The sequence below is a fragment of the Amyelois transitella genome, chromosome 7 (assembly GCF_032362555.1).
Source record: "Amyelois transitella isolate CPQ chromosome 7, ilAmyTran1.1, whole genome shotgun sequence".
NCBI lineage: Eukaryota > Metazoa > Arthropoda > Insecta > Lepidoptera > Pyralidae > Amyelois > Amyelois transitella.
In genome coordinates this window covers 10,319,704-10,391,792 of record NC_083510.1, presented here as the reverse complement: position 1 = coordinate 10,391,792, position 72,089 = coordinate 10,319,704, and the positions used below count along the sequence as shown (strand labels likewise).

Below are 72,089 nucleotides of genomic sequence, written 5' to 3'. Positions count from 1 at the left end.
TTCCCATCGTATTTTTAATGAATGTTAAACATTTATAGCTTCTAAATAAAAAAAATCACCTAACATATTTCATGTTTTACTTGTATTTTATCATGTTATAAACTAATTTATATTGCTTCAAGATCTAGTCATCATCCCTATTATACTAAGTTAAATACCAATATTAGCTGTATGATTTGTTTGTCGAATTAGACTAAAAATCTGTCCAGTTATATTGAATGTGCGTTTATAGATAATACTAGTGTACACACGCGACTCCGCCCGCATATATCGTAAGATCTTCTGATGAAATTCTTTTATTCACATAAAACTTTCAAGACGCAGCGATTTCGGCTATTGGATGCTACGTGAATCAATTAGTAAGTCATTGTCCTCTTTTATACATTCATATGTCGAACACATTTCCCTTTTTTATGAAGTTAAAAGGCAAAATCAAAAGCTATGTTCTAAAACCAGGTTTACGTCGCACTTACGACCTCAACTGGTCATAAAACAGTTGACAGAGGCCATAAATTATACCGAAATCACACAATATCGCGTAAACCTCTCGTCGCTAAGCTTGACATTTTCATAACGAGGAAAACCGAAATAGGTTTCTCCTACAAACGCCAAATAACAGGTTGGGAACAATCCAAATGTCATAATAATGCAAGCCCTAACTGCCAACAAAATTGAAATAACTACCAACTCATACTCTAAATGCGGAATCACAGAATTACCCTTGATGCGAACGGAAGTGAGAATTAACTTCAAGGGAAAACAAATACCACTGGAATATTCAAATTACATGTTTCTAAATCAAAATAAATTAAAACAGCAAACATAATAGTACACACACATTTAAGGAACAGCGTGATAAGGAAATGTTGTGATGTGAAAGAAGATGTAGTTACAGGAATAGAAAAGGGTATGTTAAGATTGTTCGGTCATGTGGAGAGGATGAATGAAAGTAGGTTGACTAAGCAGGTATACAAGGAGAGTGTGAAGGGGAAGGTCGGAGTGGGAAGACCTAGACCAGAGAGTCCCAAACTTATTTTGTCTTAGCGCCCCCATTTTTTCACCTATTTAAAAACCACTATAACTTCAAATTAGTTTAATTAATTATTATTAATTATTCTGGGTCTCTTACCGCCCCCCTTGAGACCTGCAGCGCCCACTTTGGGAAAGACTGACTGACGAACGTATCTTGATCATATTAAGGATGTCCTGGTAAAAGATCAGGTCAAGAGTACCCGAAACCGAAGAAGATGAAGCGAAGGAAGTATGCAGAGTCCGTAGCACGTGGAAAGAGGTAGTCTCTGCCTACCCCTCCGGGAAAGAAGCGTGATTTTATGTATGTATGTATAAATTAAAACTAAATACAATAATTTAAGATAATCTAAAAAGAAATAAATAATAATTAATACTTATTCTGAAAAAATGTGAATAATACCAATTTCAGTGATTAGAATATAAATAACTTTAATATTGATAGTTTATTGCAATATTCGCTATAATGCTGTTAAAAATATTTAATTTTTACTGAGATTAATTTTGCCGGGAACCACACGGCAGGAGAGACATGGCTAATTAAAAATGACTGTTCAGACATACATCCTCTGATGAGTTGTCAACTTAAAATAACATGTTATTTTGGAGATTTGCGCACAAAAAGTGCGTAATGAGACACGCGTGGGCGTAGTAATTAACAAAGACATTGAACTTGAATGGTGAAACTTTGCCAAAATACAAAACGAAGATCAGGTGTTCCTCATCAGACACACAAAGTTTCGCACTAATAAAGACCTTATGATTAGAATAGAATAGATTTATTTTCAAAATTGGATACAATGTATCACTTATTGACGTCACATCACTTAAATCTAATTATACAGGGTGACTTTTAATTCAACTGCATAAATTTAACTGATAAGTGTACTCATCTAAAGGATATTTAAAAACGTTAAAAGAAAAATATCGGTTCATATTTCAGAAAGTACGCAAAAAAATTAAAGTATCAAAATTCACGATCCTAAATACGTTATATCACCCCGGCCGGCGGAAAAGCGACGCGTAAGATTCAGAGGTCAACGACAAAATTTATTCAGCTGAGCGATCTCGACAACTCTGTACTTTACTTGATCTTGATACTAGAAAAATAATTTATTTTTCAGACATTTATTTACAAGTTTAGTTTTAATTTCTTTTTGTAGTATTGGTCTTTAATAAAGCGCGTGACGTAGTTTTTGAGGGTTTTTTAAATTTGAAAATGATGACATTAAATTTAAATAAAAATAGGCTCAAACGGCTCAGAAGCATTGGTATAGTCTATGTTTGTTTGTGTATTGTAGCTGTTATTGAAAGGGATAAGTTTACAAACTTGGGATTTTTCTTTAGGCGATGGGTTAGCAACCTGTCACTGTTTGAATATAGGTATCTATTAATTCTATCATTAAGCCATAAATCTGAACGTGGCCATTCAGTCTTTTCATATTATTATTATATATATGTATGTATGTTATGGAAATTACATTTAGAGGTGAAATATTTATTTCTGCAGACGGGCTGTCTAAAGGTTGATGTTGTTATGGCGCACTGTATTTTGGCAACAAACCAAAGGTCACAAACATTTCACTTATTATTTAGAAGAATAAAGCTATAAACGGCCTCTGTGGCGCAGCGGTAATACGCTTGTCTGTGACACCGGAGGTCCCGGGTTTGAATCCCGGCCAGCATGATGAGGAACGAACTTTCTCTGATTGGTCTGGGTCTTGGATGTTTATATTTATAAGTATTTATTATAAACTGTAGTATCGTTGAGTTAGTATCTCGTAACACACGTTTCGAACTTACTTCGAGGCTAACTCAATGTAATTTGTCCCGTATATATTTATTTATTTATATTTATTATTATATAGGCGTATTCATTAAGGTAATATATGTGGTTCCCAGCACGCTAGAAGTTTTCTGAACCTCCGTAATAACGCCGTAGCTTGAACGGGTTAGTATCGATACAACATTAAAAAATATTGATAGAAATATTATGAAAAAATAGAAACATAAGCCAAACAGCCAAACATGGTCTATCAGTCTTTTCGAGAATGCTGGGCCTATCTACCCAGCAGTGCAGGGCATATAGACGTAATTATATGTATGTATGTATAGAAACATTGAACGAAGGAATATTTGTCTATTTACTTTCAAGTTTTTTTAACTATGCACCCAGTCCGTCCATATAGCCGAAACATCAGTTCACATACATACATACCTGTAATCAAATCTAATATCTAGAGCCAACAGTCTTGAAAAGACTGGTAGACCAAGTTCAACTGTTTGGTTTGATAATAGAATTGAGGTATAATAGTGACAGGTTGCTAGCCCATCGCCTAAAAGAAGAATCCCTAGTTCATGAACCTATCCTAACCTAACCTATGTGCCGTGTGGTTCCCGGCACTATTACAAAAAAGAATAGGACCACTCTCATCTCTTTCCCATGGATGTCGTAAAAGGCGACTAAGGGATAGGCTTATAAACTTAGGATTCCTCTTTTAGGCGATGGGCTAGCAACCTGTCACTATTTGAATCTTGGTTCTATCATTAAGCCAAATAGCTGAACGTGGCCATTCAGTCTTTTCAAGACTGTTGGCTCTGTCTACCCCGCAAGGGATATAGACGAGATCATATGTATGTATGTATGTATGAACCTATCCCTTAGTCGCCTTTTACGACATCTATGGGTAAGAGACGGAATGGTCCTATTCTTTTTTTCCATTGGTATCGGGAACCACAGGGCGTCCGTCTTATAGCCGAAACATCAGTAATCTTTAAACGTTAAATCTTCGTTCGATACTTACTCTTAAAAACTAGCCGAACAAGTGACTGAAACATTGTTGTTACACGTGTGATGTAACACACGGAAGCCATACCTCGGATTGTGATCCCCCCCCCCTTTCCCCCCTCCGCTTGTCCGGTGTACGAGTGTATTTCGGTGCTCGCTCGCTCAATGCCATCAACTTCAGCTCAATGGGTTTAGTCATCACGACGTTGTTGTAATTGGGTATGTCGATATTTTCAACTGTTTCGATTGATTTTTCAATAATCATCTGTAGCTAAGTCAATGGCTGTTTTCTTGGAATGAGATCCTATCATAGAAATCTGATTTAGTTTTTTATTGGGTCAGTGCATCTTTACAATTCGAAATGATAGACATGACGTATGTTATATTATCTTGGAAGGATTATAGAGGATCTTCATTAAGCAAATTGTATTCTTTTAGGAGTCATTTCTTACAGTACCAACGTAATTTTTGATTAACAATTTTCTCCATTACAAGACTAGAATAGAATATGTCAAGAACAAACAGACATTTTAAGTATATGCTTTTGGACTTTGTTATTAGCAGGGTTGTTGAAAAGAAAACGCCTTGTAAAGTACACTTTTATATTTATTTTGGTCCCTTATACTTAAAATATATTTTTTAATACAATAAATTATCACATTTTCTTAAACATATTATGCTGACATGCAAATTTCTACTCTACCAGATTTTTACAAATTCTACTCTTACAATGATTTTTTTTAATAAATTTGATTGCATTATTATATTGTCAGTAAATTAACAAATAACGCATTATCAACAAACACAATAAATACTGTTTTACACATTATTTTTTTCACATTAATAACCCTTTTTTTATGTCGTAAACGATATTTTCTCTTCTTACTGAATAAAGCAAGTTCAACTTTACCAAAGCATTCATCAACAGTTCATCAAATCATAGTTGAATCATCATTTCACCATTCATAGTCATTCATCCACTCAGTCTTATTATTTACAGTCGTCTTTTATTCATTTCACATTCACACATGCACTATAGCCCATTCTTCAGCACTTCTCAATCGGACCATACCTCTGCCTGAACCAAGTCATGCCTCTATAGTCGGGTTCGTAAACATCAGGAATCTCTTTGTCGATAGCTTCGCAGTAAATCATCTTGACCGACGCTTCCCCGAAGAGCCTGTCCTCGTATTTAATGAGCTGCTTCCAAAATCCAGTGTTCGGTCGGATTTGTGGCCTGGTAATAAGAAAAGTGTACATTAATTTATGTTGCTCTCAAAACCGACAGACATCAGATAAAGCTGTATCATTTGAAAAAATTACATAGTTTTTATTAACATTCTCTGTGAAATTAATGTCTGAAATATATTTTTCGATCTAGAGTGGGTTGACATAACATATTCAAACAACTGCTGTAAGATTATACAAATTAGTATACAATATAGTTTGTCATATTTCAAACTTATAAACTTGGGATTATTCTTTTAGTGCTAGCAACCTATCACTATTTGAATCTGAACAGCTGAACGTGGTCTCTCAGTCATTTCAAGATTGTTTACTCTGCTACCTCATTTGGTTTAATGACGTTATTATATGTATGTATTTCAAGCTTACCTTCTTTGCTTCATGTGATGGTAAGCGTCCTGCAATGACATCTTCTGCCATTTGACGAGGTAGGCGAGGCACAGCGTCACCGACCTGGACACTCCGGCCACGCAGTGAACTAGCACTACTTCACCGTTCTCCACAACCTGTAATCAAATAAAATATATGAAAAGTCATAAACGAGAAACATATATTGTATGATACAAAGAATGATGATTGACTTTATCACTATATCCAGTTTGATCCAGGCTTTGCTATTAAAAAAATAGGTAAGTATCTTAAATGCTTTAACCTGCTACATTCATTGACTTGGGTTATTTGTTGATACATCTTCTTTGTATTTTCAGTTAAGATTAAATTTATTTAAAAAAACACTAAAAATATTTACACGCTCTACCCAAACCCACCTCATTGATCAAGTTGGCGACTCTGTCCATAAAAGGGTGCATATCAGAGCTGGGGGTATCCAGTAACGGTACGAAGTGCCTCGGGACGAAGTCTTCAGGTGGAGGTGGAAGTTCGGGAGCCGCGCTGACGATGAGCCCGGGCCGGAGGGCCTTGACTGCCCCAGGGAGGGCGTGCGCCCCGCAGACGTACAGTGAGTCTGTGACGCGGGACACTCCAAGAGGACATCCTCTGTAACAATAGGAAAAATTATTATCTTCATCAGCTGCAGGAAATTACTGGTAGTTTTATAGTCAATAATAGAATTAAGAAATTTTAATTGAACTCTTTTTGAATTTGACAATCCGAAATTTTATACTACATACTTAGAACCCATTACTTAGAACATTTCGATACCAATTTTTTATTTATTAAATACTAGAAATCAATTTTCAATACAGAAAAAAATCTTCTCTATCTCAAAATCTACAAATTCACCTAGTTTAAAAACTAAAGAATCAAATAAAATTAACACAATTTTTAATTCGTCTGCATCATGTTGCTCTCCAACGTTCAGTTTTAACGAGCCATAAAAATTTGCTGACCGCAAAACCCTTGGAGATGAAGAAAACAAGATCGCATTCCTGAGAGGAGACGCGCCACGCGGGCCGCGCGTAAACACCGCATACCACGCGGCTGCGTCACCTGGCGCCGCGCCAGGCGGCTGACCCGGCGAACTTGCTGCAACTACATCTACTGCATCTAATGATTCTACTTGAACTTTGTTGTTGTCAACATCGAGGTCAATTATTTCATTAATGTTGTGTAAAAAGTTTTGTTGACTTCAATTGTTATTTATTTTGACTTGGTTTGTTTCAGTTTCAGTTAGTTTGTCTGAATTAAATGTTAACGTATTGACAATAAACCAAAAGCATATAATAAATGATAGTATAAGTCGTATTCATAGAAATTTAAATAATTTAGATTTTTATCTGTGAATATTAAACTTCATTTATAATTAATAAATTAAATAAAAAATATTTAAAACTTTGACAGAAATGCAATGTATGTGTAAAAAAATAATTATTTAATATTATAATAGTTCCTCTTTCAATAATAATAAAAAAACAAATTTAGATTTTGTTAATTTTGGCAAAAGTAAATTACAATTTGAAGTAATTATTGAGATTAACCAAATAACTATGTACCTGTTCAATTCCTCTTTCGTAGGTTTCGGTACTTCCACTTCAACAGTGGGCTCGTTCTCATTCCCAACACATGTCACTTTGTCTTCAGCAGTCAAAACCTTCATCGCTACTGTCACTCTTTCAATTACTTCAAAAAATTTAAATCAACGTCTTCACTTCACACTGGCCACAAAGAATCCACTTTCAAAAATCGAAGAATTATTTCGATGTCAATATTTAAACAGTTTGTCGTGTATAATATCGATGCGAGGTGTTCTCGCAGCAGCTTCCGAGTCGTGCGTGTGCGCAGGTCGGCTTGCTACCGCGTACTGAAAATTTTCACCACCTGCGTGAGAGACTGGGATTGCAATATCCGGCATTCCACAGCTATTTTTGTCAAAGTGTGACGATTACTTTGTTTACAATTCAGGCGCTACTGTTTTCGGTTAGTATACCATGTTTTCGTGTTTTCACGAAAATTTTATAAACAAAGTAATTTTCAGATTGTTATTCACAGAAAATGGACTACAATTCAATAAATTTTATTAAATTATTTTGTACAATTCGTATTTAACCCTTAAATTGGCAGTGTATGTACTGGCATACATTAACTTTGTAAAAATATTTGACATAGTATAATAAAAATGTCTGTGTCACAAATCATTTTAATTCATTGCAATACTAATTATTTTTATAAGGAAAAATAAAACACGTCTCTAACAACACTTATTTTGACATTCGGTCTCGAAAATGGCGGCCCGGCGTAGCTCATCTGTGTTGACTAAGGTATTTATATTATTTTAACTTGGTTTGACATGGTTTGTGGTGTTTTTATGAACTATATTTTATGCATAACAGTATAATCGAATGGATTTGATATGTTTTTGTGTATGGTGACTTTGTGTTTTGAGTTTATTTTGGTCGGTAAACTGATGTATGCTGTGGCATACATTGCCAAATTCGTAATGAAAGACCCTTCGTTTTGTCTGTATGACACAGCATACATTGCCAAGTTTGTAATGAAATGCTTTATTTGTAATTTGCAAGATACCGCATGTATTTGTGATTTGGGATTGCTTTTTATTTTTGGTTGAAGCATGTTTTTTTGTTTCTTTGTTGCCAGCAAACGCTACTAACTCGAGGTGGTAGAATATTAGCTCTTGTGCCTGCTGAAAATGCACCATCTGACGATAGCGAGCGCTCAGATGTCGAAGAGGAATTTCGTGTACGCACCCCGCTTTCTTCATTTTCTTCTCCAGCACCTTCTATTCATTCTTCCTTAGAAAGACTAAACATTCTAGATGATGACGAACATTACAACAGCGACAATGTTCCACTTACGCCCATTTTTCAAACAGTATATTCAAGTCCGTCTTTAGAACCAAATTGCAATAAAGTACCGGTGCTGAGTGATATTCCGTCACTCCCAACAACTCCTCTTACTCCAGTAAATCCACCAAATCCAAAAACCAGATCCCGACGTCGTCAGCCCACCGTTCCTGTCCGGAAAAGACCGAGACTAATGAAAAAATTTACTTTGAACTATCAGTGGAAAGAAGCCGTTTTTCGACACAGAGCTATTATAGAAGAAGACTCCAATTATACAGATGTTCCGGATATATCAGCGTTGGATTATTTTTATAAATTTTTTTCGCCAGACATTCTAACAGATATCGTAGAGCAAACAAATTCTTACTCGAAGAATCCCAGAAACTGTCAATTAGATTACCATGTAAAGGCGTAATTTAGTCATTTCAGTTCAATAAACGTTTATACTATTATTATCTTTTGTATTTTTTTTGCTATTCCTGCTCCTGGATAAACTCCCGTCGAAATTTCATAAGTTTTAGGACTCACTTCCGTCGGTATTTCATTAGTCACTGCACTTGGCAATGTATATCCCAGCATACACGACTTTGATCCCTTGGTTTTCTATTCACTTGGCAATGTATGCTGTGTCATACATGAGTTTTCAGGAAAACTGAAACGTAAAGATATTTTTTCGTATTTTTTTGTAATGCCTTAAAACGTCTTAAACCCGATTTCAATAAAAAAAATCGGTTTATGTAAAAAAAAAAATTCTGCCAAATTAAGGGTTATTGTACAATAGAGGTAAAACTCTGGTTTTCTACTTACACAGAGAAAATTAAAAAAATATCAAATTCGGTATTTGTATGTTAATATTCGGGACTCTCGACAGTTTGTGTCATAATTTTTTTAAAATAATATACCTTGTTATTAACTGATTGCAAAAACACATTAATTAAATTTAAATGAACAACAACAAGTAATTATGTAAAATAAGATATGATTTCCCTTGAAATTCCAAGAGAAATTATTATCTCAAGGAGACATAGCGGAAGTCTTGACAACAGACATGTGAGTGATTTTATTATAGAACTTCTTTGAACTCAACAAGAAATTCAGTTGTTACATGAGACTTAATATTATAAATAGATAATTAACCGGACTTTTAAAAATACCTCTTTAAAGAAATTACAGAAAAAACAAAAACTAAAAAACAAATTGCAATCCTCTACAAATTGCGCGATCAGCTGAAGCCACTTTGTAAATTAAGTTTACAGGATTAAAAATATAAGCGATACAAGGCAAGATAAAATAAGGTGTTTCCGAAAAAGGTCTCAATGCTAACTTATAATAGACCCCAGCTAGTCCTAGGCTTTTTTCCCAGGAAACACTTTATTAAAACAATGTCAGTGCGTAAGATTTAATTCCGAATGACATTGCGTATATTTATATGACATGAGAAATAAAATTGCAAACTTGCAGAAATAAGTCGCTGCTATTTTTCTTGATCAGGAGTAATATTTTGTTACCATTTCATCCTCTTTGCGTAAGTCCTGGTTGCGTCCTTATTTCTTTAGAGAATAATACTGGATCCGCCTTGTCATATCCAGAATTAGGTAAGTCAGGCTTTTACACGAAACTCAAGGTTGAACTTCGCAACTAAACCTAATCAATCATAGTTACATTACACGTCTAGGTAGCCTCAATGAAGTACGTAATCTGTACAAAATACGGTTAATAGTGGGCACACTATTAACCGTTAACCGTTTGACCATCAATGTTCTTATTAATTACAAGTTAGCCTTCCATACCACATATAAGGCTTTATATTAGTACATTACTGCAGTAAAACCTGTAGTTAAGATATACTGTAGTTAAACAAGTACCTACTTAACAACCCAGTTTCTCGTCTCAGTACAAAGTCAACATTTCGTTCAAAGTCCATTTTAGCGGCCGATAAGCAATTTGTGTCAACTGGTTACGTTGTTTCGTAGATCTTGCCCATATAAACACACATACATATAATCATGTCTGCATCCCTTACGGGGTAGACAGAGCCAACAGTTTTTAAAAGACCAAAGGCCACGTTCACCTGTAGGTATGTCTAAATGATGGAATTCAAATTCAAATAGTGAGAGGTTGCTAGCCAATCGCCTACAAGTTTATTAGCCCCTCCCTCACTCGCATTTTACAACATCCATAAGAAAGATATGGAGTGGTCCCGGGAACCACCCGTCACCCATGCAAACGGGTTTTTACTCCGATTTCTTTAAAGCTCTAATGATGGGAATGTGGAAAACCGAGAAAGCTCTTATTATTGTGCAGAGTAGACAGGGCCAACAGTCTTGAAACTGAAAAGCCACGTTCAGCGGTGTTGATTTGCGGTTGATAGGCCATCGCATTCAAGAAGAAACCCAAATTTTACTTCTCTATCTATCGTCTTACTTTTAAATGTTATTAAATTAATCTTGTGTACGCAAGTGTTTTGCAAGACCATTTCTTTAGGTACGGAAATAAATTTAACAATAGTGTTACGTCTATTTGAATGACGTCTATATCCCTTGCGAGGTAGACAGAGCAGTCTTGAAAGACTGACAGGTTACGTTCAGCTGTAAGGCTTAATGATAGAATTGTTATTCAAATTGTGACACTAAGTAGTTACCACCGCGGAAAATTTTAACGGCAATGGACGTGTTAAAATTCGTAGTTGTAATTTTATTGGTATCTGTCAGTTTTAATTATAATACCCACATCAAACATTTATCAATATCCATAACAAAAGAAATTGACAACAAATCGGTATGGTGGAGGATGTTATGGAAGCAAAATTCTATCTGCGCAGATAAAATTAGGTATTAGGCTTATATTAAGTGTCATAGATTACTATACTAGTACTTATCCTGTGTTTTATTTTCAAGTTATTAATGGCCTGACGCTTCAGATAACCAATGATAAAACAAGTTTACTGATCAAACAAATTATTTACGTACCGCATAAACGAGAAATCATTTAGTATACGGCGGACGGCCGCTAACCAAACGCGCGTCTCACACTATCGCTTAATAATGTCACACATCTGAATATAAAAAAGAAGTATTTCAATAGCAAAATGATCGTGATTTTACTTGTGTTTGCTGTTGTTGCATTTTATTTGTATGCGACCCGCAACTACGATTATTGGAACAAGAGGAACGTTAAACATGACCCACCAGTACCACCGTTCGGAACCCATTTTCGAAATGCATTCGCTTTTAAGAGCATCACTGATATATCGCAAGAATTGTACAATAAGTATCCAAATGAAAAGGTCGTCGGCTACTATAGATGGAGTACGCCAGAACTCATCATTAAGGATCCTGATGTTGTAAGAAGGATCATGAGTACTGACTTTAATCATTTTTACTTCCGAGGTATGGCTAGGAATCCCAAGGTTGACAGAGTACTTTTAAACCCATTCCACGCAGATGGAGACAACTGGAGGCTGCTACGGCAACGACTGACGCCGGCGTTCACGACTGCCAAGCTGAAGAATATGTTCCCGCTGATTGTCAAGTGTGCAGAAAAACTACACTCTTTAGGTGATGATATTGTCTCCCGTGGCGGCGACTGCGACATCCGCGAGATGATGGCCAGGTTCACCACAGAATTCATCGGGGCATGCGGTTTTGGTGTAGAGATGGACACCATTAACAACGAAAAATCCCTCTTCAGAGAGTTTGGGAAATTAATTTTCAGCAGAACCGCATTCGATATTACGAGATTCGCTGTTTGGGAAGCTGTACCGCTGGTAAGAGGGTTCTTACCTGTTATAAATCCCAAAATCGAAGAGATAGCTACAGAAATCGTCAAAAACGTACGGGAACAAAGGAATGGGAAACCATCTGGTAGAAATGATTTCATTGATCTTCTTTTAGAGTTGGAGTCTAAAGGAAAGTTTACAGCAGAGTCTATTGAAAAGACAAATCCTGACGGATCTCCGGTCATAGTCGACATGGAGATGACCATGGCTTGCATGGCGGCTCAAGTATTCATATTTTTCGCAGCCGGATTCGAGACGTCGTCATCAGCCACTAGTTTCACTTTACACGAACTAGCTTTCAATCCTGAAATACAAGAAAGAATCCAAGAAGAAATAGATGAAGTCTTATCCGAATACAATAATAAATTATGTTACGAGGCTGTAGCGAAATTGTCTTTGTTAGATATGGCTTTCAAAGAGGCAATGAGGATGTTCCCTTCTCTTGGTATTGTAACAAGGGAATGCACTAGACCTTGTACTATACCTGAACTGGGTATTTCCATCGATCCTGGTGTTAAAATTGTAATTCCAATCCAAGCCATTCAAAACGATGAGAAGTACTTTGATAACCCAACTGAGTTCAGACCAGAAAGGTTTACACCTGAAGAAGTGAAAAACCGGCAGCCTTTTACGTACATGCCTTTCGGGGATGGACCTAGGATGTGCATTGGTAAGCAATAAAATATATATCAAAATCTAATTATTTTTATCTGAAAGAAAATAATTGTATTTTATTATTTTTAGTATTCGAAAATTCATATTAAATACAATATCAATACCATTACCTAATCCTTAGCATAGCAATAAGCGTGATATGAACAAATTACTAATGTCATGACACCTAGATAATGATAAGAATTGTAACACCTTTACCATTTTGCTGTTTTTCTATTGTAAATTTCTTCCTAGAGACTCAATATGTGCGACAGAAAATGTAATACGATAAAATAGCAATTTTATTAACACTGACAAATTTTATCAATGAATAATTAACTCTGTAAAGTAAAAGTTTTGCATCTAAATCAATAAAACTATTCTTATACAGAGTTAAGGGTAAAACGATTCCCACTGTTGATGGGAATCGAAATTAAACCCATTCATCTTTGTACGTAAGTATAATTAAATAACATTTCTATTGTCTATATTTTGTTCACCAGGAGCCAGGCTGGGTCAAATGCAGTCTTTGGCGGGATTAGCAGCGGTTCTGCAGCGGTTCACAGTGGAACCAAACAAGGACACCAGGAGGAAACCACAGGTCAACCCCCGGTCGAATGTAGTGCAAGGATTAGTTGGAGGATTGCCGCTCAAACTCACGCTGAGAAAGAACAAGACCGCTTCGAAATGATGACTAGGCAGACATTCGTTTTCACACTATATGTCTAACATACTCATAACCATAACCAAATTTTCTTTCTTTTTTTCATAAATCTGTTGACAAAGACGTTTAAAGCGAAAATTAAATTGTATACGTACTAATTGACCGATCAAATAGCACTTTTACCTGATGACAATTTTATATAAGGCTTTTTTTATTCTATGATATATTAATATATATTATTATACATATTACATATTATTTATATTTATAATACGAGTATCTATTACAAATATTACATAGGATAAAAAACAAATTAAAGTTTTGAAAATTAGCTGATAAGGTTGCATACACATACATAAAATGTGTATATTCCGCGGAGGGGAAACAAATAGGTACTTATATGGAAAAAAGTAGTAATTATTTACGTTTCTGATAAATTTTAGCTTATTCATCCTTCAGGTGGACAGATATTATTTAAAACAATAGAATGATAATGATTCATATCACTATCATGATTTTTGAAAATGAAGAAAAAACTGTATGAGCATGTATATATATACATATATATGATATCTACGAGTATTGAGTCATGAAAATATTTACATTATTGAGTATATTATATAGATAAAGAAAAGGGTATATCTATATTAACAACAAGGTCTTCAATTAAATATTTAAACCATCCATCCTTATAGTCATGCATATATACGTTGCGGGGTAAACAGAGTCAGCAGTCTTGAAAAGACTGAAAGGCCACGTTCAGCTGTGTACCATGATGATGGAATTAAGTTTCAAACAGTGACAGGTTGCTAGCCAATCACCTATAAGAAGAATCCAAAGTTTGTGACCTTTTACCTTAGTCGCCTTTTACGACATCCATGGAAAGGTACGGAGTGATCCTATTCTTAAGTGCCGGAAACCACAAGGCATGAAATATTTAAAAAAGCGGCAATTAACTGCACTGCAGCATTTTCTTTAATAACGACAACTTCACAATTATTCAAACTTAGAATAGAAATGTGAACGATAGAACATATTGTTATGATAAATTGATATTTAAATAATAAGTAATTTTATTTTAAATGGAATGTCAAATTTAAATAAATTTGTGTACAGAGTATACCTACTAAATTATGATTTGAACCTACTACAAATCTTTACGAGGTTCCTGCGCCAGGCTCAAGCAAGATTTTTTTTATCATTCAGTTAGTCGGTGCTATAATAAGCCTTCTCACAAAGTACTTTCTTTACATACTCTTTGAATTCAAAGAGAAGTCAGGCATATCAAGAAACGACTCCGACAACCTATTATAAAATCGTATACCATGAATTATTTACTGACTCTACTATGCGTATCATAATACGGCATGACTAATTTATAGGCGCAGGTTTAAATCCCACTTCGGTCATGTACCAATGACTATTACATACATACATACATAAAATCACGCCTCTTTCCCGGAGGGGTAGGCAGAGACTACCTCTTTCCACTTGCCACGATCTCTGCATACTTCCTTCGCTTCATCCACATTCATCTCTCTTCATGCAAGCTCGGCGGTTTCGGGTACTTTTGACCACTGACTATTTTTCGAAGTAATGTACATTAAATACTGTTCAATGCTCTTACGGTGAGGGAAAACATCGCGGACCACATTCAGGCAACTGGATGTAAACCATTATCGATCCAATACGAGTCAGATACCCCTGCAAAGGTTGCGGAGGTCACATGGAAGACGCTTCGTGTAAAAACTTGACTCACTCAATTCAGGATCCATGGTCAAAGGCATACCTTGAGCTAATCTCTAGGTTGATGAGGATGCTACCGGGACTAAAGCTAGGAGAAAGAAAGAGGGCCTACCTACCTACAGCTAGGAAAAATTCAAAACTACGATTCACTCAAAGTAAAATCTCATTTTTCCCATTCTATTTATTCTTCTTCTTTTTATTTTTGACGGCCTCTGTGGCTCAGCGGTAGTACGCTTGTCTGTGACACCGGAGGTCCTGGGTTCGAATCCCGGTCAAGGCATGATGAGAAAAGAACTTTTTCTGATTGTCCTGGGTCTTGGATGTTTATTTATATAAGTATTTATTATAAAATATAGTATCGTTGAGTTAGTATCTCGTAACACAAGTTTCGAACTTACTTCGAGACTAACTCAATCAGTGTAATTTGTCCCGTATATATTTATTTATTTATTTATTCTTCGTGGAACAAATATCACAACAATCGATACACGTGCTGATCGGGGCGCACGATTCGAGTTCATATTTCTGGGGCCAATGATCTTTCAGCTGGTATTCACTGAGGCCGAAGAACCTGTTCTGGAGTAGCGTTAGGAACCACAGATGGGTGCGGGCCCTGAGTAACTTGGTGGTGGCTTCCACCACGGCTTGGACTGCCCGCTGGCAGACGGGGTCCTGGTAGTAAGGAGTGTTGAACTTCAGATTCTTGATGTTGCAACGGAAAACCTGATGAGGCATGGGATCAGTGAAAAGAAATAACGCTTGATCGGTATACGAATTAATTTGTGACAAAAAATATTATTTTTTATGTTGGTATGTGTTTGTTTGTTATGTATCTGCTAATATAATTTTTAAGTAAGTGGGGCAACAAAATCAGTTCAGTCGTTTTTGAGATATTCACAATTTTGTAAAAATTTTAAAAAAGAAAAAGATTCGTTTAGGCTATGGGTTAGCAACCTGTCACTATTTGAATCTTAATTCTATCAATAAGCCAAACAACTGAATGTAGACTAACAGTATTTATAGGAATGTTGGCTCTCACTGTTGACTGTATGTACAACTTTGTAAAAAATAAAAGTGTTCACAAGGTTCGCGGGGAGCAACTAGTTAGTTAGCTAAGAAAATCTAAAATAATATAAAGTTATATGTGCCTCATGCCCCGCCATCTCAAGCATACAGTAATTTTCAAACTTCACAGGAATGAGATGAACTCGGAATCCGATCGTCTGCAGCCGATCTGAAATTAAATATTATTTATTTATTTACACAAATATAGCTTAAATTTGAACTCAGGTCGTAAACTTCCATTCAAAGTTTCATACAAATCGGCTCATAGGTTACTATTGTAAGTAGACGTAGAAATACAGCCATACAAATGACCACGAGGAATAGGTATAGTTGAAATATTGTACGAACATACCTATAATCACGTCTTTATCACTAAAAGGACAGACAGGGCCATAGTCTAAAAACAACTCAAAGGCTGCGTTCAGCTGTATCGCTTCAGGATGAAATTGAGATTCAAATAGTTACAAGTTGCTAGCCATTCGCCTACAAGTGGAATCCCAAGTTACTCCGCAAGGGATACAAAGGTGACTATATGCACATGATATTCAATCTTACCTCCAATACATATTGAAGTGAAATAATACTTATTGGTAATTACCTCTCAAACCGATTAACTTCTCTGGTTTATGGGATACAGTAAAGAAGGAATTGCAAGGCCCGTAATGGATCCCGACGCAGAATATTGTAGCCATTTGTAGTTAGCGTTCTCGGCCTAATTATAAAAAAAAATATTTATTTTCACTATTTACATAGATAGACATACTTATACAAACAGGTATAATCGTATACAAATTAACTTGGTTGGTTTTTTATAAAGATTAGTCTTGTTTATCTGCTGGCAACTGTACACACTATTAAAAGTATTAATTTACCTAAGGAAATCTTTAAATTCAGATACTTAAACACATGGACAAAAATAAATATTAATAAATGTAAACTTTAGTATGTTTGGTTTTAAATGCAATAAATAGCTTTACTGTAAGCAGTCCTTTAGATATATATTTATTGATACCTGGGTAAGAAATAATGTATAGTAACTATTTGTAAAAATAGTATGGCGTATCAATGAATTTGTAAAATAGATTTTTAAAAATGTACCTTTACTTGACTATGAGGACTAATAATAAAATTAATTAGAACAAAAAATCTCTTCCCATCCCTCACATACTTTGCTCACAAATGAATTTACTGTGCTGTCACATTTTTTAAATATTTTTTTATAAAATGTCAAAAAATACCATAGTTACAGAAATCGCATTTATTTTTAATTTTCCCCCATGGAAAAGAAATCGAAATGATCCCAAAATATTGACTAAACCGAACTCAATTAAAGAATAAAGGACCTGTAGCTACAAAGAGTTAAAAAAAATAACTGTACCAAAAGTTTAAACACTTTAATAATAATTCTTAAATTAAAAATACATACCTAATGAAAAAATTTAACAAATTAATTTATTAAGCATAAAGATCTACATGTTTTGCGGAAACAAGGATTGTTCACAAAAAAGTTTATAATTTTTTTCCTGTTTAATGAAATCAGGCTAAATGATTTTTACAAACATTGAAAAGGTTCCAAAACTGTGAAAATAAATAATAAGAAGAATAAAGTGTGGTTCCCGGCACCAATACAAAAAAGAATAAGACCACTCCATCTCGTTCCCATGGATGTCGTAAAAGGCGACTAAGGGATAGGCTTATAAACTTGGGATTCTTCTTTTAGGCGATGGGCTAGCAACCCGTCACTATTTGAATCTCAATTCTATCATTAAGCCAAACAGCTGAACGTGGCCTATCAGTCTTTTCAAGACTGTTGGCTCTGTCTACCCCGTAAGGGATAAAGACGTGATCATATGTATGTATGTAGAAGAATAAAGAGGTCCTATCCCAATTTCCAATTGTCACTAATCTTACAAAAACCCAAGATCGTTATACCAGGAGCCACTACACCAAGGCGGGTAAAATAAAACAAGTATGATTTTAGATTCGTTATATTGAAACAAGTTACAAGGCTTTCAGTTCAGTCCGCTAACAGTGCAGTTAAAACAATATCCAGTTTTATACAACAAGTAACACAGGCCTCCCTCCGCACGGAGATCATGCTTAAGTTTTTTCATAATAAAAATGTTATTAATACTTTTTTACTACTTCTGAACGAAATAGTGATTATAATTTGTGTGCGCAAGCATGATGTCCAACGCAGTTTTTGTATTTTCAACATTAGTAATACAGCATGCTAAATACGCAATGAACGTAAAATTACAATGAATTGCAGATTGCACTCGGCATAGTTCAAATGGTGGTGAAATTATAAATTATGGTACAATATTACATCATATATTTTCTAAATCGCTTTCGAAAGCTAAGAGACGCATCCAGGGGATATATTCACGTAGAGAACATGTCTCATCTTCTATCTCTTTTAATTTTTTTTTCAACTTCAGAATTAGACAGAGAGGGAAGATTAGACATATTACTTGACAACGTTTACGAATTAAGGGGCAGGACCAGGTAAAGTTGAAAATAAAAGTTTAGGATACAAAGTTGAACTTGGGCGGATCTTAATGCATGGTTAATTTCCAAAGGATTACCAGTGCTTTACAAATGTTGTCATTTCTAACAGCACAATTAGTTTCATATCCGGCATAACCGGACCAAATAGAGTAGGTAGTCTGAATGTATATAAATTCAAAGTATTATTATACTTCTTCAATCTTCATATCTAAATTGCCGTCCATAGCAATCTTTACGATAAATGACACCTTATCTACTTCATTTGGCGACAATAAAAAAAATCTCAAAATGTTGATCTACATATATCTACATATTTTCATGTCCATAATTTACACGCCTATTCGGTAAAACTAATTTTAGCCTTATATTTTTCTTACAATTTCCTAAAAACAATCCATAGTTTATAACTGGAAACATATTTGCACATTAAAAAGCTAGAGAAATAATGGCATTTCTTGAAGATACATACCATGAAACCTATTAGCAAAAAAAAACAGAATTCCGAAATTATTTAAAGTGGTCAGAAAAGCAAAACAATAAATATATAGCTTTTCTTCAGTATAATTTCATTTTGGTCCGTAAAATGTGGATAAAACACAAAAATTATGTATAGCTTTTTAAACATGTACCACTTCCTTTTACAATAAACGTGCGTGCTGCGTTTCTCTTAATTTCTTAACTGAATTACGACACGACGCGACACAAAATCAACTTTATATGAAAAAGACTGCGAACTTTCCGACATAGTTTCTCACTCTAACTACCTACTTAGTCGCATTCTGTCGCGTCGCATCGTGTCGCAAGTGTGTTCAAGTTTTACTTTAACAATTACATCTAGAACCGGGATATCGTGTGTAATAATCCTTAAAACAACCCGACAAGACCCGAGCTCGTTCCAGTATAAAACATTTCTAACTATAAATTTCATAAATAAACCTACCAATTTACACAATTAATATCAAGTAATGATAAATACATGAATTTTTCGAACATATAGTACACCTAATACCGAATTACAATAAAAATATAATCTTTATTGCGTCGCTTGGAATTGATCGATATACATTCGTAGCGACATGCCCTAGACATTGTTTAATGACATTTAATACAAATAAAGATAAGAAAATGACAAATACTGTGAGTAGGTACAGACGAGATATCACGTCATATCAACTGCTTTTTATGTTTAACATGCTTATAAGGCTTATAATCTTAATAGAGAATGCATTTATCTATTATTATCTTTACAATACATATTCCATGTCTCGGGCTCAGAACAACAAACTGTAACTAGATAATTAGGACTATTTGTTACCTTATTCAAAGAAAAAACAATTGTAATTACCAAAAGAGAGGGTCCATTTCCCCGCGCGGGGAAGAGGGCGAAGGGGCGAACACAACGATACGACGTCACAATTGTTTATCTTACAGATAACATTTTTAAATTGTATCTTATGGTTTGAGTTTTAAATCATACATATATTGAAAATATTAGTGGTAGCAGTTACAGTATAAAATAATTGTCAGGTTGTTGTTTTGTACGTTTTTTACGTGACATGTAAAATGTGCACGGGCCCATTGGAACCCGGTCATTTGGGAGGCGTTCATGGGGCTGAAGACAACATGAAGAGGCCCTTTGGTACCTTTTGTTCTAGAGTGAGATGGCTGCAGCTGTGGAGATCTGTGCCTTAATTACCATTGGGATACATCAACGGACAGCCCTCCACAGCTGCCAAACTATTGCCAAGGAGGGATTTACATGGTATGGGTCATGCGGATGGGATGCTAGTGGACCGGATTGCTGAGCTATAGAGTGAGATACGGACATCTGCCTCGAAAATCTCTCATTGCGTGACATGTTATTAATATCTTTTTTTTTTTGACTGTACTTAAAATGGTAATTTAGACAATAACATAGTTTCAAAACTTTTTACATCGCTTCTAAAATAATAAGAGATAACTTTTATAACAGCCCCATTCCCTAAAAAATTATTATTCTACAATTTTTCGTTATTGGGTTCAAATTTCACAATCCTTATGGGGTTCTTGTATGAAATCGGGAAATGATGGATAAGCACAATTAATTCTGTATAGTAAGGTAGAATTAGTCTTCATGCTAGTGTGGAAGCGAAACAAAACCAAAGACTGTGCCTGCTTTTCTTCCCGTGCAGATCGTAAAAGTCCATTACGGGATAAGGCATTGTATAACCAATGCACATTTACTCATTCTAGGGTTGGTTATTGTTTTCTTTTAAGTTACGGAGGTCAGACAGAGTCGCTCTGTGTATAAACAATTTCATACATACTTATAATCACGTCTATATCCCTTGCAAGGTAGACAGAGCCAACAGTCTCGAAAAAACCAATAGGCCACGTTCAGCTATTTGGTTTAATGATAGAATTCAGATTCAAATAGTGACAGGTTGCTAACCCATCGCCTAAAAGGAGAATCCCAAGTTTATAAGCCTATCCCTTTAAAACAAGTAAAACAAATAACCTCGTCAAATCGCTTTGGACAGGATAGAAATAGCGGACTCCGGCCTTTGGATGTGAACGGAAATACGCTTAGACGAAAAAGTAAGTTATCAATTTGACTCATAGAATTTGGAATAATGTAAGACTATAGTCGCTGTAAGTAAGCGGAATGTTCTCATGAATGTGTCGTTTCAACCTTAAGATTTTCATATCGCCTCTCATTCCTTAGACTTAATTGAGAACTGCGCAGATAACTGCGTTTTATAGAAGAGAACAATACATCATTCTTATCGTTTCAAGTAAAATATAACAGCATTTCTATTGTCTTCTGATGTCTATGTTGTGGTCGCAATGTAGCCTAAACCATGATTTAAGGCATGCAATCAAGACACGAAATACCTTGAGCTTTTACCTTGCTTGCCTAAAAAATTAAAGTAATACCAATTCGACCAACTTTGGAATTATTAAAAAAGTAAGCCTCATTCAACTATCATTTATTTTTAAAAGGACACATGTCGTCATGGTGAAACAATAATTATGTCATTTTTAATTCAGGCAAAATTACTTCTTTTACAAAATTTTATCATTAGCCAATAATAATATAAGGTCAGATCATCCTGTTTTAGCGTTGCCAAACTATCGATAGTTTTATCATCGATAGTTGTACTATCTATAGTTGACGTCGAAATTAATCTACTGCTCAGTTTGTTACAATGGTATCGTAGACTACAATACTTTCGATAGTATCGCCACTATCGGATACTATCGATAATCCTACCAATACTATTGCTTTTACCCAACTATCGATAGCCTATCGATAGGCTTAATATAAATAAGAGAATAAATCATTATGCAAAAGGAATATTTTCTTATTGAACTCGGATATTCAGTGGTCAGTTTTAATTACAAAATTCATATAGTATTGAGTAAATATCCTATAACACCTCCTCTTTCAAATCTATGTGATTCTTTCCGTATACATAATTAACACTATTGCTTTATCAACATCACATATCAATGCTAGGGCAGTGTCGAACGTATCAAAGTCGGCGACAACGCCATTATTACCTAAAGATCACTGAGGGCTGGCCTCTAGTCAGTTTGTAAGTCACTCGAATCTCACCCAACACTCATTTCACTTGCGATTTCACGTGCTGCAAGAACTCGTAGTAGGAGAAGGCGGATTCCACGCGGTCTTCGACGAGACGCTCAGTAAATACTTGTCGGGATGGCGAGTTGTCTCTGTAATGCAAAATAAACGATTATTTTAGTTCGATGAATGAAGCCGTACAGCTGAATGCGGCCTATCGGTCTTTTCGAAACTGTTGGCTCTGTCTATCCCGCGATGGATCAAGACGTGACTATATATGTATGTATTTTAAAAGGTGTACGTGATGCGGTATTTGATACAAAACTTAGAGCATAGAAGCAGGAAGTACCTATATACCAAAATTAGATCGTCGTTCAGCTCGTCTATAAAGGCTTATAACAAGGCATTTCCTTCTCCTATCTTGAACATGACAACACTAGTTTTATACAACAATGGCAATTTTTATAAAATAGATAATACTCACTTCAATATTAGTATATTCGAGGCGTACGGCCGATCGTCGTTCAGCTTGTCTATAAAGGCGTGCAACAAGGCGTTTCCTTCCGACTCTATCTTCGGCAATGTTCGGCTTTCGTCGTGCAACTGACTGAAAGCGGCGACGCCGAACGTGTCCGACAAGAAGGCGGGGCTGACGGCGTGACAGACGTAAATAATCATGGTCTCCCCGTCGTCGAGCAGGTAGGCGCCGTTCGAGTTTATTCTGGAATAAATAATTTAAATTGAAATGTTGGCTGCTTCGGAATAAATTGCGATTGTGTGTGTGTGTGTGTGTGTGTGAGAAACGGCACAAGCACTGCAATGCACTACTATGGCATCCAGGGCAACAAATTGTGATTTGCGTCTTGAAATATCCATTATCGTTTAGAGCGTAAACATTAATGGGTATTTTTAGATGAGATCTTGACATTTTCAACTGTACTGTACTAGACACTCTTTCGGGATAATATTTTAGTGCAACCTGATAATTTACGGCACATTTTCTTATCTAGTATACGGACGTTTCTCGACACGACATTTGCATTAAACTCTTCCTGTATACTTTTTACCAATTTACGGATATTTTAAAACCGGTTTTTTTTGTGTTAATTTTCTTAACCGTTTGTAAACATTTTTGATACTACCTGTATATTTTTATACAATTATGGTAATTTCACGTCGCGACCTTTTCACTTTCAACTTTTCCTTTACACTTTTTACGCAATTCATAAACATTTCAAGACGCGACCAGGAGATTTTCGATACGATTTTTTTAATCTGCTTTACACAATTTCTGCACATTTTCTTACCTTGTTCATGGAAAGTTCTCGACGCGTCCTCGATATTTAACTCTTCCCAGCCATTTTTAAACCAATTCGTAAACATTTCAACTTCATTTGTTTGTAATATCTTTATTGCATAGAAATTTACACGGTAACAAGAAAATAGTACATAGGTATAATAAATTTGCCGTGTGGTTCCCGGCACCAATACAAAAAGGAATAGGACCACTCCATCTCTTTCCCATAGATGTCGTAAAAGGCGACTAAGGGATGGGCTTGCAAACTTGAGATAATTTTTTTAGGCGATGGGCTAGCAACCTGTCGTCACTATTTAAATCTCAATTCTATCATTTAGCCAAATAGCTGAATGTGGCCCATCAGTCTTTTTAAGACTATTGGCTCTGTCCAACCCGCAAGGGATATAGACGTGATTATATGTATGGATGTATGTATAAAAAAAAAACAAATCACTCGCAATGGCGGACATTACATCAACATGTGTATTTACCTCTCAGCCGAGAGCTGCATCCGCGGCGGATCAGGCGCCGTGTCATCGTCGTCGCGGGCGCCGTGGTCGCCGAGCGCGTGCACGGGGTACAGGTCGGGGTACACGGCGCGCAGGAGCATGTATAGTGGCAGAGTTTTCATGTCGCACATGTCGGCCACTCGGTCGTCGAGACGCGTTGAAGTGCCGGTTCGGAAGGCTTTCTGGTGGTGTTGGAAAGAAAATGTTAAACGACTAATTTAAGCATCATGCAGTCGGCAGTGTGGAATTGAAACATGGAGAGAGTGGATAAAAAATTGTTGCATTATTTTTGGTCTAGGTCTACTTGCGACGGATAGCACGAATTAAATCTATTGTAATTTTAACAAAAAATAGCTACGTCCGCGAATTTAGCGCCACCTAAAAATAGCGTTAAATTTAGCACTGTCTATTAAAAGCAACAAATTTAGCGCTACCAAAAAATTAGACAAATTTTACGCTACTTAAATGTGCGACAAATCTAGCGCTACCTACAAAAGGCGCCTTATTAAGCGCTACCTACAATACAACAGAAAATAGATTTTCGCAAATACCACGATCACTATAGTTTTCACCATAAGTGAAAAGTACCCTATACTTACCCAGCTTTAAGTTTTGTCAGATTCTGAAGATTATTATGAATTTTTCAATTGAATTTGAAACACGCTTACCCTCTTCAACAGCGCCAACAGGTACAACGGCAACAGCGCCAGCGACGCAGGCGCATGTAGGGCTGCGGAGGCGGCGCCGGCGGGCAGGTTCTGCGCCAGGCGGTGCGCAGACAGCGCGTCCACCGCCACCGTGGTGAGCGCCTCGCGCGCCTCCGACATCGACGCCGACGCGCAGCGGTCCACGGCTGGAACAATTTATATTTCATACTAGCTGTGGCTAGGTTGTGTGTGTGGAAAGGTCGGGGTGGGAAGACCTAGACGAACATATCTTGATCAAATTAAGGACGTCCTGGTAAAGGGTCAGGTCAAAAGTGCCCGAAACCGCCGAGCTTGCATGAAGAGAGTTATGAATGTGGATGAAGCAAAGGAAGTATGCAGGGATCGTGGCAAGTGGAAAGAGGTAGTCTCTGCCTACCCCTCCGGGCAAGAGGCGTGATTTTATGTATGTAGCTGTGGCTTGCGACTTCTCCACGGCTGGGGGGGCAACCATTTGTGTTTCATACTAGCTGTGGCTTACGATTTCGTGCGCCGTTTAAGCGGGAATGAGAAAATCTTTTCATACTAGCTGTGGCTTGTGCGCCGTGTGAGCGAGGAAGGGAAATCTTTCATCGCCAGTCAAGTCAACTTTAACTTTAATAACACCTTTTACTATTCGGGCTGTGAAGAGGCGCACCGCGGAGACCGTAGCGGAATGACGTCACCCTTAGACTTATCTCCTTTAGCCTATTTTCTACATCAGATTTTTCTATGTCTGTACAAATTTCATCAAAATCGGTTCAGTGGTTTAAGTGTGAAATCGTTACAGACAGATATATGTATTTATGGTATTAGTAAAGATGTCAAAGAAAAAATAAGGCGTATGTACACCCGGCATTCAGAGAACACATGACTCCCTATTCATACTGGTACAAACCAAAATTAAAATTATAAATGGGTCATGTTTCTCTGCAGCCAACTGTACTTACAAGAAGATGATTTGATTTCTAAACTTGGCTTTTTTTTCAGATTCTTTAGTGATAAGCTTACAACTTGTCACTATGACAGGCAGAAATCTGAAGATGAATCTGAAAATCAATTTCGTCAAAAAACCCCTCAGTTTAATAAAAACATTTAAGCAACTATTAGAGATTAAGTACTCGTATACACTCACCCATTTTGCTTAGTAGCCCGATGATACACTGTTGGTCGGCCGCGTGCAGAACGTCCGTGAGGTTACTAGCGATAGGTAGCGCTAACGTGTGTACTCGTATCCTACGCTCGCCTGGAACAACATAATTCAGGTACATACATACATATGGTCACGTCTATATCCCTTGCGGGGTAGACAGAGTCAACAGTCTTGAAAAGACTGAATGGCCACGTTCAGCTATTTGGCTTAACGATAGAATTGAGATTCAACTAGTGACAGGTTGTGCTAGCCCATCGCCTGAAAAAGAATCCCAAGTTTTAAGCGTATCCCTTACTCGCCTTTTACGACATCCATGGGAAAGAGCTGGAGTGGTCCTATTCTTTTTTGTAATGGTGCCGGGAACCGCACGGCACACGGCACGGCACACATAATTACCTCACCTATGCAACTAATAGCAAAGCGTCCTAAATCTAACTTAATGGGTCTTGAAGTTCTTCTCGAGCGGAGATTATTGATTCAAGGTCGTCGTAAACCCACCTACCCAGTACCCGAAACCGCCGAGCTTGCATGAAGAGAGTTATGAATGTTAATGAAGCAAAGGAAGTGTGCAGGGATCGTGGCAATTGGAAATAGGTAGTCTCTGCGTACCCCTCCGGGAAAGAGGCGTGATTTTATGTATGTATGTAAACCCACCTTTACTGCTGGTATACAGCAGCGCCGCCTGGAAGCAGACCTGCTGCAGGTCCGACAGCGCCTCGTCGATGCTGAGCTGCATGCCGAATCCCGCGTCCGGAGACACGTTGGGCAGCGACAGCAGGTCCGTGGAGCGGACGAAGAAGTTGCCATGGAACGTGTGGATCGATATGCCTCTGAAAGTTAACATTCTAATGAGAGAAGAGATTCTGTAAGAAATCAAGAAATTGATCAGTATGCCTATGGAATTAAACATACTAATATTATACATGGATTAAGAAAAAAACATAGTGTGTGCTAGCTGCTTCTCTTCCGTAAAGCATATAATAAGTCAAGGGAAAGCCTATCCCTTCGTCGCCTTTTACGACATCCATAGGGGGATATAGAGTGGTCCTATACCACACGGAACGGTTTAAGTCAAACGCATGTATTATTAAGGGGCAAAGCGATTAGCTTAAGATGACAATACCTAATACAGTGCAGCAGATACTTCTGTTGACATTATAGAATTATGTTATTTACAGAGCGATAATCTTCGTTAATTCAGTCAAAAACACAGGCGGAACAGCAGGCAGGAAGCTAGTTATAAATAAATATAATAAATATATACGGGACAAATTACACAGATTGAGTTAGTCTCGAAGTGAGTTCAAGACTTGTGTTACGAGATAACTCAACGATACTATATTTTATAATAAATACTTATATAGATAAACATCCAAGACCCAGGCCAATCAGAAAAAGTTCTTTTCTCATCATGCCCTTACCGGGATTCGAACCCGGGACCTCCGGTGTCACAGACAAGCGTACTACCGCTGCGCCACAGAGGCCGTCAAAGTCAAGTTAAAGACACAATAACAACATTACCTGGTACACCGCACCCTCATGACCGCCTCGAAGCCGATCTTCCTGGTGAGGTAGCGGGTCAGCGAGCGGCGCAGCTTCTCCGCCTGCCACGGCCGCGACGCGAGGAACAGCGGTATGTGGTACACTGTTCCCGCGCTGAATTTACTCATGCCACCTGGGGTAAGCCAAAAAAATAATAAGTGACACGTGACGTGAGAGATTATCGAGGGGATAGTCAGCCTAAAAATAATAATAGTGAGAGATTATCAAGGGGATAGTCAGCCTAAAAATAATAATAGTGAGAGATTATCGAGGGGATAGTCAGCCTTAAAATAATAATAGTGAGAGATTATCGAGGGGATAGTCAGCCGTAAAATAATAATGGTGAGAGATTATCGAGGGGATAGTCAGCCAAAAAATAATAATAGTGAGAGATTATCGAGGGGATAGTCAGCCAAAAAAAATAATAATAGTGAGAGATTATCGAGGGGATAGTCAGCCTTAAAATAATAATAGTGAGAGATTATCGAGGGGATAGTCAGCCTTAAAATAATAATAGTGAGAGATTATCGAGGGGATAGTCAGCCTAAAAATAATAATAGTGAGAGATTATCGAGGGGATAGTCAGCCTAAAAATAATAATAGTGAGCGATTATCGAGGGGATAGTCAGCCTAAAAATAATAATAGTGAGAGATTATCGAGGGGATAGTCAGCCAAAAAATAATAATAGTGAGAGATTATCGAGGGGATAGTGAGCCTAAAAATAATAATAGTTAGAGATTATCGAGGGGATAGTCAGCCAAAAAATAATAATAGTGAGAGATTATCGAGGGGATAGTCAGCCAAAATAAAATAATAGTGAGAGATTATCGAGGAGATAGTCAGCCTAAAAATTAAAATTGAGATTTTCGAGGCAGATGTCCGTACCTCACTCCGTAGCCCAGTTATCCAGCCATTAGCGTCCCATCCGCATGACCCAGACTAAGTGAATTTCCCCCTGGCAATAGTTTGGCGGATGTGGAGGACTGTGCGTTGGTGTATTATATAGCATATTTATAGACACAGCTGAACATATCCATTCAGACTGATAGCTGTGTCTACCCCGTAAGGGATAAAATTGAATGTCTGGCCTATTTGCTCTTTCTAAGTAAGGGATAAAACACGTGATTATATGTATGTTTGTATGTATTTTTTAATAACTTACTGAGAGTGGCCAAGTCAGAGTACTGCGAGTTGAGCAGGAACAAGTCCACGGCGACCTGCGCGCCGCTGCAGTCCAGCGCTAGCCGCTTGTAGAAGTCCGTGGCCGGGTTCAGGTGAGCTACTTCTTTGGACGATCGGGCGTTGGGATCCTCTCTGGGAATAATACATGATTTTAATAATATCCAAATACAATGTATTGAACTGTTTATATACTGTGTAAAGTCTCATAATTCAGGACCTAATCAATACATACACGTAAATCACGTTACGTGACTTTCTGACAAGTGATACTCCTTATTTATTAGTTATTTAATTATCTCTTTCATCATTCAAATTGTAAAGTTTTATTCATTATTATTGTCATATCTTTTGGTTTCACAACATTGGTTGACGTAAAATAAATAACTTAAAACCATGTTTACTGCCGCTTCCAAAGCGTCAGTGCAGAAGAAGCGGTAACAAACTGCACTGCATTTTCTTCTTTTCATTATCTCTTTGCACATTCCCAGTTGCACGTTCCACCATATTGCTTCAGGTCCTGGGGTCCTCCTTCCTACATTTTACTTTCCACTTTATCCTGTCTACGGCGTCTTCAGTTTTCAGACTAACCATATAAAACATTATGAAATACAAACTTACCTAGGCTGTAACGCTCCAGGCCCGACGTTTGGCAAACATGTTTGGAAGACAGTGATCCTGCCTCCGGTGGGAGCCTGAGAATCATTCAAACTATTAGTTATAATTTACGAAAGAAAACGAAAACTCCGTTGCTTCGACATTGTTAGATGTTAGTTTCAAACTTTGGTTAAACTTTTTTTAAATTAAACCAATTAGAAAGACATATTTTGCGATCCATTCCAATTCTTTCTATACTCATTTAGAGCAATGAAAGAATGTCGAGGTCATTTTTCCCATTTGAAGCGTAATTTAGTGTTTTTTTGTATATATTTGTATTTCTATATACCTTACTTATATTGTAAATGCGAAAGCCTGTCAGTCTGTTTGACTATTCCGCTTTCAAAATTCCAATGAAATTTGGTATGCATACTATAGTTAAAATCCGCGTTCTAGCATAGTATATATTTTTTCAACAATTTCCTTTAATACTAAAATGGGGGATGCAAGTTTGTATACAATGCAATAATGCAACCGTGCGAAGCCCAGGAATCGCTAGTTGTAGCAGGAGCGTATGTTTCGGCTCGACCGCCACCAAAGGGAAGATCTTTCGCCAGGCTAGGTGTTATGCCTGGGGAACCGCGCGACAGACGATCTTGTGTCGGAGGTTGTACACATATATAGCTCCAATCCGTGAAATCTGCGCGATTTAGGTTTTGACTGATAGCGTCGCGCGATGTTATTTTTTATTGTTGTGACGTGTAGCGTATAGATATCGCCACACTATGATATATGGGTATCCCTATATATGTGTCTGTGCGTGTTCATACCATCAGCTTGTAAGCAGCTTGCAGCGCGGCGCCCAGCGCACACGCAGAACTAGCGGCCGCCGCGTGGGGGGCGCCGGGCGCGGCGTGGCGCTGCGGCAGCACGGCCAGCAGCTCGCGGACCAGCTCGCGGCGCTCGTCCCGGTTCACCACCAGCGACTCCGGGGACGGGAGGAATACGTCTGTTCATAGAAACGGGGTGTTACACTACGATGGGTGATAAATAAGGAATCTTACACTTAACGTCGACTACTGTACTTACTAACGGACAGGTGCGCCTGCGCGGATTTAGCGCCACCTACGTAACAATACAGGTTTTCTCGCAAATACCACGACAACTTTTTTTACCGAGATGAAAAGAAAATATTTTATTTGATAGATATCGTTTTACCCTATAGATAGACTCTTATTATATATACGTAAAATTTCTTGAAGATTGGTACAGTAGATGAGCGTGAAGAAGAAACGAAACTTATTTTCGCATTTATCATATTATTTGGGACTAAATATTTAAGTCCCTATACATTGTATAAAACAAAGTATAAGCTTATTAAATTGCTATGTGAACAATTAAGGAGGTGTTTTAATAATTATATTTCGTTGAATTTTACAATGTAAGTACGTACCTATATATTTTAAATTTTAAAACTACAATATTTTGAAACAATTTATTCACGATAAACGCAAATTTCGTGACTCCTATCTTCGTGTCCTCATCATAAAACAAATACCAATAAGTACTTTAAAAAATATTGAAATTAAAAACGTTAAAACTTATAGTATGAATGGAAAAAAATGTTAAGAATAATACAAGCATTGTTACTATTACCTTTATCCGCAGCTTTTTTACGTTTTTTACTTTAAAAATAAGTGTAAATGTCTTCACATTATTATCATCCTTGGATTTATCTCGTTAACGTCACTTAGGTCCTCTTACGACCACGACCCGGAAGTGGGCAGTATGTGTATGTGTATGTTTAATAAACAAAAAATATATCACCTTGAGGCTTCTTCGCCTCCTCAAATTAGAAATTAAAAGACAGTAACCAATCAAAATATAATAGAGGGGTACAAAAAACTTTGTACGTAATTAATCCCGCCTTTAAGCACGTGTTTCTTCGACTTTAATAATGTGTTTCTTGGTCTATCTTCATAGAAGTCTTACCATCAATATCAAGCACAGTCATCTCTTTTGGTCTAGTGAGGCCCTCGCCCATCAGGTAGTAGTGTATGTGCGCGTCGAAACATATGAAGCCGACCTGCGTACGCGCATCGCCGGGCAACTCGTCCAAGTATGACTTTAAGGTGTCACATACCACCTGGAAAAACAGATATTAAACTGTATTAGTAGCACATAGTAACATAATCCTTCTCCAAAGGTATCGGTGGTCAAAAGGTTACGAGACTAGACAAATAAAAAACAGGTTCAAATCCCACCGCGCCTATCTCTCTTCAGAGTTAAGTACATTAGTTTCATTTCTTGACGATGTTCATACGGCGTGTTAAAACATTTATTATCATCATTAAGGGCCAAGAAAAATATTTTTTAGGGAGTCAAGGGTGCGCTGTCAAAGATAGTAAACGCGAGAGCAGCTTACTCATCCCATGATTCAGCTCGTATAAATAACATAACCCTATGATGTCACCAAGCTTTCTGCCTGCTGTACCGCCTGTGTTTCTTCCGTTTTTGACTGGATTTACAAAGATTCTCGCTCTAACAAGTGTATCACGTCGCTCTTTAAAGAACATAACCCTTGCGGGGTAGATAGAGCTAACAGTCTTGAAAAGACTGTCAGGCCACGTTCAGCTTTTTGACTTAATGATAGAATTGAGATTCTAATAGTGACAGGTTACTGGCCCATCGCCTAAAAGAGAATCCCAAGATTATAAGTCGCCTTTTACGACATCCATTGGAAAGAGGATTAGTCCTATACTTTTTTTATTGCCGGGAACCACACGGCACTTCTAATTTCTCACCTGTAAATACCCGGATTCCCTCGCGATCTGCGACACATCGAACAGGAACAGATACACAGCTGGTTGGGGCGGCCTCAACATGTACTCTCCGGGCGCTATGAACTCTATGGTCGCGGATTTGATCTCCGGCCTGCGAGATGGGTCGCCGTACGATTTGCTCACCGGGTCGTATTGGAACTCCTCTGGCACTGTGGAGATTTTTTTTCAGATTTAGCATGTATTGAAATAATTTAAGATTACATACATTTTTATATTAACATAAAGTACATATACATCTTCAAAGTTGTATGTATTCGCCTTATTCTCAAAGAAAACAAACAGAAGTGCATTTTGGTGTTTTATGAATTTATTCAAACTTAATTGTTCAAATAATGTTGATTCAATAGGCAAACTTAATGGATTATCTAACAGTCATCTTTTCAACTAATTAAAATAAAGAGAACTTCCTCAGTACCAGCTCGGTAAAATTCAATTAATAATAACTTTAAATGTAAATTCACCTTGGTGCTACAATATGAGATTTGAATGATAATTTGATATGAGTATTTAAAAAGTTAGAACATGCGATGTTTAGATACAGCTTTATGAAAGGGATACCTTTGCCGCGCAGTGGTACCTACACAAATAAAGAAAAAAAAAACTCACGGTCATTGACCCTATAGCATAGGTTGCACTTCCACCGCTTAGAGTCGACGAAGTAAACGAACGGGTTGATGTATGTGCGGCACGCGCGGCAACGCACGATCGTCGAGCATTGAATCACAGGGAGGTGCTGCAACAAAATGTAAAAAAAAAATTAAAGAATAGGGATGATGACAAGGTCTTAAAAAATATAAATAAGTTAATGACATGATAGAATACACGTAATTAAATACGTTTCGTGAATTTATAGTTTTAATTTTGACGCCCTATATGTTTTATATTCATTGAAAGTCGATGGGAAAGTCCATTAAAATTTTTTTTTTTTTTAAATAACTATGACAGGAATGAATAAACAAAGATATGGAATAACTTTTGTTAAGACATCATATCCATGAACGCAATAATTAAAGTAGCTGCCATACAAATAAAATTCATAACGCGGCCGAGAAACTCAGTTGTGACGTCACACTTGAGTGGCGTTTTGTAAGGGGCGTTTTGGACTCGTCCAAATAATGTGTTATGTTACTTCGTATATTTCAGATAGATTATTGTTTATTGATGCCATTATTTGACCAATGTTATAGTTGTTGTGAAGCTAAATTAACACCAAAACAAAAAAAAAACATCATGCCTATTGTAAAAATGAGCGAGTTAACGTGCACATAATGCGAATTATGGTCTTGTTTCTTACATGATTGTATGTACATATATTTAGGCATGTAAGACTGTTTGTATATCGAAATAAAAAGAAATTTTATATGGTGTAGGTTGTCCTGTATATATTTATTTAATTGTGTTAATACTTTCGGATTTTAGTCGCCATTTGAAACGTCTCCAGCAAAATATCACAGTTGATTTGCTGTGAGCAGTAGTAAGTTATCTGCTAAATATTATATAAATCTGCTCAACGTTCTTCTTACACAGCTGAACGTGGCCTATCAGTCTTTTCAAAACTGTTAACCCTGTTTACCCCGCAAGAAATGTAGACGTTTAAAACTACAAAATACTTGGCTAATAATGAACCTAATAAAATACTAATATCTCAACAATAAACAAAAGCAAGTAGCAATTTATAAATACATACAGCCATAATAAATCTACACGACAAAGTATCTAATTACGTCCTTTGTTCCCACATATTAATAGAATGAGTCATTCCTTATACATACATACAAATGAATGAACGTAGATGAAAATATACTATTCTAAACTATTCTTAAGATATTTGGTGAGGATAGATAAAAGTATTAGAATAATATTATAAGCCACTTGAATGTGTGCCACCTTGTGCCGTGTGGTTTCTGGCACTAATAGAAAAGAATAGGACCACTCCATCACTTTCCAATGGATGTCGTAAATGTATATAATCAATTTGGAATTTATTTTGACGATGGGCTAGCAACCTATTTGAATTTCAATTCACATATCATTTTTAGCTCTATCTACCTCGCAAAGGATAATAGACGTGATAATATGTTGTATTAGAAGATTAGCGCCTTCTGTCCGACTAATCACAAAAATACTACTTTCTCAATATCTTAACATAGTAAAGGTTTCTATTAGTACGGGTTTGGTCATTATAAGTTATTTACGAGTATATATTTAAAAAAAGTAAGGACAAATGACTCACGGTCATTGAGCCTTTAGTAGAGGTTGCATTTCCACCACTTAGAGGCGACGAAGAACTTAAGAAACCACTGATATACAAAGCACAAGTTGGCTCATAAATCAACAAATCTCAAAGTCAGGTCCTATAAATTTTTATGGCATAATCATCATTTCTCATTAACTTTTTTTTCGTACTCATAAATTTTGGTAACGTTATGCAAAACGGCCAAGTATAAAAATTTACAGGTACCAATATAAACACCGTTTAAAGCAAACAAAACTTTTCACCATAAAATATGCCACTCAACATTCATAATAAACACTAATAATTAAGATAAGTACATAATGTTTTTAAGGAATAAACTTAAAAACTACTGAATGATTTGAATGAAATTTGATACACAGCTAGAATAGACCTTAAGGAATAACATAGGCTACTTTTTTCTGGAAATGTCCCCGGAAGCGAAACCCCGCGCAAAAGCTAGTATATTATAGTATGCTTACATTGAGATCCTTGAAGGGGTGTATAAGAATTCCCAGTGGTAATCTCGACTTCTGTAGAAGGCTGTTTGTGTCTGGTATGCGGTTGATGGTGCATCGGAATATGCTGAAAATAATAAAATTAATTATTTGACGACATTTAAATTTCCACTTAAAGGGAAAGGAAACCTTATAATAACCCCTCAAATACTTCAAACGAATACGTTTATGAACTTGAGATTCTTCTGGTAGTGGATGGACTAGCAACCTGTCACTACTTATTTGAATCTCAATTCCATAAAGCAATACATCTGATACATACATCCTTTCAGTCTTTTCAAGATGGTTGACTCTGTCTACTCCGCAAAAGATATAGACGTGACTATGAATGTAGTATATGTAGATAATTAAAACCATATTATATTATGAACAAAAAATAAGAGTTACTACATATTTTATTTCTATTTAACTTGTTTATTATATACTTAGTCAACAACTGCCATAAGAAATGAATAAATATTAAAATATGGATTGTATACATATTGATGTAGATTTTTATCATTAATTCAAATATTGTAATATTTTACATATTTATCCATCCCTCATACCGTCAGTTTATGTAAATCATGCAAATAATGTTTCTATTCTATTCCAAAATGTTATATGCACGCATACATTAAAGAAAAGTCGACCTATGTTTCCCCTTTTTTAAGCTGATATTTGTTAGTCATTACTTTTGAATTCCTTTTCGGTTATTATTATTTACCAATAGAGTCGTAAATGTAATATAAAAATACAGCTTGATAGCTGAGCACGGGAGATTTATCATAACTTCTGATAACAGGCTACCATTGTTTGCGTGACGTGCTCAAGGACAGGTTAATGCCGTATAAACTAGGTGTAAAAGATAATGTAACTAAAACAGCTGTATTAACATTAATTTAATTGTTTGAGAGAATGAAAAGCTTGCATGAAGAGAGTTATGAATGTGGATGAAGTGAAGGAAGTATGCAGAGATCGTGGCAAGTGGAAAGAGGTAGTTTCTGCCTACCCCTCCGGGAAAGAGGCGTGATTTTATGTATGTATGTTAATTGTTTGACTTACATTTTGAACTTAACTTCAAGTTTGTAGTTTAGAAATTACAGCTTAATATTGTGTAATAACAACATTAATATAAATGTGTAAAAAAGGTGTGGTTACCGGCACCAATAGAAAAAAGAATAGGACAACTCCATCTCTCTCCCTTGTATGTCGTAAAAGGCGACTAAGGGACAGGCTTATAAACTTGGGATTCTTCTTATACGCGATGGGCTAGCAACCTGTCATTATTTGAATCTCCAAAATTTAGTTCGTATGTGTCTGCCATTTCAGGTCAAAATGGTCTTAAAGAAATAACTTGGGTTTTTATATTATTATCTTAAATATTAGTAACAACGTAAAAGATCTTTGATTAAGATTGATCATAATTAAATTGGGTTAACAATTATTCCCATGCAGTCAATGTATAGGCAGTCAAGTCATTCGTTATCGTATAATGTTGTTGAAGGCATCAGATATGATATTGAATAGGATACGATCATAAAATGTCAATACCTACCTAGGATCAAATATATTTGGCGTACAAATCATTGTGTAAGACATCAAAGTATGTAAACAACAGTAGAACCCGTTTGGAATACTTAATTTAGTCAACATTGGACGAAGGTCGCGTAATTAAGGTCAACATATATAAAGATATGTTTCCTCCAATAGATTATGGCTAAAGAACTAGGTACCAATATAGAGAAACTTCTACCAATAGAGTAGAACAGCACCACTCAATCTCATCCTTTGGTTATCATAAAAGGCGAATAAAGAACAAAGTCGAATAAGAGACAAGTATCTAGTGAAAAAAAAAATCCAAGATAAACATTAATTTTTAACTGCACAAATATAACTTTTGTGGTCAACAGTCCAGCTGAGCAAAGTTTAGTTTTCAGTTAGACTGAGTTGAGGAGATATGTCGACCTAAACCTAGAAACAAACAGTTGGGAATGCGAACAGATATGTACATAGAGGAAACTCACAGTGACCCATATACATATAGCATCCCACACATTTTCATACAAAACTATCTATAAGTTATATTAAGAAATCACTTAAGTTTTACAGAGCTGATGTTGTTAAGATTTTCTGACATCAAGTTGCTTTAAGTAATGATATCATTAAGTTAATTGCTTTGGACTCATGACCTTAAATATACATATGTATTTTTGGCTGCTATGAGATATTCTAGAACCACAGTTTATGTATTGCATCGCATATAAAATTTAATTTATTATTGTACAGATTAGCATGTGTTTTAATTTATGCAGGTACTTAGGGGTAGATAAACTTGATCTCTGACTTTGTAACATTAATCATCGTCATAAGGTCAAGTTTATCTGCCCGCTACTGTACAATTTGCTGTAGCCAAAAATATGCAACAATACTATTAATAATTCTTACTTCATTAAAAATAGCCACTGCTATAAAGCTAGTACACAGTCTTCTTCCTCTGGGGTTAATCCAGGTTACATCCACACCACTCTGGAGACGAGCCAGGGGTATGCCAAAACACATACTGTGTTTTGGTGCATATCACAGGAAATTGGAATAAAACTAGACCTTGATGCTTCACAATTTAAGATATCACAATGTAATATAGACCTCAACAACCCAAAACCTGAACCACAAAGAACCTTAGGATGGTTAATGGTTTATATATTTTTATTTGGCTATGCGGGGTCATATGACGTCCACAATTAGATTTACAGTGGTTCAATTCTACTACAGCACAAGTTGTTAATTACACTTAATTAAATATTAATAAATTTGACTTACTCAGGGCTGCAATTAGGTGCATCGGCAAACTGATGTCCAAGCTTTATTTCTGGGGGGTCTTCTGGGTACTCAGGCAATATGTGCCTGCACTGAAGCAGATCCACCATGTGATGTCCCCACAATTGGTCGAAACCTTGCTTCGTGACGCTTAATTGGCCCATTTGTTGAGTCAAGCCTTGATTTGGATACTGAGCATATTGTTTTCCCATATTTTGGGGCATTGGCTGCTGGTTAGGGAAGTTGCCTTGTGGCATTGGTGGGTATCGATTCTGCATGTTGCCCATTGAAGGGCCTGGAGGTAAGCTGCTCGGGGGTCCTGGTGGAAGGCTGCTGGGTTGTCCGGGAGGGCCATTAAGATGTCCAGGAGGCCTTGTTGGCATTTGTGGTCCACTAGAAAGTCCTTGTGGTCCACTTTGAGGCAACATAGTTCTGTTAGGAGGTGGCATTGCACCCATACTTGCACTGTGAGGGGGCATATGACCACTTGGTTGGCCCATATAGCCACTTGGAGGACTCATAGGACCACTTGCAAGGCCCATAGAAACATTAGGAGGGGTCGCTGGCCCACTTTGAAGACCAATTGGCCCTTTTGGAGGTCCATTTAATGGCCCTAGTGGTCCACTTGGTGTATTCATCTGTCCCATTGGAGGTAAACTTTGAGGCCCTGTTGCTTGATATCTTGGAGGCAAATTTTGTTGTCCACCAAAACTGTTCAGTGGTGGCATTGGCCCAGAAGTATTCATAGGCTGCCCTGGGCCAGATGGTCCATTTCTTTGAGGGCCTGGGTATGACTGAATAGGAGCGCCACTCGATGGAGGCACCATCGAAGGGCCACTTACTGAAGACATTGCGTCAGATTGATAATTACTCCCTGGACCGACTTTGGAACCAGATGTTGGGGGTGTAAAGTGTGTTCCATTAACTCCTGCTGGTCTTGGAGGGCCCAAAGGAGGCCCAGACACTGGTGGCATGCGATAATCACTGATACTAGAAGGTCCATTTGTAGGTCCAGGGATCAAAGGACTATTCCTTAGAGGTCCTGAAAACTGGGGACCAGGCATTGACACATTTGGCTGGTTCACTTGTCCTGGGCCGGGAGGTTTAGCCAATGGTGGGCCATATGCAGGATTGATTGGAGGAAGGCCACTTGAAGATGGTGTCATATTTGGTGGTACTGGACTAAAGGAGCTTGATGATGTGGGATATTGAGATGGAGTTTGAGAAGCGGGCGGCCCATTCTTAAGTGGTTGATTTGATTGACTAGAAGGAATGAGAGGTGGTGCATTGTCATTAATTTGACGTTGCTGCGGTGGAAAGTTGTTCAGATAAGGTGTTGGAGATGGATTAGCATTAGGTACTGTTCTCGGACTGGCTGAATTGAAAGGTTGCTGCATGTTTGGACTTGGGGCCATTAAAGGTTTTAAGGGAGGTCTTACAGGTGATGACTCGGGTCCAGGATGAGGTGGGGGCATCATCCCAGGATGATTAAATGCAGGAGAACTACTAGAACTTTGATTCAAATGATTCACGTTATGTATTCCACTGTTTTGAACTCCATGGGCAGGGCTATTAGAATTCGAGTCCTGCTTAAGCCCAGGGTAACTCGGCGGTAATTGGTTCATTGGTACAGGGTTGTTACTAAATATTGGCGGTCCGGGATTCGCATTTGTAGGAGGCGCCCCCGGGATATTATATGGGTTCGGTGGCAAGTTAGACATGTCTTGACAATCTGGAATGATAAAATTGACTCCCTTAAAGCATTACTTCACAAGAATCAAATATACTACATTGGACACTGTCCGAGGCACAATTCTGTGTGTTTGTATTATAATAAAGAGACTGATATCGACAATGAATTTAATAAAACATGCTAATTCACTGTTGGTTCGACAGAAGGGCGATCATTGTTAGAAACACTTACCGCAGTGTGGATGGAGTTGTAACACAAGAAAATTGTACACGCACTATTGGATTGTTATATCACTCTTACATATTCAGGATTATAGCGAAGAAACGAAATTAAAATAATTTCAAGAATAAAAATACGACCCTGACTTACGTGGCTGAGCAATAGACAGCGCCCTCTATAGATTGATTTTTTGACAGATTACGTCAAAAATGATGCGTTTACGAGGATAGCACTGGGTAAAACTTATCTGGGTATAACTGGGTTTAACTTTTAAACTAATATTTGAACATTATAAAATCTATAATTTGATAAAAAGTAATCAAAAATAATGGTTTATTTTATAAAATACCTCCTTAAAAAAGTACACAATGACAATTTGGGTTTGATGATCTCTTTATTGTGTGTCACCATTTACCCGACCGTAAAAGGAAGGATAAGTTTTTAACCGTCTAGTCAAGTTTGTACTGCACCTACTTTAAACACGTTAAGCTAAATAGCTAATTCATGGAATCAAAATTTATATGGGCACGTGTATGGAACTATTCCAAACTTCTTAATACAGACGGTCCCTGTTGCGCAGCGGTATTGTACTTGTCTGGTGGTCCCGGGATCGAATCTCGGCCATGATGAGAAACGAACTTTCTCTGATTGGCCTTTGTTTTAGATATTTAGTTTATATACATATTATTATGTAATATTTATTATATATATATAATACATTTGGGTTATGTAGTATCTCGTAACACTTACTTCGAGTGCCGTGTGGTTTCCGGCACCAATACAAAAAAGAATAGGACCACTCTTTCCAATGGATGTCGTAAAAGGCGACTAAGGGATAGGCTAGCAACGTGTCACTATTTGAATCTCAATTCTATCATTAAGCCAAATAGCTGAACGTGGCCATTCAGTCATGCATTCTCGACGCTCACCGCTGGGTCTAAATATGAAGAGTAGGTATAGTTTATGTACCTTGTGTAAGTACACTCCACTTACAAAAGATTTCCTTAAATTCCCGTGAGAACGGAAAATAATAAGGGTTGTTTAAAGGGGATCTGATTAACAGAGGAGATCGGGCTGGAGGATCCTGGTGGAAGACTTGAAATCTTTCTTGCATACAATATTGAATAACCACAGTTCTTTGGCTACGGCAATCACTCAAATCACCATGGTCATTAAATGCTTGTGTTTGTTTCTGGATACTTACCTACTGGATGTACCTAATTATACCACGATTGATAAGCAACTTTCCCAGGTATAGATACAAAAAGGGATAGGGATAAAACAAAAACTAATATAAAAATTCAAACATCTGTATTTCAATGACAGTTTTAAATCAATGATTTAGTCGAAAACAAAATTTTAACAAATTACTGCGTTAAATCTAATTCATTTTGATTGGATAAAGCAAGCGGACAAAATAAAAACGCATCGCTTAAGTATATAAATCTATTAAGGACAATAAAATTTGTGAAAATATAAACAATATAGTCAACGGTATCGCGCTTCGCGAGACTTTCTCCAATCAACTTTGTACGCAGATTACAGTCTAGCAAGTCTACACTTAACATTATTACAACTTCACTCTTTCAGCAATATAAAAGTATTCAAACTGATCACATTGGTATGGCAGTTCCATGGAACTCCATGCAACACTTAACGTACCAACAGCTCGAGTCTATACATGACATTTCTCGAGCCCAAGTGCCCTACTAGACAATGGAAGTAAACTCTTATTGTACTCTAACATCCCAAGTAATTATGCAAACTATACACACTTGCACTCTCATCAAAATGTCACATACCACCCTTACTTCCTTATATGTAAAAAACATTGTTGATTCATCTTAATTAATGAGATGTGGTTTTTCCATCGTTGGTAAAATGCAAAAAAATCAATCACATAACAGACTAGTATCCAAAAACGCCATCGAAAAATTACATAATTTCTATTTATTGCAAAGGATAGGCCACAAACGAAAGGCAATTTACACAAATACATAAGCTCAATTTCAATTACGGATTTCATAAATCCAAAAAAAATTAATGATTTGTAGTCGTTTAAAGATAATAAGTAAAAGTAGATCAGCACAACTATCTCAATATAATACGATTTTTATCGACCGTCGTCGGTCTTCGGCGGGCGGTGCCGCCTCAACATAAACTCACAAATACTCTACATATCGATAAAAACTATTCAGTCGTTTTTATTTATTCATAAAAATATATCTTTAAAAGGCTCAAATAAAACTGTATCAGCTTCATATTATACCGTCCGCGTTGCGTTCGGATATTATCACTGGTGGAATATTTCCATTGGCACAGTGTTCCATCGCAGACGATGTTACCGTGCGCGTGTTGCACTCCGTTCAAGTTTATTTCGCCTCTGACAGACGCGAAACAACGTTACATAAAGAATCTACATTTCGAAACGGAAATTACAAGCTGTCTACCCAAGTTGTTCACGCAATTTATAGTGCCTGCTCCCATGGTTAAGTAAGGGTCCAAGGCCTACCTTATGTACGCGACCAAAAATAATGGATAGATTAATGCTTTCCATTAACATAGTTGACATACGTTCCCATAAAAGCAGAGGTGTACAGAACATCGACCGACTGAAAGACCGACGAATCGACCAATAACATAGCTCCATTCTTTCCGAACGAATCCTGATTGGTGTCATCATGTTCACTTTCTCTTTAATGGGATACCTACATACAAACAGTGGATTTCAAATTGCGTTCGCAAACCATAAACGCAATGTTTAATAAATACTACACTGGCAAGTCTAAAAGGGGTTTGAACCTTCGTGTATGAAAACTGGTATCAAAGACCTGCCGCCATTTTGATTTCAACATGGCGTCTAATCGACGTATTTTAAGGTTCTTTCCCATAAATTTAGCATCTGTCAGAGGTTATAAAGTACAGTCGCGGTGGGTCGTTTTATTCGCGGCGGAATGTTCGGACAGCCGCGTCTCTCGGGCCAGGGACGCTCCGAAGTCCGACCAACGGCGGAAAAAAGGAGGCGACCAGATTTGGTACGACCGACTGAACCCCTTCACTCATTCTAGTTTAGTTGCATAATGTTCTTTTAAAGTTATTAGATTTCCCATGACAATTTTATGAAATAGATTTCAAATGTTTAATCTATTCCCTCGATGGTAATTTTATTTTGGAGATAAAAAAGGAATAGTTTTAAGGACGTTATGCAAAAAAAAATAGAGTTGTGACTAGTAATTACTGTGGTACGACTTGTAGCTCACATTCTCTCAGAGAAAGAGAAAAGAAGACAGAAAAGTCCGGTGCTATGCATTTACACTCTCCAATCTTCTTGAACTAGCACTACCACTGCGTAATTCACTTAATTTCTATTAAAACGAGCGTACCGCTATTCTATTTAAGCAAGCATACCGCTATATAAGCGTACTGCTCAACGGTAATACTAATTTCAAGAGTACAGGGTTGAAATTAACACCACACCAACAGTAAATCACAGGCTTTACGACGTGACACACTACACTTCTCAGCGTTTTGACCTGTTCCCAATTAGACGTTCCGTCTGATTCTTTAAACCGCCCGAAGTAGTACAAGGGACAAAACAAGTTTGACATTTGCACGGAATAAGAAAACAGATGAAGTCGTATAAGTAGGAACGGGTCCTAATCGAACAGTTGACTTGCAGACTTGAATTAAAGATCTGTTTAACGCAGTAAATGTAATGTATCACGGCCTAACATCGGGTTCGCCAAGCCGACCGCCACGCTGGCGTCGGGGCTAGTGCACGGGCAGGGGGGGCTTGTCCTGCAGCCGGCGCCGGAGCAGCTCCGACTCGGTGGGCGGCGACAGGCCCAGCGGCGCGCAGTAGTCCGCCGCGCACCGGCCGCGCGCCGGCGCCGGGCACGGCCCGCACTCGCAGTCCGGCGACTCCGGCCCCGACACGGTCACCTCCGGGCTCGGGTAGCAGGACTTGGACGGCCGGATGGCCGGCGGACGCTCCATGTAGGAGTAGTTCATGGAGAAGTGCTGCTGGATCACGCGGTTCACCGCCATGGCCGACTCCGCGAAGTTGGACAGGTTGCGCGCTGACATGTTGCTGTTGACAAGAATGAGGATTTATTAGTTTGGTTAACGTGTGGACGTTGAAAATTAGTGTAAAAAAGTTTATATCTTCAATAGAGTAGTATACAATAATGACGTACAGGCTCAAGAACATCAGAAGTGGAATGTTTTGATCCCCCTTCTGATGTCAAAGATGTCAAATAGCAACTGGAGACCGCAACTAGACGTGCAGTGTCAGTCTTTCTTTCCTTCCTATTCTCATTATATAGACCCAACTATAAAAAAGTAAGAACCTGGATATAAGAACAACCAACCGCTTAATGTTGATAAGCGTCTACAGCAGCGGAAACCTCGCAAGCTTAGTCTTCTATTGACGAAGAGAATCAAGTAAGCATCTAACAAAGTTATAGAAACATCAGAAGTGGGATGACCTAACCCCTTTTCTTCCCCCTAAGAGCTAAGAACTAATTCATATAAATCAACTGATTATTTAAGAGCAGCGGCCGTCTTTCCTTCCCAAAGTAATAAGTAAGACCCACGTAGATATAAGAGCACAACTAACCGCTTGATGTTGATGGGCGTCTGCAGCGGCGGGAACCTGGCGAGCGGGTCGGCGCGGCGCAGCCAGGCGTGCTGCAGCACGCGCTCGGCGCTGAGCCGGTGCGACGCCTCGCGCACCAGCAGCTGCCGGATCAGGTCCTTGGCCTCGGCCGAGATGTGCGACCATTCCTGCTCGGGGAACGAGTAGCGCCCCTCCTGTTTGGGGTAACCGTTGGGGTGAGTTAATAACACTGATTTTGGGACGGCATTAAAATTGAAGAAATGTGTGCGGTATATATCTTATCATCAGATTGTGCTGCTTGAAGTTTCGACCTTTTTTTAGAAAGATTGTTGGACGAAATTTCTTGACAGCGTAACCTATCTCTCATCTTTGCGTGTTTTTTCTACAAGATACATCATTGAATTACATTCACACTTAGGTCGCACAATCAGCATTGTTACTGATACGAGACCTCAGTATGATCTCCTCACCTTTATGTGATAACCATTTACGTTCCTAATTTACAAGATCATCTAAACTTCACGGTAAAAAATTAGTGTCTCTCCGTTTTCCGACTCTGTGAGAACTTCTTCAATTCATCTAATAAACATTTCCTCACCTGAATGGACCTGAAGAGCAGATCCTGACAGGCGCGACAGTTCTCCCCGCGTTCCCAGCCGCAGTCCGAGCCGCAGTCGGCCCGGAAGGGGGGGTACCCGCACAGCAATATATAAGCGATGACCCCCAAAGACCACAGGTCACACCGCTTGTCGTAGTGAGTGGCGGCGGACCCGGCGAAGAGGGACACCACCTCCGGGGCCATGAATTCCGCGCTGCCCACCTGTGGACAAGGAATTGGATAGGTTCATTTCAATGCGTTTATAACCATCAGAGCCCTGAAATACTCAATCTTCCTGTGGTCTATATTCGTTACAGCATTGCAAAATACAACACACATGATTCCACCTTGTCAGGCATTGAATAAAAGTTTATCTACCTAATGATATAACATTTTCACGCCTATAATAATATATCACACTAATCCTTCCCAACAATTCATGTAACATTTCTACGTCATTTTCGTAACGGGCTTATTCCCTAAGCGATAAGGCTGCCTAATTACCAACTGCGTAACATACAGATGATTTTACCCCGGGTTCGCCCATCATAATCCTATTGTCCGGTTAATGGTACGCGAAGGCAAGCGAAACAATATGCTTATGTAATTTGGTAACCTGATATTTATACTGCGTAAACATGGGTGATTTGTAGTAAGCGTTCTAATATTCTTTGGTCACGTGATCTAGTCGACTTTATAATGTTTAGGTGGCGTTAATAGTGTAGTCATTATATTAAAACAAAACTAAATTTTTATTTAAAGATAGGCATTTTCCATTGTTACGTGTGCTAACTATGTACTACTATTTGGTACGAGAACTTCAGAGGTGGCATAGACCTAATATAACATGACCTAGTTTTGTTTCTAGACTCACGAGTGCGAAGCAGATACTACATGTAAATATTTTAACAAGGTAGAAAAATTCACGATCGATTTATCTGAACTTGTAGGTACAAGCTCGTATTTTGAAGATCACGTGAGTTTACTGGACGATTTTATTTTAAGCGAATGAACTTTGCTATCGTACCGCAAATAATGATATACTTTAGTCAGAAGCCACATCACCATATTGATATAGCAACAATGCTGATTAACGTACTGTCACTTGTTATTGAAAGATAATAGACATCTGTGTTAATTCGATACGCGAATGATAAGAATAGGAAATCATGTTTTTCACGCACAAGCTACAATCCATCGAGGTCAAATACCCACTTGATAAATGATAAGGTTAATTTACATAAACTGACGTAAAAATGTTTGTTCCAAATTATTTTTTTACACTAAAATTATGAATAGGATACTTATTTTTTATCTAAATTATTATTATATAAAGTTTGCATTCGGTTATCTTATCGGAAATGTCAAAATAAAGATGTTTTGTACCTATATGAAATGAGATTAATTGCCGCCTACAAGGATATAGAACGAAGTGGTATCACCGCATATGATTCTTCGCATCAATATGGAACGGTATCAGTAAAAAAAAATACGTCGAGGAAGCTTGCAAATGCAAAATGGAACTGAAGGTGTATTCAGTATCCAATCAGGCTAGGCTCCCCTGTAAGATTAGGCGGCATTCTCTGCAATGGCATAGTCTAATGCTCTGAGATTCCATCAAAAAGATAAGAAGAGTCATCAAAAACTAAGTCCGCTACTCATAATTAACTAAGTATGTTGTAGTCATATGCGACCTTCTCACTGATACACAACATAATACATTACTGGCTGTCAATAAAAGAAAAAATTTACATTCCAAATTCAAACACTAACCGGGGTCATCAGCTGCGGAGTGGCCAACGGGCTAGCGAGGCTCGAAGTGAAGCTGATGCCGCTACCAAGATCGAAGTCGCAGATCTTGACCGGGCAGAGCCTGTCGCGATGCACGCATAGAATGTTCTCCGGCTTGAGATCGCGGTGTGCGACGCCCTTGCCGTGTAAGAAATGTAAAGCGTTCGCGATCTCTCGCACGATTTCAGCCGCTTGCGGCTCTGAGAAGTAGTGGTGCTCCTGTATACGGGAGAGGAGTTGACCGCCGTTGATCTGGAACAATAGAAATTATAGCTCAATTTCGTTTGTATAAGAATATAATTTGTTAACATCAGGGATTAGAATCTTGATAGATCTTTGCAGAATGAGAAAAAAAATCAAAATGGACCAACAGATAAATTAATAAAGCCTTAAATTTCTTTTATAGGGCGCTTTGTTTTAGAAATGTATTTTTCAACAAAAATACAAAAGGTAATCAAGATTGTCTGCCGTTATATTTCAGAAAGAAATGCACTATATGTGTAGGTAAGTACAGTAGTAGTAGGGAAAGACGTTCGTCTGCATATTTCTCTGATAACAGAACTGGGTAAAACCAGATAAAAATGCAGACAGCATAATCTCTTTGCACTCTCACCCATGCGTGATATTAAAAATATTTATATATCAAATTAACACTTCCAACATCGTAATTATAAAGTAGGTAATATAATGTTATACGTTTATATTATCCTATAAACCAACATCTAATAGCCTTAAATTCTATTGTAAAAAAATTATAAACTAACTGTCTAAGATTTAATATCTTAAGAAAAAAAAAATTATTTTAAAATTACCTTGACAGTTTTTTAAACTACTTATTAGTTAAAGTTTATGATAAAGTTCATGTTATGTCTGTTTTATTGGTCAAGTCTAATTATAAATCAACCTATTAATAAATTTATATCGAGGAAAACATTACAAATTAATAATATAAACACTGCCTGCGTCCTACATTAGATATTATACCTACCTTATTGCGAAAAACAAAACACTATGTACTTATTAAGTTAAAATAGGTATAAAATTATCATCAAATAGGTACGATCGCGTTCATATCTGCAGTCATAGTTTTAAAATTCTTACGGGTTAAAATAGCGTGCACTGTGGTTCCACTAGACACACACACACATGCATATTTAAAAAGAATAAATTTTCCATCAAATGAATACGGTCTTTAAAACCAATGATTACTAAGTAAAACAGTTTATTATTCTATGACATATAACATAACAAAACAGAAAGAGACGGTAATCAACGATTGCCGAACTGGGCCCGATAATTGTCGATCGAGATATCGTCGTCTCTCATTATTTGCATAAGATTTGCCTATAGAGGGAAGCCTGCGACTGCCAGACTTATGTCATTTCAATGAGGTTGAAAATTTTTCTGCACACGACCCTAACATAGGTAGTGGTTCCTTTGAAAGTTATTGACTAGCAATTTTATTACTTCGTGTGAGCAAGTGAGATCTAAGATATATTAGATAATCTCGCTTGCTCACACTCGCTTGTTCTAGTTACTAGTGTTACTTGGATTCCGAAGTTATTCAAGGATTTTTTTTGTCTATTTAAAAAAAAATAGTGTTACTGACAATTTTTAATGCTTCAAGGTGCCATTTGAACTAAGTAACTGACTGACTAACTAACTAACTGATATCTAAGAATTACAATACCCGTGTTTCAAACACGGAAATCAGCAAGAAATATTAAACAAGAGGGAGCAAAATAAAACATTCAATAATTAAAATTAGTAAATTTTATTGAAATAGTTTACCTATAGTTTTGTTTACATATTGATGATTAATAAAGCTATACATACAGCATATTGCACTAATTGTAACATCTACTTATCTCCTGTTATTAAGGTTACAGCTTAATTATTCGTTTTCATAAAGAAAAGATATTGAAGCTGTCCTTAAAATACTTACTATCTAAGTAGTAGTTTTAATATAAACTGGCAGAACCTTTCACGCACTATATGGACTCGATACACAGGGTAGTTGTCTTGCACAAATGATATTGCATATCATCAATGGGATAAATACACCGCACAGTTGGTAACATGGTTTCTTCCAGCACTTGCACATAATGAGCAGCTGTAGCGCATCCTGCTATCCACATCTGTTCCCCAGGTCCAGCAGCACTCATCCAGCCCCACATATTTACAGATATGTGTCCAGACTCCATATTTGGCACAATATTTTTTTCTTCATACCGAGTTGCATTTCTTCGCCATAAATGAAGCCTACCGTGTTGCGATGACGTAAACGAACTTTTTTTCCGTAAATATCGCCTTGTTCCAGTCAAAATCCAAATACTGCCCAGCAAATTCTAAATGTTTTTGCTTATTTATTTCGGATAAATACGGCTTTCTTGCTGGCTGTCTGTGGAATAGTCCCTCACGGTGCAAACTCGACGAACAGTAACCACTGATGTGTCGAACTGTTCCGCAAATGTTCTGGTCGGTATGAAGCCATTATTTTCGTACTGTTCCACCATGGATCTCCGCTGTGTGGCGTGTCGCTGTGTTGATTAGCGGACGACGGCCGCTGCGCGGTCGACTTTTTACACTACCCTATTCTTGATGGCGCGTTACCCAACGCTTAACCGCTTGTTGTTTATTGTGTTATTTGTGTGAATGTGTGAGTGATAGCAGCGGTGCAAGCTATAAAGTTTTGCGAACTATGACTGCAATTATGAACGCGACCGTACAACAGATAGTACCTTAGAAGTATAAAGGTTTAGTACAAACTTCTGTAAAAATCAATTTCAAATGAATTCGTTAACAATAATTATTAGGTACTAAATGCTTTTATATTAAAAAGGGTTGTTGCCGAGGGGACCCAACCGAACCCCTTAGAAATGTAACTTTAGTCTTATTATTTGAACTAATAGTACCTATTATTTGACCAAATTTAAGTTTCTGTGAGAAATATGTGGAAGTTTTTTTTATTTGATATAAAGAATAAAAAAACGTATTTCATTACAAAACAGTAAATATTTAAACAATGAACTTTATGAAAATATTATTCATAAAATGAAATGCAACAATCCATATGTTTACAGTATATTTCCTTACGATGAGTAATGCCCTGAATATTAATAAATTAAAATTCCTTCGACATGTGTCAGGTGCAACGATTGAATGTATAAAATGGTGGCGTGACTATGAAATGCCGTGTGGTTCCCGCCACCAATACAAAACAGAATAGGACCACACCATCTCTTTCCCATGGATGCCGTAAAAGGCGACAAGGGATAGGCTTACAAACTTAGGATTCTTTTTTAGGCGACGGGCTAGCAACCTGTCACTATTTGAATCTCAATTCTATCATTAAGCCAAATAGCTGAACGTGGCCATTCAGTCTTTTCAAGACTGTTGGCTCTGTCTACCCCGCAAGGGATAAAGTAAGTACTTACAGTTCCACTTCATCAAGCACAAACAAAAACAACCAAAAAAAAAAAATAAGATCAAACCAACCTTCTCGAAGACAAGGTAAAACTTGTCTGTGTCCTCAAAGAATTCAATGAGCTGGATTATGTTCGGGTGTCCCTGGCAGTAGTGGAAGGTTTCCACCTCCCTGAAGACGCGGGCGCGGGCGTGCCCTGGCACTTTGTCGATCACCTTGACTGCGAACTCCTGGCCCGTGTAGATGTTCACGCACGTCTGCACTGAAGCGTAGGCACCCTCGCCGAGCACCTCGCCCGTCAGCTTGTACAAATCTGGGGACAATCCCAAAGGTCAGAAATAATGGAACAACAAAGACTGGTCAAATTTAAGAGAAAGAATGAAAGCAAACTTCTCTCCTCACCTCGTTGAATCAAAGCTAAAGAGGGTGTTATTGTGGGTACTGAAAAGTCTACGTTTCACAATATAGATTTATTTTTTATTCAAAGAGAACAAAGAACACGCAAAGAGGACAGTGAAAAACCCAATGGCAACACAATATTTTGAGAAAATAGAAATACAAATATAGAAAGTTCAATCAAAAACTGTGAAAACATGCTGTTGATTGCACCCGTGATCTAGATAAATAGTATCTACTTAAGTAACATAATATTCTTGATAAGTTCCAAAATTTGGCAAAGCAAATAAAGTAAGCAGTATTTGCAAAACAATTGTCTCGAGTAGCAACATCAAACTAGGACTGATAACTTGCCAACTAGGCCGGAAGTCTATCATACATACATACATACATAAAATCACGCCTCTTTCCCGGAGGGGTAGGCAGAGACTACCTCTTTCCACTTGCCACGATCTCTGCATACTTCTTTCGCTTCGTCCACATTCATAACTCTCTTCATACAAGCTCGGCGGTTTCGGGTACTTTTGACCTGACCCTTTACCAGGACGTCCTTAATTTGATCAAGATACGTTCGTCTAGGTCTTCCCACTCCGACCTTTCCCTCCACACTCTCCTTGTATATCTGCTTAGTCAACCTGCTTTCATTCATCCTCTCCACATGACCGAACCATCTTAACATACCCTTTTCTATTCCTGTAACTACATCTTCTTTCACATCACAACATTCCCTTATCACGCTGTTCCTTATCCTGTCACTCAATTTCACACCCATCATACTCCTTAACGCTCTCATTTCCACTGCATTTATTCTGCTTTCATGCTTCTTTTGCCATACCCAACTTTCACTCCCATACATTAATGTCGGGACCAACACGCCCCTGTGCACAGTCCGGAAGTCTATCCAGTGACGAAAATAATTGAAGTGGGCATACACCGAAAACATTTCCAAGAACGTTATTAAGATAATGTGATCAAATCATCCGGAAGACCGTTCCTGTTACTATAGTTACAGATTGATTTGCGTCCTTTTGAATTACTGCCGTCGAATTGAGCTAAATGATTGATGTAGATGAACTAAATGAAATTAATGACGGTTTTAAACAGTTGCTTGATCAAAATGTAATTTATGAAGTAGTTGCTTTAATGTTAATAATAATAGATTGTAATTTAGACCGAGCACCAAGGGAATCCGATACAGTTTTCCTGCCTACTCGTGTCGACGCAGCAGGTTTACCGATCAAAATGAACTTTATTGAGTCTACCGAGAATACACCACTCAATCAACAGAGTGTGGGCGGTTAATTTTGCTTCCAATGCTAACTTTGTACTTTGACTTTGAAAGAAACAAAGAATATTTGCGTCAATATCAGCATATATTATGTAGTAGGTATATGTATTGTACACTTAATATAAATTTGAAAATGAATTTGCATAAGTTTACGAACTGCTTCATAGGCCAATTGGATCGTCATGATATTGAGTATTTGTTATTCTTTTGTTTTAAGTTTATACCCACTTTTTTACTGGTATTCAAATATTGAATCGTTCACTGGATAGAAGGAAGGCATTATAGAAAAACGTTGTAGATTTCGTACCTACTTGATCCTGATTTTATCATCGTTAGTATCCTATAGAACAAGAAAACAATCTTTTATATCTTAGCATGGACCTGATTTCTGCTTAATCTCAATGTCAGCAGAGGCATCTCTTTTTCCACCTGGCGTTAATTCCGATTACATCCACACTTCTCTAGAAAGCAGTCGTTGTACCTTTTGACCACGATCCTGATCCTAGATTGACTATTCCAGCTCTATTGTGCCCTATTTATTTTTATTCTTGAAGTAACCAACCTTGGAAGCATGACGTGACAACGGAGCTGCCAGAGCGCTTCTTCCTGCGGCGCTGCCTGCGCGCCTCCTCCTTGCGCCGCTGCATGTCCTCGCTGTCGGGGATCGCGACCGGCGCGGACGGCTCCGAGCGGCCGACCTCCGTCTCCCGCTCGCTGCCAGACTGGCTGCTGCAGCGGCCGACGCCTGGAAAGAGACAGATAGCGTTACATATTTTCTTAGCGGTACAAGCAGAGGCGACTTGTCATGAACATGAATATGTAGCGTTGGATGTGCGAAGTTTTGCAAAGATGGTGCTCGAGTAGACTGAATTGACACATTGAATATCTAGAATATGGCTGACCAAGAGTAAGTTCTTTTTTTTATATTCATTGATAGGAAATTGTCTTCATCGATGCTTTACTGCAAAGGGTTACACACACATTATATATCTTGTAATGGTAATTTAGTATTCTAGTAAATAATATCATTGAGTTAATTAACTTCAATGAATAACAAAACCCGTTAGGCTGTGAATAAATTCGGAACGTGAACCGATCGTGATAAAAAAAAGACAGAATCTTTGAGCATGGTGAAACTGAAATGGAAGTAGTGTGTTGCCGAAACCGATAAAAAATGAAAAACAATCGACCCCAGCTTGGCTCGCTCGAGCACATAAATATCGCAGAACATGACATATGCCACATAAGCACAATACGCAGCGCAGCCCATGTCAACAGCTCTCACTTCGCTTTTGGTGCCAGCCCATTGTTAAAACGTTTTCACCGTATTTGGTTTTGAAATTATGCCTCGGTGCATACATATACAGCCGTATAAACACATCGGAATATGCAAGCAGATATTACATATTGTACTTTTTGTTCTGTTTCTAATGTTGCTTCTAATAATATAGATTTCATCGTTAAAGATGTTAACGAACTGACGTTCATTGCGTTGGCGTTTTGAGACTAAAACGCGGAAGAGTCAAGAAAGACTAGATGAATCATTAACGTAAGTTTGTTGATAATAATTTCATCGTTCCTGAATCGTAAAACTGTTCAATGAGAACGTACGATATTATTGTCATCGATAATAATACCTAGTGTTGCACTGTATGATACGTGACTGCAGGCTGAGTTGGCAAACAAAGCCGGTTCAACGACCTACGCAGCCGCACCCATAGCAGCGCATACGCGCCCACACGTTACGCGATCATCGGCTCTCGTAAGATTTAGTCAGCTACTGGCCATCAAATAAAATCGTGTAATCAATAAACACCTAAATTTTGAGACCACTGCCACACTCAAAATGAAAAGGAAATATTTCCAAATTTCCTGTTCCTAGAACCCTTGGATCTTTCGAAATCATTTTTGTCTGGTAGAAACAAACTTAACCCACATTCTGATACGTGGTAACAAGATAAAAACAAAAACATCTTAATCTCGACACATCATGACGCATATTTTAAAACTTCCTATGAAACTCGTGCAGGAAATCGCGGTGGATCTGTTGGTAATATCAAACTTGAAACAAAGTCACGTCGCCGCCTTCCTCGTACTTTGTTCTGCGCCGATGTTACGCATACAGGCAAACACAATCATATAGAACATGTTACAAAATGACGTGCCAGAAATCATAGTTCTTCGATGAATACACAATGCGTGTAATTATTGAACGTTTTATTCGTCGCGAGGTAGATACCCAGTTAAGTGATAAAACAGGCGAAACTTAACAATTAACAACACGCGATGACCTCAGCGCTGGCGTGTCTACTGAATACCTACTATATCTACTTACAGCAGGCAATAGCAACAAGCAAATGCGCAATATGCGAACTATTGTAACAATCGGGTTCGTGGCACACCCACGCATACAATCACCCGATTCAAGCTTCCTGTTTATGTGTTAAATTGTTCTGAATGTTTATAGAAACTAACATTTAAAACCTATATTGTTATAGATTATAGCTAAATCTAACTAGTTTAAATCAGATTATCTCTCGTTTAAATGACAAGATACTAATTTAATCTTAGCCTATTCATGGTGTTACCCCGCCGCTTAGATGGGTGAATAGAGAATTTAGAAATGGCCCATTATTCATTGGATGCGGAGGCGAGATAATAACGGATTAAAAGATTAGCTACGCACGAAACCTGCTACTGAGACTGGGTAGGTATGTACTTGCTTAACAGGTATTTATAAGAAAAGTTATACAGTATCTAAATCTACGAAAACTTTAACATGAATGCATATAATTCTGTCTAAAAACTGTTTATGCATTAACGAAAAGTACGCTGGGGTCCTAGGACATAATCAAAATATAATCCTTCCTGCTACTATAACTAACGAGAATATAAATATCTACTTAGGAAAAACAAATGACAATTGTGTACATAAAGTAAAATTATTGCGTTGGTTACTCCGCAGTTAGGAGTATCAACACTCAAGCTGGAGTATCGCATACACCTTGTCGCGTGAGGTGGCAGCAACTCCGCGTGGCAGAACACTCGCACGCCATCAACAACGTGGCTTTGGTTATGTAAAGACTCGACAACCGCTCCCATATAAGTATCGTATGATCATAAAGTTTCACTCAAAACTCTCAATAAGTTCTCGGACCTTACCGAAACAATAGCCGAACCCAAATCTGTAAAGTTGACGCTAAAACAAAATCATGTCAGGTGAGCAACAAGGTTATTTACAATATTATCTAATTCCTTAATGGGTCTTAAATGTAACTAAATAAACATTGACTCATCTTTACGCAAATTAATCCAGTCTATATGCAAATCATCAGACACAGTTAAATTAATATGTAATTCGACAGCATTTTGCTCAATCACTATGATTGTTGGAATATTAATTATCTATGTTAGGTAGGATTATTTAATTTACTTCTGAAATTGTCACCTAAGGCTCTTTAGTCTGTCTACTTTCTAATCTACCAGCCACGAATACGCTCTCTAATCTATTGATCATAAACCTATTATACTTTTGTCTTATACCCCTCAGGTAAAGCGAAACGAACGACTTTCTAATTGCATGCAAGTAGTGCCCTTACTTAAAGAGTCAATTGCTCTCTAATATCTCTCAATCACAATGGAGTACGATTGTATCTAACCCATTAACTTGAGACTATAGATCACAATGGAACAAACTGTTTAAACTGTTATGCTGCCTACGCAAGATGCTTATGTAGACATTTCTGAAACTAATAAACATAGTTGAAATTAATTGAACAGAGAGAGCAAAGTCTAGGTGGCTAGAAGTAGCTCAGAGTATTAAATAATTGCCAAGGCGGCCTGGCACGGCTACTGAACTAACTAGATAACATCTGGGTGAAACTTTGACGAGGGCATTTCAAAATATACTCGTACCTAAGTAACTACAGTACACATAACCACTTTCACCGTTCAATGATCTAACAGACGAAACGACCCTCGAGTTGAGATAACACATGTCGCATATAGCACGATAAAACGAATAACAAGGTGGAAGCGACCAAATATAGTACTGATTCATCTCAACATTCAAATTGAAGCTAAATAGAGTAAGCCAGAAACACAGACAAGGATGCACGATATGATATGACGTGAGCAGGAGCAATGAAATATACAGTAGTTGCACCTTTTACCCGCTTTATATATAGGACCCAAGCGACGGTGTAGGAAATCGATTCGTAAAGTGAAGCGCAGTAGACCTTGCGGGGCGAGGGGGGTTTGTTGCGAACAGGGCATGGAAGTCCGTCACGGTCAAGGTTACTCTGTATTACTATTACAGCCGATAGATGAGATTGAATAAGTTTAATAATTAATTTACAATCAACGAATAGTAGATAAACTGCATACCAATTTTTCATTAGATTCAACCTCCTTTTCACCTTCAGAAATTTTGTTTCTTTATGATATAGAAAAGTATATACAGGTGGTACTCTACTTTTAAGCCCACATTTGTTTTATTTGTATGATCAATTACATTGTTAAATTATTTAGTACCTAGCTTGTAAGTTTAGTTTGTAACGCAAAAAACAAAGGCCCAAATCATCAGAGGTCTAAAGTGTTTAATTTATTCCTCATAACCATACGAAAGAGATTAGTTAGTGTAATTTTCAAGGTCTTACATGAAACGCAATATCATATACCTACCTACTGGAGACTTGTTTTGTTTTAGTAAATAACCTTGGCATTGAACGCGGTGGGGCGACGCGCTTCAGCGGCCACGACGAATCGACGTTGTCGAGAGTAATGAAATTTCATTGCATTATACGCATTCCATATCATGAGTAGGTGGTACCTATATGTGGTTATGGGAACAAGTCTGGAAAAAATGAATTGGTCACAATTAGTTCTAGATAGACTACAGACTAGTAAAACATGTGACTCTCCTACAGATTGTTTTGTTATGATGAATTTGCACGTATGAAGATTGAAGCAATATAATTTTGTTGATGTGAATTCATATTAAATATTTAGGTACGATAGGTAATCCATTTAACATTGATTATAATCAGTCATAAAACTTTACCGGCATGAGTTTTCAAAAGAAATCACCGGGGACACATTTAGGAAAATAATCAATACGAGCTTTCATAGGTAGGTATCTTGATAATCGAAATCAGAGTCATCACCCAGTTCATCTGAATTCATGCATTCACATGTCCCTCTTTAAGATAATAATAGTTTTTACATCATAAACCAAAAGGAAAGTAGAAAAACAAATCCTTTTGTCCACGTTCATGTGTTTCACGGCAAATGAGCCGAGAACACAATACGGTTACATCATGCTGGTACCTAATGTGCGCGGAAAACATTACAGAACAAGAATTTGGCTCTGCATTTTCAGAATATCGTCCGACTATTCTCATAAATACCTTTTTTGTTTATTTGTTTATTACAAAATGAAACGGTGTTTTAAAATGATATTGATATAACAGCAAATTATAATAGCACAAATAAGCACTTGTCTTTGGTTATTTATTTTTATCCAAATAAGAGCAGAGCTCAATTTTTTCCTTGAATAAGCACTTACGTTGCGAAATTGCATGTTATGAAACCTAGGTTTCAGTTACCTGACGGTCAACGTCCTTACTCCCACCAGTTATGTGAACTTTGACATTTCAAATGTTTGAAGCTACATCAGTGATAGAGCCAACAACATTAGTTCGATTTTTTTTGCAGCATTTTCTTTAAGTCTACTCGTAAAAATATGACATTCCAATTCAACATTGCTTCTATCCTCGAGTAATTTAAGAATTTTTAACTAAAATTAATGAAGAAAAAAATCTTACAAATAGACGAGCAATAACAATAATCTCTCGTCATTCTCAAATCGTAACACTGCATAACATTACTGCATATTGAGTGTGGTCAGTATAAAGTGAACTTCAGAAAATCAATAAAAGCAACCTATTATTGGCTTCTAGGATCTATTTCAAAGGAAACTCGAAAAAGAGAAAGCTAAATATTATAAAAAATACTTTTCTTATGGTGATTACAACAGAATAAGGAATATGATTGACGATATATAAAAAAAATACAAGGAACCGGTAATACAATACATCATTTTAGACACTCGTTTCAAAAAGCACGTAAATGAAGGGGAAGCCTACCCTCACTTGCTAAAATTGCACCTTATATTACGGAAATGAAAACCAAAGCACCACAAATTAAAACGAAGATTTTACAAAAAGTATTATTTAACATAATATGAAATGATTCGTGAAATTAATGGTCGAATGTGAATAAAGCAATTTAATACAACAAGCTTATAAATTAAAAATAAATTCTAATTCAAATAAGATTATTATAAGAATGAGATTGTGCGATTGCTTGCATATGTATTAAAAGTGCCTTCTTTTGTAAACGCTTTAACGACGCAGCAGATGTAAAAGCCGATCAGATTAACCAGATGATTAATGTAAATAAAGTAGGTAGACATGGTACCTACTGTTTCGCGCACTTCATTCAATAAGCAAGCAGTCGCTCGAAGTAAACTGAAATATTAGATTGGAACTTACCGCTATCTACACTCTCTTCTGAGACCTTCTTCACCATCTTGATAATTGCCTGATGCGTTGATACAGCGATATTGAAATGAGTAGGTGTTCTACTCTTGAAAAGCCGCTTTCAAACTTGTGCAGCCACCTTCTCGACGTGAAATCGGAACGGCGTTAAAGGTAAGGTTCAAAATAAACGCCAAAATTAAAAATAATTCGAAGCACCACGATCGAGAAGGATTCACGGAAAGTGTGCCGGAAGGTAATAAACAAACACTGTAGAAGGCGGAATTAAAAACTGCTGATGTTGTTAACGATCCATCCTACACACGCCCGCCCGTCTGATGTTCTAAAATCCAACTGCCGAGTTGGGGCCACTCTCGGAGCCGGCTCGACCCGGCGTCCCTCCCCGCGCGTCCCTCTACCCCCCGCCGGCTATCCATCCATTGCGTCGTTGGTTGTGTGTTGTGGCCTCTCACACTAGCGCATGCGTATTCACTCGCACCGCTGACGTGTTTATGTTTTTTGTAGTTTATTTTTTCTCCTCGTTGTTAAGCCATCCCGGGTTTAATATTAATCGTATAGGAATACTTTCGAATCAACATGTTTTCCTAAAATCAGTATAACATCACCTGTTCCACTAAAATTAATCAATTGCGTCATCTCTACATATATGCCTACACCCAAGGATATCGTTAATTTGCAGAATTAATTACTATTAGAACCATTGAAATTGTGATTACATACATGTATCTGGTTAATTTGGCAATAAGTAAAGAGTAATTTTCTCTGATGATCGTTATACTGCAAATAGGTATTTGGTAAATGATACCTAATGTCTTATTGACTTCCAACTAAACTTAGGACGTGAGGAAATTGCGCTGTAATACCAATTTCAAGTTAAAAAAAAGATTAGTAATGAAAGAAATTGTTCATCAAATTAAATTTTGACTTTGAAAATTAAACACGGAAATTTTGCAAAACAACAAACGGTAGTGTTCCAAAATCCCTTACGTTCCAAACAAGTAAGGAAACCATAAAGGTACCTATAAGGTGAAAGGGAACAAAGAATAGGGTGGTTTCGGGTATTTGAATAATACTCTGCGCAGCTATTGCATCATATCCTGTAGGAATAAAACTTAACGTAGACCGGTCTCCAGTAAGATTCTTATTTGAAAGTGATGTTATGCAATAGAGATTTCTTTGTCTTCCAGCCCTCCTATGAATGACCTTCACAGGGCGTTTGTTGACAAACAAAATACGGGAGCGACTGCACGACGCAAAACGCACGTGGTACGGGCAAACCGGTCCAACCGGCAGCCGGCGCCGCCATGTTTGTTGTCACGCCATATACCCTTCTCATTCTTATCCATAGCATCCTTCTCTCACCATCGCCATGCCCCGTCTCACTCGCTCTTTGGTCCTCTCGCTCGGAGGCCTACGTGACTGACAATAACAATAACATAACCCTCACAAATTGAAGCTCAACATTACCAAATTGTAAATGCGCAGTTGGGTGATAGTCTTAAATTTGTATAACTATAATAGAATTAAAATTAGCCTTCATTACATTGACGGCCTCTGTGGCTCAGCGGTAGTACGCTTGTCTGTGACACCGGAGGTCCCGGGTTCGAATCCCGGTCAAGGCATGATGAGAAAAGAACTTTTTCTGATTGTCCTGGGTCTTGGATGTTTATCTATATAAGTATTTATTATAAAATATAGTATCGTTGAGTTAGTATCTCGTAACACAAGTTTCGAACTTACTTCGAGGCTAACTCAATCAGTGTAATTTGTCCCGTATATATTTATTTATTTATTTATTATTTATTATAATCAGAATTCAAATTTTCTCATTGGTATATGGTACCTACCAACGAAAAGAATATAAGAGGTGGTTAGATCATCGAGGCATACCAATATGGATAATATAAACAGAACATGTACTCTCATTGCACGTAAAGATATAATATCAGTTTATCATTTATCACAGCAGCAGTGTGTAATCACAGCTTATCTCCAAAAACATGTCAGATGATCTCAAGACAGCTATGAACTCATTTTACGTAGAAAGCTCGAGAAGACGGATAATGATTTTGATAAAGTCATCTATGACTATGAAGAATCGATCTATCCATGACATTCATTTATCAGTATAAAACATACTAATCCTAATATAATTACCTACCAAGGAAGAAATGTCAAGGCAAGTGTTCATAAAATTCAATTCTATAGGTGCCGCTATAGTTGGCGTGAAATATCAACAAACTGAAACTAAAAAATAATTGTTGCTTAACTGTGTTTCCATGTGGATGGAAATACATTATACCTAATACTTTTAACATTTTATTTCTTAATTTCACTTAAAACCGTAGCGTACAATAGTTACAGTCCCACCCACATTATCTGAAAACATCCCACGCTCCCTGAATTAAAATGCACGTCTATTTATAACATTCACATTTTCGCCAAAACAAAAACCTTTTGGTCGAATAAATTCTGTCATTTATTGCTCAGTTGTCAATTGTTTGCGTTTTTTTTTTTTTTGGAATATCAATGTTTACTCTCATTATACTAGTAGCAAACATTTTATTAGCATTTATTATTTGTGAATAAGAACCGTTCAGTAGGTATACGAGGCAAGTTAAATTGGGATATTCCTTTGTTCAACGAGAACGACAAAAAGTCTACTTTATACCGAGTAAAAAAAGATTTTGCGTTTCGCCCCTACCCTTACTAGCTGAGTAAGTCCCGAAAACTGTTGCGTATTACTGAAGAAATCAATAACTACGAGTATTATGCGTACTACCATTACAGTTAGAAACAGGTAAGTTCTCGCAAAATATTTTACTGGCGTTCGTTACAGTTCAATGAGCTTTCGCTATTATTCTGGATGAACCGCTAAGTATACTGTTAAAGTTGAGATAATTCCTTTGTCTCAATATGACCCAACGAAGGCCTAAAATAAACTACAGATACTAAATAAAAATGCAAGTTTATTACACAACAAAAATAGATTTTTCTGCTATGGCTGAGTAAATTCCGAAAACTGTTGTGTTCATTATCTACTGTTGCGTAAATCTTTCTTCCAATCGTAGTAATGCTTCAATGAGCTTTATGGTTAGTATAAGTCAATTTGGATCCTTTGTTTCGATCATTTCTTTGTCTCAAAATCACGTTTTAATTTAAACAAAGTATTTGTACCTAAATAAAAAAGCAATTTAGGTACAAATACTTTGTTTAATCACGAAACAAAGATACTGTTATTTTAGTCAATAAATAAATACCGAAGGGCTCTGCTGAGTATTCAAATCAATATTTTGAGTACTAGTCATACAGTAGTTATAAAACAGGCTTTTCTCTGTAGAATTACACTCATTATTTCAAAGGGACCACTAAGTAAAAGAGGATTAGGATATTTCCTTTGTTCCAAAAGGACGCCATAAAAGCACCCGGTGCGCCTGTCCTTCCTACTGGATTTACGGCTCTTTTGTTAAGCGATAAAGCCCCTTTATTTCGACCGATGTAATACTTGATGCGTATGTGTTTTCATTAATTAATTCATCAAAACTACTTAGTGAAATAAAAGAGTGTCATACTTTATCAAACGTTTAAAATGATAAATTCAAAACAGTGCAATTTTCCCAAGACCAAAGTGAACAATATTTTAAGCTAGCTAGAATGATTGAAATAAAATATAAAGTTAATACAAATAATTTCAAGGACAAGCACAGACCAAAATTTTATTCTATTACGCAATTATAAAACCAAAAAGCTCCCTCAGCACTGCTCCCTTGGGATCTTTTATAGCTAGCTGTAAACTTATTCATTGAAAATTTATGACTAGGACCCTCTCGTACCATAGACGAATGATTCTGACCCTAAACCCAAAGCCATAGGGTGCGGTTTTTAACAAAAGAAATTAATACTCGACAACGTGTGTTCAAGCATGCATACATAAAAAAGACTAGGATTGCATCAGGGTATTCCCAAACGCCGAAATTTTTGTTGGGAATGGAATATTTCCGATTGGGCCACGTACGCCTATCAGACGGTTGCACCTGATGCTCTTACAAAGGATTTTGACGGATCGAGAAGGTTCTGTCCTGACCTGAAATGGATCCTTTTTTTTGTCAGGAAGGATCGCGATTATTCCAGCACGTAATAAGTTTGTGGTGTGATTGAATCATATAAACGTAGAATAAATGTTGGACATTGTTGGTATAAAATTTGAAGATTATTCCGGAAATTTCAAAATTTCTGTATATTTCTGGGCAATCTTTTACAATTTATCCATAAATACAACATGAAGTATAATATTATAAACTTTGATACAATTGTGGCAGATGTCTTAAGGAAGTAGATCCTATGTCTCAGTACACCAGCCTCTTCCTTATTAAATAGTAAAGAAATAAAAACTGCCGTATTAAATTGAACAAGTTCACCGTTTACTATTGTTTGATACGATTTCAATCAAGATCTGCAAGGAAGGATGTTCACCGTAAAATAAGTGTAAATTGTGAGAAATCGTGAGCAGGCTTCTAAATATTAAAGTGGTAAGTATTTGTGAAGAAAACATTTTAATATGCGCAATTTAATTCGACCATTCACATCCGTCTTCAGATCACTGTTTATTTTTAATTACGCTGGCGGTTTTGTTTTTCTAAAATACATATATAAAAAATCAAGAAAGAGGCGTGATTTTATGTATGTATGTATGTACGTTGAAAACATGTAAAATTTTCTTTTATATATACAATATAAAAGAAAAATTTTACATGTTTTCAAACTGTTATTTTACATTAGAATTAAATAAATTTTGTGGTGTAACCATTTTGAACTTGTATCGGCATTATCACACTGTTTACAACTCTAACAAGATAAAATTTGGCACATTATAATTTTTCAAAGGAGTACCACAAATTTGCTTGCGACTTAATTATAACTAATACTCTGTAATTAGCACGTTATTATTCATGGGCACTGTCCACCAATGCAGGCGTAATCTTTTAAATAAACATTGCATAAGTAGGAAAAAAATATGATAAATAATACTTGAATTAAGACCACCTAAAGACAATTACTATTCAAGCAGAACATGATCCTGTCACGGAAATAATGTCATTATGGTATCAGGAATATAATTATTTGGTGTGACTAAATATATTAGTCATCATAGTAATATAAAAATCGATCGTGTCATGAAGTTATCATGAAACATTTTTAAATATGTTGCAAATTCAGGCCATGACAAGTCACTAATAAAAAATCCTTATAAACGCTTGGGTTTTTATGCTACCATAGGACAGACCACATAATAGCAACGAGAGCGATGGAAGTGTCACGATGAAGTAAGCAAATAACAACTTTAATTCGAAGAAGATATAGCCCGCAAGCCTTGATTAGGTCAATGGATATAGTGAATAGGCAATTGAAGTTACTGCTTTTAAAATATCAATCTATGCTACAAAATAAAGTGAAGAACATAGAATAGATGACTGCTATCGATTTAACGCGCATCTTTACACGCTCAGGACTGAATAAATTAATATGATAGTGAGAATTTCACCAATAATAAAGCCATCATAAAAGAAATATTCTTATTGCTGTGCTGAACTCTAAACAGGGTGATGGATATAAAGTGAGTTGATTTTACCGCCTGCCACCGCATGTATTATGCGGTCACCCAATCCAAGGTTACTAGCATATTTGCAATGCTGATGTGGGCTTTTTGCGCTGTTTTCTTGAGATATGTATTATACATGTGAGGCTCACGACGGTGGGTTGTGTCGACAACCTCCTGTTATCGATAAGATATATCAGACAACTGTAACATTGAAGTTTTATCAGACAACTAATTTTTATCCAGCGCTATGCTCAAGGCACTTAAGAAAAATCCTTCCTTATTGAATCACTATTAGCAGCATGGTTTCAATCGGAATCAGTTTTACAAGATTCGGTTGTGCGTTGACGAACGATGACGACTCTGTCTACCCCGTAAGGGATATGGTCACGTCTATATCCCTTACGGGGTAGACAGAGCCAACAGTCTTGAAAAGACTGAATGGCCACGTTCAGCTATTTGGCTTAATTTGGCGTAACACAGTTGCAACGAGATCATCATTCAAAATAACAAGTTTTCAAAATGTTTGCTACGTTTACGAAATGCAAAATGAAACGCCTGTCTCTTTGATTTCAGATGCCCTTTGAATTTCCAACGCAGAGAAAGTAGGCCGTGACAACAGAAAAGCTGAAAGGTTTAGAAATGTAAGTCATGTAGGATTTTGTTCACAAAGCCAGTAAAAGGTACTTACATAGAATCTAAACGAACTAGACTGTTTAACTATTAACAATACAAGAAATGTTCCCCTCATAATCCCTCTCATAAAAGTTCATCTACCAATCGAGCTTATGACCTTAATTGAAAATGATGATGAAAAAATAATGATTAAACACCAGCGAGCAAATAATACGAATACGACTAAAGGTCAGTAATTAGTTTTATTTTCTAAACATAATGTTATTTATTTCCATACCCACTCACCACAGGTACTTTTAAAATGCAACCATGCATCTGTAATAGAAACTTTGATAGCTTATGAACATTTACTTACTTTTCTTACAAAACAAAATCATAAATAACGGATCAATCAAAATTATACACTTATAGACCATTTCTTAAAACACCCACACTAGCTAAACCATAGCATAAGATATTTATTATGGTTTTATCTCTTACGGCGTATTGAAATCCATCACCATTAACAACGTCACAAAATAAATTTATAACATGCGCTTTATTTACTGGAATCATAATTAAATATTTGTTATTTGTCTGTCTGTCACGCCACCGGATTATCTACGACATTATAAGCCCAGTATAAACCTCAACCCACATTGCGGTTTGAAGGAGTACAATCAATTATTGTAATCGGGTCACTCACTAGCTTAACCGCAGAGCAGACACTCGGTGGGCAATAAACTACTGCATTCATCTGATGCAGTTAACACCTATGCTATAGGATGTTCCATTTTATAACTGATAATATAATTATTTTGAATAATGAAATAATGAGCTCTTGAAAAACTCTTAACACCAAATAAATCCATTCAGACTTGTTTGTGTTAAAGAAAATGATGACTAATAGACATTGAATCAATGAGTACAGCCGAAAGCTCAAGGAATAGCAGGTTCTTCATACGGTCTAGGGGTGCGCTAAGGCAGAATTCCCAAAATTCCCGCCAAGGCAAATTAACTGCAGTTCCCCTTTACAGTTTATTTCAAATTTTAAAATAGATAATAATTTTATACCTGGAAAAGAAACTATAATTCTAGCCAAGAAATTAAAATCTATCATGGTCATTGTTCTAGAAGTTAATTTATATAATCGTTGTGTCATCGTTAGTACACAGAGTTCACTGGCACACCTTGAATAAGGTAAACAGGCTTGCAACGTAAATAAAAATATCTACTCAGGTTTATTTAAAGTTATATGAAAAAAATAACTCAAAATATAAATAGCTGATTTAATTTTATTGACTGTTGTGATAAAGATAATTTTCAAATAAACAATGCTCATAGTAGATTATAAGATTTATGTGGCTATGAGATCTAGAAACGACATTGATAGGATGATGTAGTACTCGTAGTAAGAAAATTTGAGTAACATTTCAGTCTTCAGACTTCCTCATATTAAAGACTTGATATATACAAATGGTTCTCCTGCTAATCCAAGGCAGTGGTTATGGGTGTATCCCGGGCTCCTCTCCTGAGAGGCGAGGTGAGGACGCAACCGGCGCTTTCTAAAATATCTTATGGCTTATGGATGTCACTAAATTTCGTAAGACAGGGTTCAAAAGAAAATCGTGATGAGCAACCGTCACTCACTGATCTTCAATGCCCAGTCTTTGTTTAAAGATCAAACTGCTATCATACCGTGTTTGCGTGAAACACAATGCCAACATTGCTATTAATATGAAATTAAAAATCATAAACAGGCATACGATAAGCATTAGCTGGTTAAAATGTCTACAATTTGTCTTTTGTAGTGTACGATATCAATGATTTAAATTAAAAAAATATATATGCTTCTAGCGCAACATTGTATTTGTAAATTTATGAAAATAAATTGATTGTCTTAATAACATTAAAAGCTGTATCAAAATTCGTTCGTGTAGTTTTAGAATAGAAAGCTTAGGAACAGAGGCAAAGGATGTTTGTTTTTTTTTTATTAATTGATTACGTATACGTGAAATCATCATAAATCTTATTCAAAACAATGTCGAAGTCAAACCAGTTCACACCTGCGTTTCCGAATCCGCGGATCCACGAGCCTATGGTCAAGGACAGGATGATCAGAAATTCAAATAAATCAAAATCACCAATTCTATTTGCGGGTTTGCGCAAGCGAAATTTGTTATCTTCGGGGTCACTGCACCGAACCGGGTGATGCGATATCATCAGTTTGTATAAGTAATGATCGATAGCAAAAAAAGGTTGCGATTGAAACCAGAGTTCCGTATTTGGTGTTGTAAATCTAAGACGAGAAACAGGAATCACAATGCATTGGTAAACTCTTAAGATAGATAGTTAGATACCAATAAATATATAGGTTGAGTAGGAGGAAGCACGGACACAATAATACTTAAATACATTTCAATACCAACAAGTTTGGCTAGACTTAAAACTGCGATGATGTCATCAACAGCACATTTGCTCGCTACATGATGTTAGTTTCAAACAAGTTAGTACATATATATATTCTTAATCCTATAGTCAAATGGAAAGTTCCACAACGGTGGCGAAGCATAGCTTTTAAAATTCAAATCGAGCCTTGATTTACCATTCATACTGACTTTTGAATAGATCATTCCTATTAAAAAAGGAAATGGAATCGTTCGGATAACAATCCAGTTATCGGCAGAAAACATCGACAGTTTTAAGTCGTAAACAAGTTTTTGTAGGAGTTGTTGATTACATAAAAAACGATGCGTATCGTATCGTTCGATGATCAAGTCTCGATTTCGGTCAAGGATGAGAGCTCTTAGCAAATTACCTGTTTTTTCCTGCGCAAAATTATCAAAAAGGTTACAAAGGCACAGTGGGGAAAAGGCAACCTGTGGCGACATCACTAACGTCTCACACGTCAATCATAGCGAAGAAAATGATGACACGCTCAGCCAATAGAGAATTTCATTTATCTTAATTTTGGCGTTTGACGGGAAATATACTTAGTTCAAACTATGATTAAGATCCAGGTAAAAGAAAATCTAATACTTATATAAAACCCGTGAATTACAAAGTGATTTAAATTGATTTCTATCTGAATTGATAAAATAAGTGGATACCTACACATTATAGGTACAATAGTAAGGTCAAAAGATCTTATACATTGGCAACAAATACAACACTTTTTTTATAAAAACGTACAAAACTAAACAACAATCATTTGGTAAAGTTTAAAGGAAGCATGAAATTAAAGATACAGAAGAACAGAAAATCAAAGCAGATCTCAATATTCTTTGTCAATGTGGATACTGATAGAAAACATGAGAGGAGATAAAGAAGATACTTCTTATAATGCAAAGATGTTGTAGGTAATGACTTGATAACAGAACAATAAATATTAATTTAGACTTTTTATAGCTAACAGTACATAATAATCAATAAGTTTTATACGGATGTTATTGACGTATGTATATTGAACTAATAATGTGGGCCCTATCATGTAACATTTTTATAATATTTTACAAACAAAAACTTATGACATCTTATCAAAATATTGGCGCAGACTAACGCGCAATAAAGATTACGGCCGTTTTCACGTGTAAGTAAGACTAAAAATATGTAGTTGATAACCTGAAGCTTACGTACTATTTCGATATTGAGGAAGATAATATTCAATCCGAAACAATAACAATGTTATATAATCCAGTGTAATAAGAAGATAGTTTAACTACTTAATAACCTTATCACAGATTAGAAATATGCCTTATAAAGACGCAAATTTGAAACATAGGCAGATACAACGTTTAACAAATTTTTTTACCGAGATAAGCAAAACAAAGAAGTTTTAAGAAAAATAATGATGATGGATTATTTTATTGATAGATCCATATAAACAAAGATAAAATCTCTTCTCGTTACTGCTTGGTTATGCGACCTTAGTAAAAAACTTAAAATGTTAAGATTATATAACACCTTATTTCCATTAGGGATTGGCCTAGTTATATACATACATACATACATACCGACGCCTATGCAAAATCCATATTTGGACCCCTTATTATAGTTGCTATTGATCTGAAGGTCGCAGTCGCCGAGACTCGCAACCTACTCGTACAAAACTTAGACAAAGACTAAATTATTGCATTCAGCTTTGACCAAAGTTTCAAAGTTCTTGGAGCGTAACATTTTGATACCGTCCTATAGAAACTAGTTACGGTTGGGTTGGCCACCTAATGCAAACTTATCCGATTTCACAAACAGAATTTGTAAGTTTTCTATAACTTCCATAGTACATACATTATTGTGAATGTATTTGTTTACATAATGTTTGTGAATAATGCAGATACGAGTAGTCTTCGGCTGCCAAAACATTTACCTGTTAAGATTGAAATCAAGCCGACTGAATTAAATAATCAATTTATTAGTCATGATGTTTACTGTTATTTGCAAGCTATTTCACAGACATGTCGACCTGTTTAAGTTGCAAACAGTAAATATGTAAACAAAAATTATCTGTCCTTAGAATTTATATTAAATCACCGCCTCTTTCTGTCTTTATCTCTTACGTGGCATACAAAGCCAACAGTCTTTTCAAAACTGAAAGACCACGTTCAATTTAAGACGAATTCGAGATTACAATAGTAGGATTTGAATTTATTTAATTAACTTAATCTTATACTTATGTGATCTTGACTGGGATTACTTAATTAAGTATATGGAGCAAAATAATAGCAACATTGTTATAGGCATGAGTAATCGCGAGTAGGTTTATTTACAATCCGTGACCTGCTTTATAAGTAGCTGCTTTTCCAATAATTTATGCAAAACAATCGATTCGATCCTAACATGGTCTATATTAACCGCATATAAAAGGACATATACACTCGTTCTCTTACTTCTTTAAATTTAATGGATCTGAGCAGCAGTTTAAACTTAACCACCTATACAGAGCGTATTAATTAGATGTGTGTTCTACTATTTGCAAATATTCATTATTCGTGATGAAAATTTATCAAAACTTTGCACTGTGTTCACCGATCCATATTTTTTTATTGATGTGTTCGTGCTTGTAGGCAATCGAATTGATCGCAATTATAAAATTCCTTGAGAATTCTTTAAGATGATTTCATTTGCGTCAAAGAACACAACAACATAATTACTTGACTAGCGATCGACAACCTTTGCTCTAAATTATGTTGTCACTTGAAAACATCAATCGAGCGGATATTGCGAAATGCATCAGTCACCAGATTAATCTAGAGTTGGCTCCTATATGTCTGTCGCGTTTCAGATGAAACATCGTTAAATTGTATACAAAATACATGTAATCCTGCAAGCTGATGTTACTGACCCTGACGACTCGATAATAGTGGTCAACCAGTACATGGTCACTTCTGTTTTACATCATGTATTAATGTAAAAATAATACTTATTCGTTCAAATAAGAGATAATAGGTACCAAAAGGTAAGTACTATAAAAGTATAGACAAAATAATTGAAGAATTAATTCAAACTTAATTTAGATTTTTCTACAGCAACGATGGTTAGCTTAAATATTGTACCATTAAGACCTGTCTTCAGTTAATTTAAGAAGAATATTACGATAATTATTCTTTTTAGTCATTGCACTCTTGACAAGCGTGGTGATGGTCGTCAGTCAGGAACATGATCACGATCGAGCTTCATTACGTTCACCACATAAAATTTCAATATACATCACATGCTGTAGTCTGACGTTCAAACAAAATCTGTTTGAATTGTACAAAGTACAGCAGATTTACGGTTCCATTTAGTAGTTCCCTCTTTCTTCTCCACATCAAATTTCTATTTTGCATTAGTTGGATTATTGCTATTATTATTAAATTCATCGCCCCACGAATTGTTTTTAATCTAATGAATGACCATACGCCCTATATTTTGATAATTTGTGTAATGACACTAATGACTGCCTCTTAGTGCCTACCTATATTTAATAATAAATATAATAAAACACATATCGTTTAAGGAAAACAGTGTATAAAATAAGCAAAACAAATTTCAAAGAAAGTGCTATCTATTAAGATAGAGATCATTCAACAATACTGAAAATACAAGATCATATCTTTGGTCTAATGGCTTATGAATGAGAGATTTATATTGCGTTCAGTATGGATATGTTTGGCAGTTCGATTAGGTTCTATTTGCGCACATACGGTCTGGAAGTCAAGGTGAACTCTGTTATATAATGTAATGTAACCAACACCACATTACCCATTATGGTACCTCTTTATAGCTGTGTTTTGAATGTGATCGTCATGGCTCGGTGGAGAATTTGAATAGCATGTTTCTGATTCCCTTTTATTATTGAAATATTACTGTTTGATTACTTATTCATGTTCGTTAATGCTACTATCTTGATAACAAGAATTTTATCAAATTAGTTCTACTTCGAATTCGAAATAATCTAAATATTGTGCTAGATTATGTTTAATATGTGTAACTTAGAGAATTTGATTAAATTCATGATTTATAATAACCTGGATATATGGAAATTACATGATTATAGACGTAAAAGAATATATCAATAGGCCTATTTAATCAAATGGGATGTTTATCTGACAACTTATATTAAGATATATTTAGATATTTGGTAAACACCCAAACTTTTAGTCCAACATGTTCTTGTAGATAACTTAACCCCTGATTATAAACAATAAACAATTAATTGTAAATCAATTTATCTTATTTAACGCGTGATTTCGTGTCGTGATCGTGACTATGGACAATGATGAATTCCATTATCTCACTATTGAATAGGTAAGTGGCTACCTGAGCAATTTGTTGACAGCGTTACATCAGAAAGGTCAACTGTGAATTTAAAACGATCAGAAGTCGCAAATTATACACGTCTCGCTCTGATAATAATGTAATAAACACGTCACACATTCTCATTAAGGAAATGAAGCTGAATTCAATGTAGGCAGTGTGTGCAATGTTCTTATTTAAAATAATGGCTCGTCTAAAGAGAAATATATTCACCAAAACTACAATGAATCTCTTCTTGTTTTGTCCACTTAAACTGATTTTGTAAATGATATCCCGTAAAAACAATATGTTTTCTACTTACTTTGTCTTTTCTTCCTGCAGATTGTATAAGTTAACCACAGAAAGGTACACAGATGGGTTTATTATTTTAAGGAATAAGGTATTAACCAGTCACAATCTCTAATTATTAAGCTTTTTAGCTTAACGTGGCCTTTTGAGTATTTCGAATATTGTAAGGTAAAAGATATGTGGTATGAGTATGTATGCACAGTTATTATGAAATCTGTTTAAATCTAGAAGTAAAGAAGTCTCATATAGAAATGCGATGTATGTCTGTGTTGTTTTATCACACAATACAGTCACACATCGCATTTTTCATCATCAAAGGACGTCTTCGCCACATCCGTAAGTACCTGTCTGTATCCAGCCGGCATAAACAAGACCTTGGGCAGGTTATGTTTACAACAAGTGATAATTCCATTATGTAACGAGCAAATGGTGACTCGAAAAGGTAGGTATATGACACATTCGCTAAAAACATAGCAAGATTGCCGACAGATAAGAGCGATAAAACTTATTCCGCAGTTAGAAAAAATACAGCAATATCAAGAGTTG

General features: G+C 36.7%; 5 protein-coding genes across 5 annotated transcripts; 1 reads left to right on the top strand and 4 right to left on the bottom strand.

The window, feature by feature from the left end:
• Nucleotides 1-4,418: 4,418 nt before the first annotated feature.
• On the bottom strand, nucleotides 4,419-7,308 carry LOC106130190 (dual specificity protein phosphatase 14). Its single transcript, XM_013328969.2, has 4 exons — nucleotides 7,015-7,308; nucleotides 5,830-6,058; nucleotides 5,432-5,568; nucleotides 4,419-5,054 (listed from the first exon to the last, which is right to left on the bottom strand). The coding sequence occupies exons 1-4, from the start codon at nucleotides 7,116-7,118 to the stop codon at nucleotides 4,865-4,867; spliced, it is 660 nt and encodes a 219-aa protein (XP_013184423.1). The 5' UTR covers nucleotides 7,119-7,308; the 3' UTR covers nucleotides 4,419-4,864.
• Nucleotides 7,309-11,307: 3,999 nt separating this feature from the next.
• On the top strand, nucleotides 11,308-14,538 carry LOC106130235 (cytochrome P450 6B7). Its single transcript, XM_013329037.2, has 2 exons — nucleotides 11,308-12,770; nucleotides 13,258-14,538. Exons 1-2 carry the CDS (start codon nucleotides 11,411-11,413, stop codon nucleotides 13,443-13,445), a joined length of 1,548 nt encoding a protein of 515 aa, XP_013184491.1. The 5' UTR covers nucleotides 11,308-11,410; the 3' UTR covers nucleotides 13,446-14,538.
• Nucleotides 14,539-15,541: 1,003 nt separating this feature from the next.
• LOC106130189 (UPF0728 protein C10orf53 homolog) lies at nucleotides 15,542-16,921 on the bottom strand. Its single transcript, XM_013328968.2, has 3 exons — nucleotides 16,828-16,921; nucleotides 16,313-16,398; nucleotides 15,542-15,887 (listed from the first exon to the last, which is right to left on the bottom strand). Exons 1-3 carry the CDS (start codon nucleotides 16,919-16,921, stop codon nucleotides 15,612-15,614), a joined length of 456 nt encoding a protein of 151 aa, XP_013184422.1. The 3' UTR covers nucleotides 15,542-15,611.
• Nucleotides 16,922-18,201: 1,280 nt separating this feature from the next.
• LOC106130220 (protein transport protein Sec24A) lies at nucleotides 18,202-39,753 on the bottom strand. The gene is made up of 16 exons (XM_013329012.2): nucleotides 39,584-39,753; nucleotides 37,663-39,391; nucleotides 34,825-34,927; nucleotides 32,716-32,842; nucleotides 32,071-32,258; nucleotides 31,259-31,412; nucleotides 30,097-30,275; nucleotides 29,291-29,364; nucleotides 28,653-28,804; nucleotides 27,469-27,622; nucleotides 26,602-26,777; nucleotides 25,930-26,040; nucleotides 24,780-24,964; nucleotides 24,094-24,293; nucleotides 22,790-23,026; nucleotides 18,202-22,457 (listed from the first exon to the last, which is right to left on the bottom strand). Exons 2-16 carry the CDS (start codon nucleotides 39,378-39,380, stop codon nucleotides 22,346-22,348), a joined length of 3,870 nt encoding a protein of 1,289 aa, XP_013184466.2. The 5' UTR covers nucleotides 39,381-39,391; nucleotides 39,584-39,753; the 3' UTR covers nucleotides 18,202-22,345.
• A 1,112-nt stretch (nucleotides 39,754-40,865) lies between these two features.
• LOC106130221 (MAP kinase-interacting serine/threonine-protein kinase 1) lies at nucleotides 40,866-58,598 on the bottom strand. The gene is made up of 7 exons (XM_013329013.2): nucleotides 58,244-58,598; nucleotides 52,252-52,434; nucleotides 50,077-50,318; nucleotides 46,561-46,830; nucleotides 44,788-45,009; nucleotides 44,190-44,383; nucleotides 40,866-43,661 (listed from the first exon to the last, which is right to left on the bottom strand). Exons 1-7 carry the CDS (start codon nucleotides 58,278-58,280, stop codon nucleotides 43,343-43,345), a joined length of 1,467 nt encoding a protein of 488 aa, XP_013184467.2. The 5' UTR covers nucleotides 58,281-58,598; the 3' UTR covers nucleotides 40,866-43,342.
• Nucleotides 58,599-72,089: the final 13,491 nt, after the last annotated feature.

Bases quoted from the DNA above. Each gene is read 5' to 3' on its own strand.
- LOC106130220 (XM_013329012.2), bottom strand. From the start codon at position 39,380: ATGTCTAACTTGCCACCGAACCCATATAATATCCCGGGGGCGCCTCCT. The intron at 31,413-32,070 runs GTGAGAAATTAG...CTGTTTTTCCAG, and splicing joins GGGAATCCGGGTATTTACAG to GTGGTATGTGACACCTTAAA. The intron at 26,041-26,601 runs GTGGGTTTACAT...ATGTTGTTCCAG, and splicing joins GCTGTATACCAGCAGTAAAG to GCGAGCGTAGGATACGAGTA.
- LOC106130189 (XM_013328968.2), bottom strand. From the start codon at position 16,921: ATGGCTACAATATTCTGCGTCGGGATCCATTACGGGCCTTGCAATTCC. The intron at 16,399-16,827 runs GTAATTACCAAT...ATTTAATTTCAG, and splicing joins GAAGTTAATCGGTTTGAGAG to ATCGGCTGCAGACGATCGGA. The intron at 15,888-16,312 runs GCACATATAACT...ATGCCTCATCAG, and splicing joins TTGAGATGGCGGGGCATGAG to GTTTTCCGTTGCAACATCAA.
- LOC106130221 (XM_013329013.2), bottom strand. From the start codon at position 58,280: ATGGTGAAGAAGGTCTCAGAAGAGAGTGTAGATAGCG. The intron at 52,435-58,243 runs GTAAGTTCCAAT...GTCTCTTTCCAG, and splicing joins AGAAGAGAGTGTAGATAGCG to GCGTCGGCCGCTGCAGCAGC. The intron at 45,010-46,560 runs GTTAGTGTTTGA...CCTTGTCCACAG, and splicing joins CTCCGCAGCTGATGACCCCG to GTGGGCAGCGCGGAATTCAT.
- LOC106130190 (XM_013328969.2), bottom strand. From the start codon at position 7,118: ATGAAGGTTTTGACTGCTGAAGACAAAGTGACATGTGTTGGGAATGAG. The intron at 5,569-5,829 runs GTGGGTTTGGGT...ATTTGATTACAG, and splicing joins TCGCCAACTTGATCAATGAG to GTTGTGGAGAACGGTGAAGT. The intron at 5,055-5,431 runs GTAAGCTTGAAA...TCTTATTACCAG, and splicing joins CATCACATGAAGCAAAGAAG to GCCACAAATCCGACCGAACA.
- LOC106130235 (XM_013329037.2), top strand. From the start codon at position 11,411: ATGATCGTGATTTTACTTGTGTTTGCTGTTGTTGCATTTTATTTGTAT. The intron at 12,771-13,257 runs GTAAGCAATAAA...TTTGTTCACCAG, and splicing joins TGGACCTAGGATGTGCATTG to GAGCCAGGCTGGGTCAAATG.